Source organism: Centroberyx affinis, unplaced genomic scaffold (assembly GCF_046629955.1).
Source record: "Centroberyx affinis isolate AG114_WGS23_722 - 3 ecotype Tasmania unplaced genomic scaffold, CSIRO-AGI_Caff_v1 ptg001125l_1, whole genome shotgun sequence".
NCBI classification, from domain to species: domain Eukaryota; kingdom Metazoa; phylum Chordata; class Actinopteri; order Beryciformes; family Berycidae; genus Centroberyx; species Centroberyx affinis.
In genome coordinates, this window is record NW_027279664.1 from 59,419 (window position 1) to 131,507 (window position 72,089).

The following is a 72,089-nucleotide window of genomic DNA, read 5'->3' on the forward strand; positions in this document are numbered from 1 at the left end:
GTAAAATGTGAGTATCATGTAAATTAATCATATGACATAGAAGCTATATTCAGGGCGCCATTGTTGTAGTACTTGTATATTTTCTACAGTATCCTGTGTAGCCTAATAGTACTCTACTCTACTCTGGAACCAGTGGAGTCATACATTTTACATTTAGTTACACTGTAATCACTTTAAAGCCTTAAATAGTATTTTTAATGTAGCTTCATGACTTCACAACCACATCTGTGTGTGTTTGTGTGTGTGTGTGTGTGTGTGTGTGTGTGTGTGATCTGATGCCTTGTAGACTTGTGTGTGTGTTTGTATCGTTTTCTTATTCATCAAGAAAGAGATGAAGAGCATTGCTTAAACATTCATGTTTATAGATGAAAAAAACATTTTTTGTTGTAATGATCAGATGTTGTTCAGATGCTTAACATCTCAGGTGTTAGTCTGTTCTCTTTAAAAGAAGATGTAATTTGGAAGTCATGAACTGATTTCATAAAAAAGTGCTGCATGGAGAGCTATGATATAGATTTATAGATTCCTTTTGTCGGTTGACCTTTCCTCTCTCTCCCTCCTTGTGGGTCCAGAGCTGGCTACCGTGGATGGTACAAACCTAAAGACCAAGTAGCTGCAGGATGAAAACATGGCTGCACCCCTTCTTGCACCGCCAGGACCTGACAGCTTCAAGAAGTTTACTGTGGAATCTTTGGCGGGCCTTGAGCTGCGCATCAATGAGGAGAAGAACAAGAAGCCGCCCAAGCAGGACAGCAGCTACCGTGACGACGATGACGAGAACAAGCCCAAGCCCAACAGTGACCTGGAGGCTGGGAAGAGCCTGCCCTACATCTACGGCGACATCCCTAAAGGAATGGTGGCGGTACCACTGGAGGACCTGGACCCATACTATGTGAATTCTCAGAAAGTGAGTTCATAAAACCCCCAAAATACCTTAGGTGGTACAGTGGTCTGCCAGCAGTCCCAGTCCTGCCTACCTGCACACACACACACACACACACACACACACACACACAGAATGAGTGTAACACCTATTTACTAGAATTGTTCAAACCAAAAGATTTTTCAGATTGATATTTGTCACTCTACCTCAGTTGCCCCAACCCAAATTACTCTGAACCCTAATTTTACTTTGCAATCAGCAAGTTGAATCCAAAATATGATTACATTGCATCACCATCACAGCTCTGCTCTTGTGCCTGACCTGTTTTACCTTTGTTACCTAATTTGTTTTGATTGAAAAGTCAGTGGAGGCGTGGTTTTGAGATTTGGACATTTCTCTGGCATCAGTCATACTTACTCATTTGCATTGAATGGACAGATTGTGTGACACCTTGCACATTATTTGGTTCATATTCGGCCAAAGTGACTGTTTTGCATCCGATGCCAAACACTTTTTTGCCACTTTTCAGTGTATTGGATGATTTCATTTCGTTTTCTCTTGTCACTTACTCATATTTACTGTAGATTTTAAGGAAAATAGTGATAACAAAAAGGTCTGATGATTGTTTTATTTCCATTTGAACAACATATAACCCACTTTTGATGCTTAGGCCAACAGACAGGTGTCCTGGTATATCTGCCTGGCCCTAACACACATATTAAAGCTTTATTTAATGATCATTAGATGAGTAATTACATGATATCAGGGCGAGTCATTCAATATGGCTGGAATTTGCACAGAAAAAAATTTAATCACAAAGCAAAGATTATCACAGCACTTTGTTCGGTTTGTGATAGTTGGCTTCCAGGTATGCGGTTTACAGTTATTTTAATTTCATGATTAGGTTGCAGAATGTAATTATGTTTTGCTCCTTGAAGGCCTTCGGGGAGCGAGAGTTGAGTACTTGAGTTGTTGAGTGGGCCGTTCCATGTCTCTGATGGCTCACAGGGCTTTGGGGAAAAGGTCAGAAGCAGTAACTGTTGAAACACTGTTGTTCCACATGACAGACTTTTCTAATTGTTCAAAAATTAATCCGGCAGGAGAGAAAAACAGCAGCAGGCTGAGAGGACTGTGGCTGTCTTAAAGGAGACATGTTTCTCTTGGGTTTCTGTCCTGTCTGAAGCTCACAGTCAGGTTGGCTGCTTTGTTCTGGTGGATGACCTTGAAAGTGATCTCTGAATATCCTATGTGTTCATGTCAACAATTGTAAGCTTTGGCTCAGTTTTACAACAGCCTGTGAAACAATAGACAGCTTATTATGGCAGTTTATACATTCTGAGTGGGCATATAATCCTAAATGTAATCTAAACAATGTGTCTGCCCAAGAATACGGTAATGTGTTGCATGATAAAGATGAAACACAATGTTTAGCAGTCAGAGGAGAGAGTATTTGTTTCACATGACAGTATCTTGCTTCCTCCTTGTAGAAATAGCTCCAAAATAAACGTATAAAGATACAAAAGACATTACTTGTAGATACTGTGCAGGGCGGAATAGTGTCACCGAAAAGTTGCGATATTCCTAGAAATTTACTGTGTGGCCTTCTGGCAAATCTGAACCGTCAATTTCGTGACCCTATAATAGGGCTGGGCGATATGGACCAAAAATCATATCTCGGTATTTTTAGGCTGAATGGCGATACACGATATATATCTCGGTATTTTCTACAAAGTAGGCTAAATGTTCAGTTGTAAGTCAAAGCCACATGTGAGATGTCACAAGCACTTTTATTAAAACAAGACTGTGATCAACATAAAATGCAAAGACAGGGTTTCCTTCCCTGTTTTAGAACAGTCTGGTAAGTTCAGAAAATTACATCACTTTATTGTAATGCAGCCTTTAAAATCAGGAAAAGACAACACTTATGCCATATCATGATATTACAATATCCAAAATCTAAGACGATATCTAGTCTCATATCACGATATCGATATAATATTGATATATCGCCCAGCCCTACCCTATAAACTGAAACAATGTTTTAGCCAGCCAAGTTTGAGCAGTCTGTGTTCTTCATAAAAGAGGCAAGAATACTCTGTCTTAAAATGGCTGTCTTTTACCAGAACATTGAGTTGCACAGTGTTGCGAGGTCAGTTTAAGGCTAGTGTGTTGAGAACAGGACAACATGGCCAAAATTTTCCGCCATGTTATTTGGTAGAACATACACTTTGATGTCTTCTTGGTGTCCAAATTTTTGTGTCAAAAACAAAAAATCTTGCAACAAATTTGGTATTTTCATTCAAATTGGTCTATTCTATCTTTCTTTTTATTATATTAAAAATACTGTTGACAATGGTATTGTGTAACTGTCAGATCACACCAGTTAAATACAGTGAGTCCTAGTTGGAAAAATGAGCCTGTAATAATCTGTTAAGTCATCATTATTAGCCAAACACGTTTGTTCAGGTTTGTTTGTTGTTTGTTGTTTGTGTGTGCGTGCGTGTGTGTGTGTGTGTGTGTTTTTGTGTGTGCACTGGTGGGTGCGCATATGTGTGTAGGTGCACACAATATCTCTTTGTGTTTCTCCCTCTCTATCTGTCTGTCTCTGTCTCATACCTCCCTCTCTTTATAAAGTGCATGCTGGCAGTTATGTAACACACCAGTCCGGTGCACAAGAAGGAAACACGATTCAGTCGATGAAATGTGGAAAACATGCCCAGCGATAGGTGGGATTGTTGATACCTTCACTTACTAATACACAGCTCACTGTCTTTTTCCTTGTTTTCTCCACACATCCATGCTTTATTGTCATGGATGCATGTGAGCCATGGGAGCCTCTTTGTGTTGCTGTGTTTCTTCAGTCTACATAGTCTCCCAGCCTGCCTTTACCACCAGCCCTATCAGCTTTCAGCTACAGGCAAATCTAATTATGGCCCTCAAGCTAGTCTCATTCTAATGCCAAAGGGAGCGGATGCTGCTTTGGATCTGGCAGCTCGACCAGCCGTGACGTCAGATCAGGTGGTGACCTTGATGGGAGAACGGCGCTCTGTATGTCTTTGTCGCTGAGAGGCAGCAGCCAGGTTCTGGTTACATCAGTCTGTTTCTTGCAGGGAGGGGGCAGATGTGGAGAAATGACTGTGGAGGAAGGCTGTTCTCCGTCGCTGTGTCCCCTGACAGCTCTGGGTGATAAATCTTCAGTAGTGGCTCTCTCAGATTGTGCCAAGGCTGAGACAGAGGGCTGGCTGGCTGGCTGGTCGATGATGCAGCACCCTGCCCTCCCCACCTAGCTGCAGCGGGGGCTGGGCCGGGCCGAACTAGGCCAGGTCGGGCCTGGTGGATGTTTGTGTCCAGTGAAACAGGTCGTTCTCAGGGAGAGGAGAGAGGGAGGGAGAGATGAGGTGAGGACAGGGATGAAATGGAAGACATGTGCAAGGATGCATGAGTGGATTTGCTCTCCTCCTAGATGCAGCCAGGCCCACTGAAATGTGTTTTTGCTGGGGAATACCTAAAGGTACAATCCAGAGGAGACAAAAAATGACAGAAATACCACAGAGCCTCCTCAAGATGTTCTAAACTGAAAGCAATCCCATCAGAGAAAGAAATGCTTACCCCTACCATCTCATTCTAAATCAGATTTCCTTCAAGAATGCAATTGTCCTGCAGTGTTAAATCTGCCGTGACAGACCGCAAACGAATCTTATGGATCGTAAAATGGCTGGAGCGGAGAAAAGGACAAAGGCAGCAGGAGTTGGCGTGGTGAATGTAAAGGTTGACAGAAGGGCCTGGTTGAATGGCCGCTGCAGTCCTTGTGGATGCAGATGCTGCAACCCTGCCTGATGACTGGAGCTTCTGTGTCGAAGCTGCTTTCTCTCCGTCTCCCACCCATCCCCCTCCCCCTCACTCTTCCACCCAGCTCGCTCGCTCCCTCGCTCTCTCTCTCTCCCTCCGCCCTGCTTCTCCTCAGTCTGCTGCTGCTACAGTTGCTGCCTGCCTGCCTGCCTGCCTGCCTGTCTGCCTGCTTCACTCGCTCTCCATCTCTCTCTCTCTCTTTTCTGCCTTTCCTCTCCTCTGCTCTCCTCTTTGCTCAGCTCTGGATTATGAAATTTTCAGTAGCTTTGCAGCAGTTTAGTCATGCGTTACAGAAAAAGACTCCCTACATACATAGCAAGTCATGTGTGCGTGTGTGTGACGGAAAGAGAGAGAAAGCATGTGTATATGTTAAGAAATTTGGTTGCTCTCATTTTCTTGTGTGTGTGTTTATGTTTGTGCGTGCATGTGTACATGAGTGTGGGTGTGTGTTTGTTTGTGTGTGCTGGTGGTGCATATGCGCACAGCATGTGTGTGTGCAATGGCTTTATTCAACAGAAATGTCATGCTGGCATTCCTAGCCTCCCCAAATGGCAGTTGGGGCATTTCCAAGTGTATCACTATAGCTGACCATAGTGCTGACTGGGAATGTTGACAGTATATATGATAGTACAGTATCAACGCTCAGGGGCCCGCTGCTCTCTGACCCATAATAGCAACTGGAGAGGCTTGTAAGATTATCTAATCATGACTTACTCCACTGGTTTCATCTGAGTTGTCTGTAGTTTTCAGTCACATTAATGTCAAGGGGTCATGTTTTGTGTCTAGTCCTCTGGGCAGATAGGCTCTCCATTTCATTTTGCTCCCCACACACACACACACACACACACACACACACACACACACACCCCTCCCCCGTACGATGTTTATGTTAACAAGAAAGCTCATTTCTGTTGGCAGCGCGCAGATTGTATACAGTCATGGTATAGCATGTGACACCATGTTGCCTGCATGTACGCTGGTAGTACATGGTGCTTCCCCTTCAGTGAGGATCTGTCCCACTGAGGCTGGGGCGCTCTTACTTCTCCCCTCCTTTCCTTCCTCCTCCTCCTCCTCCTGCTCCTCCACCTCTTGCTCCCTGTCTCTATCTCTCTTCATTTCTCTCTCGCTCTCTCTCTCTCCTCTGACTCCACTGTCTTCTTCAGCCTTCAGCACTGAGCCGGCGGTTCTGGCTTAATGTAGTGAGGGATGCCTTGTTAAAAGCACAAGGGTACATATCACTTTTGCAAATGCACAGGGTCTCATTAAAGTTTCATGCAAATCGCCATGTTTTATTTAAACAATTATGAGGTTATCCACTGAAAGCTTGCCAGCTCCTCTCGGCCTTTCTGCTCTCCTCCTCTCAAAACCACCACAGCCATGACAGGCAGGAAGGCACAAGTGAAGGCTGCTGAACATGTGCACAGGGCGTTTCTACACGCCGGACGTTTCCGGTGGAGAAGGGAAACACTGTGATTGGTTGGGAGGCGCTGAGTGACTGGGACAAAATACCTGCATTAGAAACAACCTGGCTCAAGACTGATTGGCGGCCATTTTCACTGTGTTAAAATGTGTTTCAGTTAATTTCATGTGACAGAAATTTCATGGCTTACTATGAGCGTATATACATTTTATCTTGTACATTTATTTATTATGTTTTTGTTATAAATGAATTATGAATGCTGAGATATGCATATGCAGAGAATGTGCTGGCATTTTAGAGAAATAGGACAGCATCTTGGGTTTGTATGAAGTTGAATTTGTTTTGATAGATGTTTGTAATTACAATCTAAATGATAAATGATAATCTACAGTATTTTCTCAACAGCTTGCAGTTGCTTTTAAAAGACAGTATATGTATTTCTGTGTGATTGTGCATACCAGTGTACATAGCTAATACTCTCTCCCTCTCTCTCTCTCTCTCTCTCTCTCTGTCTCTCTTTTTTTTCTCTCCACAGACATTTATAGTGCTAAATAAAGGGAAGACAATCTTCCGCTTTAGTGCCACACCTGCCTTGTACTTCATAAGTCCTTTTAATCTGGTTAGGCGAATAGCTATTAAAATTTTGATACATTCATATCCTTTCAAAAGCTGTCTTAACAGCAGAGACAAAAGTGTTTCCTGTCCATGTCTATTATTCATGATGATATGGCCTCTGTCTTTCTGCTCCTACTGCTATTGATGTTTCATGTGACTGCTGCTGTAGGAGAGGATAGAGACACACAGTATGTCATGGTCAGGGCCGGAGTCTGAAGGCCGGGACCACCGGCATGACAGATGACGAGGGGGAAATTAAAGAAGAGGATGTTCTCTTTGCATCTCCCACATGGAAAAGCATAGGCGCCATTTTATCACTGTAAGGAAAGGCTAGCACAAATAATGATTCATCCTAAATGCTGAACAAGGCCGGACTCTCAGTGAGCCCATGGTGGTTAAACACTACGCCGTTCGTCTGAGTGCAGAGACGAGGGCGCGCAGCCAGCTGGAGGTTGCACCCCTCTTTTGTCTAGAGAACTTTCAATTAACGAGATGAAGAGGGGGAAGCAGATCGGTCGTAACGCCGGCTGCGGCTGATCGAAGCAATATTGCCATAAAGTAGGTCAACTGGGCCTATTGATTTACTTGATGCTGAAAATTACACTGAAACTGATCCCCATTTGATATTGGACCCCACCCAGTGACCCTTCATAGGCTGCAGTTACAATCTGCAAACCCAAGATAGAATACACATACAAATCCAAGTCCAAGTCAAGTATTTTCTTGATTCAAAAAGAATTTGGGATTTGACTGTTATAAGCTACCCAAATCTAACTGAGTCTCTTATTAGTATTAGTATTAGTATTAGTATTAGTATTAGTATTAGTATTAGTATTGGTATTAGTATCAGTATCAATCAGTATCAGTATTAGTTAGTATTAGTTTGATTTTTATCAAACAAAAGGTGTATAATGCTGGAAACATAGAATGCATGTTGTCCATCTACAATTCACTTTCAAATTACATTACAAACAATGAATTTTAGTGTCATAGTATCAATATCTCATTCAGAACTCAAAATAAATAAGATTCCTTCCTTCTTTCCCATGCCTTAGAGATATTAGTATTAGTTGTAGTATTAGTATGAAATGTGTGTGTGTATGTTTTTTCCTCATCACTATAACTCTATCCTCCCATTCTTAGCCACACACCACAGCTATTACTGACCTCTTAATGCAGCCTCTAAAGCTAATTTTGAGGTTTTCCTTAGTTCCTCCATGTAGACCTTTCTGCATTGAAAGCCTCGCAGTGTTAAAATGTACTATAGCATGGTTGTGGTCATGTTGGTATTGAGAGTGAGCCATGTACTTCCACTAAATATATACCAGTTGAATATTTCATGTGTAAAATAATGGCCTTTGTGGCAGTGGGCACACATGACCACCTTCTGTTAAGTGCTACTAGTAGTGTTTTTTTATGACATTAACCCTTTAAAAGTCCTGTTCCAGTCGACTGGACTCCACAAATCACATTAAATGCTTACTGCAGGTAGATTTCATGTTGTTGTGTTCTGCATCTTCAGTAAGGTTTCGAGGATTTTGATGCTAAAAGATGATGTTTGTGCTTTCCTCTGTGTCCACGTTTTCCTTAACTGGCTCCTCACTCTTTTCAGCATGATCATTATGTGTACTATTTTGACCAACTGTATATTCATGACCTTTAGTGATCCTCCCGAGTGGTCAAAACAAGTAGAGTAAGTACACATTCCTTCTATGCACTCAACACTATAAATGCATGCCTCAGCGCTAAAAGCATGCTCTATTGTAATGTGTGTTAGCACCCATGGCAATTCATAGTTTCGGCTTTTTTTAAAAATGACAACACCTTTGCTTAGTTAAAAAATGAGAACAGGCGGTCGGTGACACTTTGCCTGACTTCCGCTCACACTTTCTCGTTCCAAATTTATCTTTAGCTCTCTATACTCAACTTTGTCATTTCTTGGGCTTTTCTCCAACTAATGAGAGCGCAGACATTTAGAGATCACCAGGCTTTGATCCAGCACGGTGAACTGATTCTGTCAACACTTTTGTCTTTCAGGTACACGTTCACGGGAATTTATACATTTGAGTCTCTTGTAAAAATCACCGCACGAGGATTCTGTATAGACGGGTTTACATTCCTTAGAGATCCATGGAACTGGCTGGATTTCATGGTCATTTCTATGGCGTAAGTATTTTACTGTGAACAACTTGTCTTTTACTGTCAGAGACCCTAGATGATGTGGAATTATTTACAAGTATTGCCATTGATTTATTAAGACGCTCAATTAGAGCATCAGTAAAGAATGTGAGTGTTGAATGCTACCGATGACTGTTCAAGTTTCTTTCTCTCTCTCTCTCTCTCTCTCTCTCTCTCTCTCTCTCTTTCTCTCTCTCTCTCTCTCTCTCTCTCTCTCTCTCTGTCTGGCTACCTGTCTCTCTCTGATAACCCATCTGTTTCCTCCATTGATCTGAGATTCCTCTGGTCTCACTTTGGGAATTGAAGGTTTCCATCAGACACTCTGCGGCCTCCCTGACAACACCCACACCTCAGACCCATTCATCTGATTCATATTCCTCTCTTCCTTTCTAACGCTCTCTCTCATTCACCTTTTTCTTTTTCAATGCCGGAGTCTACAGCATCCAATTTAAGGCCCAACATCACCCCGTCAATTCTAGCTGCATATCTCACCCATTAGTTGATACCAGTGATTTAATTGCCTCTATATGAGAAGTTACATAACCAGAAAGAGAACAGTACAATGTAAAATACACTGTCATCATGGCTGGTAGAGCTGGCGCACAACCCTAAATCAGCTTTCATGATGTGTGAATGTGTTTTGTTTTTTTTTTGCTCATATTTGCATGTAAATAATGAGCTGTTGTAACTGTGGTTTGATCCTGCAGGTATATAACAGAGTTTGTAAACCTAGGCAATGTCTCAGCTCTGCGCACGTTCAGGGTGTTGAGGGCATTGAAAACTATTTCTGTAATTCCAGGTAAGACAGGATGGGGGGGATGGGGGGCGGGGTCGGTGTTAGGTGTGTGTGTCTTTCTTTCCTTTTTCCTTCCACCCTCCTCCTCAGTGGACAGGCTCTGTGAGTGGCGTCGTTCCTCCTGGTTCGGTGGTGTTGTGCTCTTGCGTGTGTGGTTTTGTCATTGGTGTTTGTTCTGTGTGTGATCCTTCCCCTATTTCAGATATATAACAGAGTTTGTGGACCTGGGCAATGTATCTGCGCTGAGAACATTCAGAGTTCTCCGAGCATTGAAAACTATCTCTGTCATTCCAGGTGAGACTCAGTTTAAACACTAAGGCTGATCCTCTCACCCTTTCTTTTCTACTCACTATTATTATGGTTACAATTATGATTTAAGTAACAAAAAGAATTGGAGACAACCATTTTTTGATTTATTTTTCCTCCGAAATTATCAAAAATGGTACTAATACATTTTTGATAGGCTTTGCAGTCTACTCTAGGGCCCTCCAAAGTGTCTGCACTCTCTTCTGCCCCAGTAGCACTCTCATTATGAGACTCGTTTCCAAGGCAGCTGTGTTTCTCTTCAGAAATAGCTTTAACCCACTCCTTTCACTAGCTTTTGGAATAAGCAAATGCCCTCTTCTTTATCAAAGAAATTTGTAACATCTAGCCGATAGAATATCCTCAACTTGAAGACAAACATTAGGTGATTATATGGTATTCATCAGCTAAGAATATAGAGAAGAGTAATGCTCTTCAAATTTGTAATGAATCAAGTATTTAACCATGAACAAGCCTTCCAGTTCTTATACTGCAATGTTAAAGTACAAGCTAAATCAGAGGATCATTAATTTTGTTGCACATCTATGACTAGTGATTGGATTGGAAAGCAAGGATTAAATTGGAGATTTTTTTTGGATTACACAAAGACAAACCTTGTACATGTCGATGTTCATATGAGAAATGGCATAGCTCTTAGAGAGATCCCACAGAATATACCCATTATTTATGTATGAAGACTGCCAAGCCTAGTTTGTGAACATATCTCTTATGCTGCATGATGCTTTTGAGTCACTTGCTTTACAATATTAGCCTACCAAGAGCTTGGCTGACAAATGGCATTGGAAGTTTGATTTGCCCTCTTTTGTTTTTAGTTTGGTTATTGATTTTTTTCTTTTACGACCTACTTGAATGGTGCCACACAGAAAAAGAAACAGTCTGCTCACATTCTAGAGGTTGGGGACGCAGATGGGATGGTTGAACGACCTATTGACCTTCTTGAGTGACACTGGCCACGCATCTATCTATCTAATGATAGAGGATGTTGAACAGAAGTCATTCTCACTCAACTCAACTGTGGATCGCCTCTGTAAACAACACATTAATTGGGAAATCTGAAAAAAAAATCCTAGTAAAGTGCACACAAAAAGGGATCATACTCTGACTTGTAACAATAATTCAACAAGGCCTATAGCACTGGAGTGGTGAAAACTTTGCTGTTATAGTATAGCGTTTGTCCAGCTGACAATACATACTGTAGATTTGGTATACAGCAGAGGGCAACAAACTAAACAAGATATGGGGGTTTTGTAATCTAATGCCCTATTAATTGCTATATAATACTTAATTTGATCCATTGTTTCGAGTTGGTTCTTCTCATCTGCTCCTAGATGAGAAAAGTTGCCTCGAATTTGATAAGAATAGCTCTGCTGCTAGGCTATTTGACTTTTCACTGGGGTTTTTTTCTGAATGTGGAAGCCTAAATTTAGACCATATTTTACAAGAAGAGATGTACAGTGGGTAAAGCCCACTGTACCTGTAGAGACCAAACAGAAATCCTGGTTCCATGTTTGAGTTCCTCCTGGACCCAAGTGAATGCTGCCAGAAGATGCCGGTCCGGAAGGTAAAACCGATTTTGTCTTCAGTAAAGATATGGATGAGACAGACTACAGGGTGGCGGTATGGGGAGACAGTGCTTTCCTATTAACACCATATACAAGACAGTTCAAGAAAGTGCCCTCGCTGGCACTGGCATTGAATTGCTCCTGTTCAGCCTTGGAGTTTAAATGACCTGCATGTGGTTTCTAGCCCCCTGCCTGTGCCTCTGTCCCTCTCATGGCCCCTCGTTGTGCTGCTGTGCTCTCTTTCTTATGGATTTCCTCTCACTCTTCTACAGAGTCTTCCCCCTCTTTTTCCACTTAATCCATCGCTAGAAATGAAATGCAAATCTCTCAGGAGGTCCAACATTTTCTCTGGACTGACAGTTGAAGTATTTGATTTCTTTGAGAATATGACCTGTGTCTTGATGGCTCTGAAAAGAGTGGGAAGGCTCCTAAATATTTTCTGTTTGTTTTGTTTCTAGAAATGTTATGTACGTCTAATCTGTCAATTTCGTCCAAAATGTATTACTACCTATATCTAAAATTTTAAATCTGCCCCATTTAAATACAAAATGCATTTTCAAAGTCAAAAAGACAAAAAGACAAAAATGTAAACAAATTTAAACTATGGCATCATAATGATATTTTACTAATTTGTATTTAAAAATTCTCTTGCATATGAAAATGTATTACTTTGTATGCCTTAGCTACTTTTTATGCTTTAGCTAAACTGCAGCCCCTCCCATCTTCTTAACCTAAATCTAGTCTAAACTGGATATTTCCCAGTGACAGATCCCTAAAACAGGATTAGCGTATTACCAGTATTACCTACAACAGTATTAGAGAACTCCCAGTAGAATTAGAGAGACTCCAAAGATGCAGACCTGGGACACCAACAGCTCCTGCATCACCTCTGTGGTTTGTGTGTGTGTGTGCGTGTGTGTGTGTGCGTGTGTGTGTGCGTGGCTGCCCTCCAGGCCTGAAGACCATTGTGGGCGCCTTGATCCAGTCGGTGAAGAAGCTGTCGGACGTGATGATCCTGACCGTCTTCTGCCTGAGTGTCTTTGCCCTCATCGGCCTCCAGCTCTTCATGGGCAACCTGCGCCACAAGTGTGTGATCTGGCCAATCAACTCCACCGAGAACTACCTGGCCAACGGCAGCAAGGGCTTCGACTGGAACGAGTACATCATGAACGACAGTAAGTAGAAGCCTGACCAACGGTGAGCTGGCAGCGCTCTAGGAGTATGAGTCAGTCCATATGCTGAAATGAGAAAACAATATGTCATTTTGGCACTGGGTGGACAAAAGGAATTGGTTTGAAATTAACTGCGCTGAAATTAAAATGCATGTGCAAACTGATGTCAGAAGTAGGCTTGAGTGGATTTATAGACCGTCGCAGTCCAGTAAACAACTGTAGCTGCGACAGAATGTGACAGAAATGACTCATAACTGCTGTGTTTGTTTTCTCTTCAGCCAATTTCTACTTCCTGCCTGGCCAGCAGGACGCTCTTCTCTGCGGGAACGGCTCTGACTCCGGGTGAGTTGCCTTCTCTGCCCTCCTCCCACTGCCGATCCCACCAAGACCCACTGTCGTTCTTGTATCTGCCTGGAGCCAGATTAGATTATAAGTAAATAGTGCTGAGTCATTTTTGGGCCGGGTGCCCCTTCTCTCTCCCCCCTCAGCCGCTGCCCGGAGGGCTACACATGCATGAAAGCTGGGAGGAATCCAAACTACGGCTACACCAGCTTTGACAGCTTCGGCTGGGCCTTCCTGGCTCTCTTCCGACTCATGACACAGGACTTCTGGGAAAACCTCTACATGCTGGTAAAGTTGATGTGTCAACACGTCCATTTTCTCTCACATTAGACCTATACACCACGTATCAGTCCAAAACCATGACTGCATATAATACTGTATTATATATTAGAACTGCATAGAGCAAAGTGTAGTAAACTGCTAATTGCTGAATTATAGATATGTCATTGTACCCAATCTGTCATCACTCCATACTGATTCTAGGCCAGTATCAGAGACAGCAAGGGCATTACATGAAAGTAGATAACCTGAGAAACATAGCTACTCCTGCACATAAGACTGACTTCCTGTTCTCCCCCTGTTGCCACTTCAAATCTCCTCAAGCCTCATCTGCATACTATGGCCGGGCCACTGCTGTCCAGTCTGCCTGTCAACCCGGCAGAAAGCTACTGTGTAATGGTGGAGACACTCGGGCCTCCACATACAGGGGCAGAGTGGAGGGAAAGAAGCATTAAATATTAACAGCTCAGGATTACAGTATGGCCAATGAGGGAGATGAGACCTGATGGGAGCATCCCAGCTCATACTACTATTTTTGGTCCTATCTTTGAAATTCAGCTTCCAAGCACAGGCTCTCACTGCTATTTTGTATCTTCAGAGTGATGATTATGCAGCCGAGTTTAGGTCTGCTGTAGAATATTCTTTGTCAGATGTTCAGAATAATTTGCCGTTGCACCGACTGAAATTGGATATGGCAGAGCAGAGCAAATGAGATCCTATTTTTCATACTTCATCCCCAGTATTGCAATGAGGGGGTTTTGCCTGCCCACACCCTCCGCTCAGGCATTTACATTTAAAAAAATATAATGTAGGTGAGTAATTTAACTGATGCTGAGGGCCAGTTTTCAGTAGTGTGCCTGTATTTAGACACTTGAGGTTTGGTAATGTGTGGGACTAGAGGACAGTGTATGAGACTCATGTCAATTCGTGCTCCTCTTGTTGGGAGTGTCGCAGTGTGTTGTGTTGGATACCCTTCCCAGCACTGCATGTAAACCACATTCATAATTGATGTGTGAGGGAATTGCTCTGCTGTATCCCAGGAAGTCTTCTTGGCTCTGCTCCCTGCTGACAATAGTCCCCCTTTTGAAGGGGGAACCAAGGGAGGCAGCCGAGGGGGAACATTTTAATTCAAAGCTGGGCGGCCTCGGCTTCACTTAGAATCTCCTAAACGACTCTGTGAATAGAACAAAATAGGAAAGATCTCTGCTCACCTATATACATACCACAACCCTGCAACATGCCTACAACATGACCATCATATGTTACCCCAAATGAAGGTAGGCCATCATATATGATCATTTAGAAAACAGTTTCTCAAGCTTTTTTCCAGAATGTTCTCATTTGTTCTGCCTTGCCTCTGCAGCTCGGTCTGCTCACATCCCATCTCCACTGGGGATAACACCCCAATCCATATATAGGAAATGATTGGCTGTGCACTGCCTGGTATGGTGTGCATGGAAAACTAGGTCAAAATGCGTATCTGGTGGTTTTCTCTGATGAACAACACAACCATGGGCCCATGCTGAGAACATTAAGCAACACAGAATATGAGATGTTACCTGTGCAGACCAGGAATAGCTTGTTTCATATCACTTCATCACTCTATGATATGAACAGCGTAGGACAGCTAATTTGAGTTTAGCAGCACTGTGTTTGCAGCACACCGGAAAAAGGTGTGAAAGTGCTGTCCATGTTTCCTCCTTCTATCCACAGTCCAGACAGACATTTATGCTGAGTTGATTTTTGCATCCAGAAGTGGCCTGTCAAGCCAGTCTGCCCTTTCTCGTTTTCCTCATGAACCGCTGACTCCCTTTTATTCTGATGAGTCATTGTGGGAGATGAGCAGTGAGGTCGATGCTGAGCTTGACGGGGGGGTTGAGGTCGTGTATCAGATGTCGTGAGTGTCTCTGCTGTCTTGTCTCCTCCACCCCCCCCCCCCCACCCCCCCCCCCCCCCCCCCCCACCCCTTTCCCCCCTTCCCCCACCACTACACTGCCTCCCAACAGACGCTGAGGGCGGCGGGGAAGACCTATATGATCTTCTTCGTGCTGGTGATCTTTGTGGGATCGTTCTACCTGGTGAATCTGATCCTGGCTGTGGTGGCCATGGCCTACGAGGAGCAGAACCAAGCCACCATGGAGGAGGCCCAGCAGAAGGAGGAGGAGTTCAAGGCCATGCTGGAGCAGCTGAAGAAACAGCAGGAGGATGCCCAGGTCAGTACTCTGCCCTTTGCTATTGACGAGTGTGTGGTTAGTAAAATACGGCTAGGATGGAGGCCCTCTGTGGCCAAGAAATAAAGTTGCTCCTGAATCGTGTTGTATCAATGTTCGGACTCTAATTTCCATTCCGTATGTGTGTTTTCTGTCAGGCTGCTGCCATGGCGACCTCTGCGGGCACAGTGTCGGAGGATGCGGTGGAGGACGACGGAGGAGGGCACCTGTCCTGCAGCTCGTCCGAGATGTCCAAGCTCAGCTCCAAGAGCGCCAAGGAGCGACGCAACCGCAAGAAGAAGTGGCGGCAGAAAGAGCAGGAGAAGGAGAAAGGCGACAGCGAGAAGTTTGTCAAGTCAGAGTCGGACGACGGCAGCAAGAGGAGCCGCTTCCGTTTCCCCGACAACCGCCTGGGTCGAAAGTCTTCCATTATGAACCAGGTGAGAAAAAGAGGAGAATGATGTCCAGGCACATTCAGCCATCTGTAATGCACTGTGAAGCAGAAGGTTCTCAAAATGTTTCAATGTTTTAAACTAATTTACTTTCATAGTTGTTTTATAAATTTGGCTTGGGGAAAGCTTTATGAGGGTCAGTGATTATTTATCATGTGCCAAATGTGGAAAAACGATGCCACATCAATTAAGACCAAAACAGAGCCACAGAATTAGAATAGAAATGCTTTTTATCTCTATGAATAGAATATAGATGTCAATGAATAATACGGCTGCTGAAAAGGTGTTTTTTTTGGTTGAAGTCAGTCAGATGAGGAACCTTTCTGATTTAGAGTGCTGCAACAGCATAGCGTTGCACGAGCTCACATGCAGCGGGGCATATAGTGGCCAAAGATACAGCAGCACACGTCCGGGCCCTGAATTATTCACAGTGATTACATGAATGTTTCAGAGGGAGCAGTCCTACAGCTTTGTTTAGGCCTCACTCGGGCTCCACCGGCTCTCATATTGTCTTTTACAGTATAGTATTTGCCAAACAAGACAACAAGGCGCATTCGGTTTACATAACACTTAAATAACAATGTAGATGATTCAGTATGGTCCAAGTTATCAAACATCAGTTATTATAAGGGATCTTGCAAAGTCAAATCATTCATGTGACTAGCAATGGTTTCAGTGTTAGTTTTCACTCAATATATATGTATAGCTTAGGCTCTTTTACTGTTCATTCACCATCTGCATAGGCACAGGCTTGTGGCCAAAAATATGTTAATTCAGCTGAGCTAGCATATTCTGTGTGGTGCTGTAATAGCATCAGGATCGATACTAGTAGTAGCCTGGATTGATGTTCTCACAACTCATGTTCCTTTCCATCTTGTTCCAGCCGTCTGCATCTCTGTCCTGTGTGTGTGACCTTGCCGGTGTAGGATATCACTGACCTAATTATGTATTTCTCTCTGTTTATTAAGTCACATGATCGCTCCGGCAGAATATGCCCCCTCAGGGAAAAGCGTCCATGTTGCATTAATTTTCCCACACCCCACAGATGTTGCCATTCGTCCTGACCTCTGGAACTGATGACAAAGAGCGTAGAAATGATGGCGCAATCAATGCACATTCAAAAAACACCCTGGGCTACATCAATCACACACGTCTTCCTTCTCCTCTACCTCTCCTCTCTCTTCTCTCTCCCCCTTCCCATCCATGTCCTTCTCCTCTCTCCACCCCTGCAGTCCCTCCTCAGTATACCCGGCTCGCCCTTCCTGTCCCGCCACAACAGCAAGAGCAGCATCTTCAGCTTCAAGGGCCGCAGTAAGGACGTGGGCTCGGAGAACGAGTTCGCCGACGACGAGCACAGCACGGTCGAGGAGTGCGAGGAGCGCCGGGGCTCTCTGTTCAGCCCGTACCGGCGGAGCAGCTACAGCGGCTACCATGGGAAGAGGAACAGTACGGTGGATTGCAACGGCGTGGTGTCGCTGATCGGCCCCGGGCCCGGTGGACGCCTTCTGCCTGAGGTGAAAATAGATAAGGCAGCTACTGACGACAGTGTAAGGAAGTCAATGAGTAGACCCGTCTAGGCATGGCCCCCTTTCTCGTTCGTTCCTCTCTCTATCTTCTACTCTGTCATCTTTGCAAGTCCGTATGTATCTCTTGGCTAAGCGCTCGCGCCTCCCCTCCCCCAGCCTCTGTAGTGTATGCTGCCCTCCAACACTAGGCAAAGGATGGAGAAACTAATATATTTTAGAGTGAATATACTATAGCTATACCCTGTGGTTGATAGGTTAGTAAAACTGGGTCTTTCAGTGACTTCCAGGCAATTTGTCATTCATATCAACAATTGGTAGTTGTTGCTATGGATACATTTGTTCCAATGTTGTGAATGTTTTGAATACGTCCATGACAAATAATTTATACGTGCATAATACTCGCAGCATTATACAGGCATTAAATAGCCATATGCAGACATGATGTTTGCCTATACATTATAATTTTACTCCCTCCGCCATGATCCATCCGATTTTGGCATATCTAGATCAAAGCATTATTAAGATTTAATACACAAATTCATGTGTAGGAGGACATCAAATTTATTTAAAAGTCTAGTAATAAGACACCATTTTCTTAACTGTTTTACAAACAGCATATAATGATGTGTTAACATCCTCCAGTCATTATACTGTACTGTGATGTGTTCCTCCTCCAGGCAGCCGGCCCTCTGCTAGCCTGTGTGGGTAGAAGTACAGTAGGAGGTGGAGGAAAGAGATGCGACTAGTGCTGTAGAGCCACAGACATCTTTCTCTGCTTCCCTAATACAAAGCTAAAATCCCAAAGTATATACAGTAGCAATACATAGCTTCACTTGACACCATCCTATCAGGCATAAATGAGGATGACTTAGCAAATAAAGGAGGGCTGCTGTCCTTGTCTGTCTTTACCTCTCTCTGTTTCCCAAACTCTCCCTGGTCAACCTTAGTGAATCAGTTTTGTCCTCATGTTAGTTAGCATGGTAGATTTAAACTCTAAATCAGAATACTAAGCATGATATAGAAAAATAGAATAATGGCTATGGTGTCTGTAATTTTCCTCTCCTTCTCTTTGACTTGGTGCATGCTCATGCATGTCAACTGGATGGATCTGAACTACTTGCCCCCATTCGATCTCTTTAGAATGCTCTGACTTGATGGTTGCAATATAAGTTGTATGGTTTCAAAGTAGGAGGATAGCATCAATTCGCAATACATAAAATGGCCAGATTTGGGAGACATTTTATAAAATAGTTGTAACCTAATGGCTATATTGCAATGTTAGCAAAGCCTCCATTATTGCATGACAGGACTGAAATGCATTCATGCAGAAACAGTTCTCCTTGCACAATATCTCACAATCCATCTATTATTTAAACGGGATGAGCTAATTACATTCGAACACAATTAGGTCAAGTAGCCCTAGACCGCTGCTCCCACTTTGGCTGAGACCTGCATGCATTTTCAGCATACACACGTCTTCCTTGAAACCAGCATTGACATAGAAAAGAATGAAACGTGCCCTGCCCCCACCCAAAATCTGATCCTCTACTACTTTATCCTGCCAATGCTGTTGTGCACTTCCCTCCGCCGGCCACCGGTGGTGCTGTGGGATGGTGTTCATGTCCTCTCCATGGGTGCTTGATTCTTCCTCTCCTCCTGACAGCCGACTACTGAGGTTGAGGTGAAGAAGAAGCTGTCGGGCTCCCTGATGGTGTCTGTGGACCAGCTCAATACCTCCTTTGGGCGGAAAGAGCGGGCCAACAGTGTCATGAGCGTCATTACCAACACACTAGTGGAGGGTACTGCCACTTTAACCCAGCTATTTAACCTGCTCTCTCATTATTCTCTAACTAGGGCTCCTCTCATTGGTTGATTAGTTTGACATGTATTTCCTGCTTATCTGCTTTGCATATCCAGCAGTACCAGATACATACAATGCATACAGTTTTTTCTATCATTTGATGCCATTGCATGTCGTATGCTCAGGCTTGCCAGTATGTTTGGTTTTGATGTGTGATCCGCGCTATGTCTTCAGAACTGGAGGAGTCTCAGCGCAAGTGTCCGCCATGCTGGTATAAGTTTTCTAACACATTCCTGATCTGGGAGTGCTGCCCCGCGTGGCTGAAGATCAAGGAGATAGTGAACCTGATTGTCATGGACCCCTTCGTGGACTTAGCCATCACCATCTGTATCGTCCTCAACACGCTCTTCATGGCCATGGAGCACTACCCCATGACCGAGCAGTTTGAGTCAGTGCTGTCCGTAGGCAATCTGGTGAGTGGTGGCAAACTTTGTGGTGTTTTATATATTTATCCGATTCCCCCCTGTGAAGAATGAGTAAGTAAGAAGAGATATTATGTGTCCTTTACGGTGAGTCGGCATCTGCTCTCGTAACCGCCTCTGCTTCTCTGCAGCTGTGGGAGAGCTGTTATTTTTGGACCCATAATTGGCAGCTCTTTCATTGCCGATTCAGAGTTAAAAAAAAAACATTCCCAGACCCCCTACAGTTTCCTTGTATCCATGTTTTTCTCATGTCTTCCAACACACGCACACACGTTCCCTGTCTTCTCCTCTTCTCTCTCTCTCTCTCTCTCTCTCTCTCCCTCCCTCTCTCCCCTCTGGAGCTGCTGTTTGCTACAGTGGGGCCAGGCTGCCTCTGTGCTGGTTGGCTGACTGGTGGGAGGCCTGCATTAATATTTCATGGAGCCTGATCGATGAGCTGCTCTAAAATGGTGCCTGAATCACGGCTCAGATAACTCAACCTGGCCATTTTCAACCATTAGCATTTTCAAAGAAACTGAGTAAATCTGAGCAGTGCCACACGTTTGTGCTATTTTTCAACATGAGATTTGTTAACATAGGTTGTGTCAATATGTGATTTCGGCTATTATTAGCATATGCTCAGTAACCTGAATGTGCATTGTCCCAAAGAAGACACACAGATATGTTAAAAGTGACACATCCTTTTTAAGACTGTAGTTATGGCAATTATTAACCACCCATTGTGTTTGTTTGTGTGTGTGTGTGTGTGTGTGTGTGTGTGTGTGTGTGTGTGTGTCTGCTCACATGTGCGTGGATGTGAAACTACTGAATTGAAAGAGGATAGAAATGCATTATTTACCAGTTCTGCCCCAGGATAATTTATCAGAATAGGCCAGTGGGTGTTACAGGTGGAAATTTCTAGGTCACCTTGATGCAATATGAGTCATCGTCTTGGACCAGGAACTTACACACACACGCGCGCGCACACACACACACACAAATATACACACACATCCTTACATTGTGCATTTATCCATGATGTGGGCTCAATGATTAAGGATAAGCTTCAGTAATTTATTAGAGCTGTTACGAGACCACAGAGGTGCCATGCCATCCTCACTGGCTACAGAGCACACACACACACACACACACACACGCACACACACGCACTCACACACACACACACACACACACACACATTAACCAGATGTGCTGCCTCTTTGAATAATTGGCTTTTTTCCTGCTGGTACAGTACATTAATATGCAGTTACTATAGGGGTAATTTATAATGTGATGGATTTTTCTTAAACATCTATAATGCACAACTCAGATGATAGAATGGAGCAAATTTCACAAATGAAATCTTTCATCGCCCATCGTGCCTCAGATTCTCACTTCGCCTGTGAAACGCGGTATTGAGCCAAATCCATTTGTTCTCATCTGTGCTCTTTCCTCACTGCCAGGTGTTCACAGGGATCTTTGCAGTGGAGATGTTTGCCAAGCTGGTGGCTATGGATCCCTACTACTACTTCCAGGAGGGCTGGAACTGTTTCGACGGTTTCATCGTGACGCTGAGTTTAGTGGAGCTGGCTCTGGCTGACGTTGAGGGCCTGTCTGTGCTGCGGTCCTTCCGATTGGTAAACGCTCCCTTTAGCCCCTGCTTTATCAAAACCAAGTGGAGATAGCATGTTAGCATGTGGAGTACAGATCTGTAGCTCAAACTCTGAATCTGAAGTAGTTACAGTTAAGTGGAGTAGTGAGTAATAGCTAAAATGTTCTAAGAAAAGCTAAAATGTTAATGCTAAATCATTTTCCTCCTACCCTTTCCACCCACCCCGCTCTCCTCTCCTCATGCCAACTTCAGCTGAGAGTGTTCAAGCTGGCCAAATCATGGCCCACCCTCAACATGCTGATCAAGATCATCGGTAACTCAGTGGGAGCTCTGGGAAACCTGACTCTGGTGCTGGCCATCATCGTCTTCATCTTCGCTGTGGTGGGCATGCAGCTGTTTGGCAAGAGCTACAAAGACTGTGTGTGTAAGATCGCCCAAGACTGCGAGCTGCCCCGCTGGCACATGAACGACTTCTTCCACTCCTTCCTGATCGTCTTCCGGGTGCTGTGCGGCGAGTGGATTGAGACCATGTGGGACTGTATGGAAGTGGCGGGCCAGGCTATGTGCCTCATCGTCTTCATGATGGTCATGGTCATCGGTAACCTGGTGGTGAGTGTCCAGACTGGGTTTACAGGGTTTACAGGGTTTTTTGGAGGTGTAGATATGGTCAGTGTCTCTATAAAATATTAGAAAGTGGTCAGAGAATGAAGAATCACCAGATCACCCACTTGATATCCAGTCATTGATTTGCTCTGTATTCTTTGCCCAAAGGTGTTGAACCTGTTCCTTGCCTTGCTGCTGAGCTCATTCAGCGCTGACAACCTGGCGGCGACGGATGACGACGGCGAGCCCAACAACCTGCAGATCTCCGTCATGCGCATCAAGAAAGGCATCGCCTGGGTCAAGGCCAAGGTGCGGCTGCTGGTGGCCAGCCTGCTGAAGAAGCCGCCGGTGGAGGACGAGCAGAAGCCTCTGGACGACATGTATGACAAGAAGCTGAACTGCATCGCCAACCACACCGGAGTCGACATCAACCGTGACCTGGACTACGCCAAGAACGGCAACGGCACCACCAGCGGCATCGGCAGCAGCGTGGGCAAGTACATGATCGACGAGGACCACATGTCGTTCATCCACAACCCCAACCTGACTGTGTGCGTGCCCATCGCCGTGGGAGAGTCCGACTTTGAGAACCTTAACACGGAGGACTTCAGCAGCGAGTCAGACAATGAGAACAGCAAAGAGGTCAGTGAGATGGATGCGTGGATTTAGGCAATTCTGATTGGATAGCACACAAATGTTGGGGGAAAAAAGAACAAGAAACAGGCTGGAAACCACTGCATACATAACAATGACACCTTGTTTTCCAGGAGATTATGAAATCTTTTAGGATTTCAGTATGTAAATATTGCTTTCATTACATCACAGTTAGGTAATAGTGGCTCGTGTCCATGTGTTATTGTCTTTGTTGTTGTTGTAATGCTCACCTACTCTATTGTTGCCCTGCGGTTTCTTCTCCCAGGGCAGTAAAACCATGGGTGTGGCCGGCCGCTCTGCACTGCCAAGACACCAATATAACTCCATTACTCAATAGAGTCGTCTAGAGCAGCTGGAGCTGGCCGGCGGTGTGGATGAAATGGATATCTGCTGACCCGGGTCTTTTTACTAAGCACATTTAAGACTCTCGGAGCAGATTTGTCTGCCATTTGATATTCCACTTTAGTAATGTTCGTGTAGATGATATGCGATGTTCAGCATTGTTATGGCATCCATCCCGATGTAGTAAAGCCTCGTAGATCAAATACTACACGTGTTTTTGGAAACAATGAATATCATTTACATATCATGACAGGTCATATTAGGCTAAACTGAGCCCTTCATCTTTTCACTTTTTACTTTATTCCTTAATCCTTGGCTGTGCAATGAAAACTGTAAAATATTTCTGAGTCATAGCAGCTTTCTTCTTCTGTGTGTGTGTGTGTGTGTGTGTGTGTGCGTTGCATGTGTTCATCATGCGTGTGTATCTGTCTGTACCTGTGTGTGTCTGTGTCTGTGCTTATGTGCATTCATGCATGTGTGTCTGTGCGCCTGTGTGTGTGTGTGTGTGTGTCTGTGTGCCCATATGTCTGTACCGCTCCAGCTGGATGACACCAGTTCGTCTGAGGGCAGCACCATCGACATCAAGCCAGATGTGGAGGAGGTGGTGGTGGTGGAGACAGTGGAGGAGTACCTGGACCCAGAGGCCTGTTGGACAGATGGTAAGACCACTGCTCCCACACCACCTATTACCTCCGCTCCACAGCACCGATACTCCCCTAGGGGCCGAGTGGGAAGTGATAGGGCTACGGGGTGAAGGACAGCTTCATTATGGAGGACCGCTCACCCATGGATATTCTGTCTATCTGTCTGTCTGTATCTCGCCATCTTGGTATCTAGCTAGCTATTTTCATAACGGTTCCACTTCTAACATTCTGTTTATGCATACTTACATTGACATATATATATAGCACATATGTTTGTAGATACTTATATTTAGATATACAGCACATATTTCATATTTAGTAATTCATATCAAAGTAAGCAGTCGAGACTATTGCTAACTTAACACTTAAGATATTCGGTAGCATATATGTTTGTATAACACCACAATTGTTTAATTATATTTTATTACTTTTATTCTTCTTATTATTTACACTGTTTTTATTTTAGTTTTTTTTTTTTTTTCTCACTGCTGAATCCCATTTTGCTACAACAACGACCTAATTTCCCTATGGAGATCAATAAAGCTTTATTGTATCATATCATATCATATAGCGTATCGTATAGCGTATCTTATCTTATCTTATCTTATCTTATCTTATCTTATCTTATCTTATCTTATCTTATCTTATCTTATCTTTGCTTCAATGTTGCCTCTTCTCTATGTCCTCAGCTTGTGTGGCCAAGTATAAATGCTGCGACGTTCCCATCACTCATGGCTGGGGGAAGAACTGGTGGTTCCTAAGAAAGACCTGCTACCTGATCGTGGAGCACAACTGGTTTGAGACCCTCATCATCTTCATGATCCTCCTCAGTAGCGGTGCCCTGGTGAGGAAGCATTAGCATGTGCATCTGCTGTACATACAGAAACAATTTGTATATATACCAAAACAATGCACTTTCACTGACTTGAGAAAATCAGGATGAGAAGAGCAAAATTTAATATGAAATTAAATATACAGACCATATAGAGGTGTAATGTGTGGTTCATTAAAAACAAAGGTTAAATAGTGGGAAAAATGTGTGTGTGTGTGTCTGTGTGTGTGTGTGTGTGTGTGTGTGTGGCAGTGAGCCGATAATACAAGCCGCTCTGTGGTGCATTTGGTTAGGTCGCTCAGCCCCAGTGCTGCTGGGCTGGGGGAGGAGCCAGGAGCGGCAGAGCGGCACCGTGTGATTAATGGACTGTACCATTTATCAAATAGGGGATCTATTTCTGGTGCCAGGAGGGCTATGTTCTCAAGCATGTCAAACGCTACTAAAATAAGAGCACGGACTGGTGCACAGCTACATTAGCAGCAGGGATATTTGAAATATTTCAAGTAGAGGGGTTTTTTTTTTTTTTTGAGCAGTAAATCATTGTTAGTAATCAGTCATGATTGGGCTGTAGTGCTGTATACAATTTCATTAGCTGAAATGTAAATCATCAAGTGGAATATTTCCCTCGCCCCCCCTCACCCTTGCTGATGCATATTCCCCGTATCTCCACAGGCCTTTGAAGATGTGTACATCGAGCAGAGGAAGACCATCCGGATCATTTTGGAATATGCCGACAGGGTTTTCACCTACATCTTCATCCTGGAGATGTTGCTGAAATGGGTGGCCTATGGTTTTGTCAAGTATTTCACCAATGCCTGGTGTTGGCTGGATTTCTTCATTGTGGATGTAAGTCCATTTCCTCTGTCCTCTGTTGTGTGTGGTAGACTAGAGCAGAAGGGCAGTCAGCAGTCCTCAACCACACCCTGGTCCAACAGCAACACACTGGTCAGCTGTAGGGGGGTAAAGCGCTTCCTGTCACAGAGGAATACATGCAGCCTCCTGAACAGCAGAACCGTCACATTTTATCTGTTTTGGCTGAAATGTAAAAGCATCTCATTTGTCTTCTGTTGCATTTAGTAGACGGTCATGAACCACAAAATATGCACTATATTTGCATAAAATATGAACTATATATACCATATAAATGCAAGATAATTTTTTTTTGCAATTTCATTCCAGTAGTGTTGCCCTTATTGTTGTCTATTGGGTGTGGTTAGGTTTGAGAGGTCAGTTAGGTTATAAAATGAATATCTGCTTCATGGCATGCAATAGGTGAGAGGGCATGTTGTTCCCTCTAGTTTGTTTACTACCATAAGGACAGTATTTTACAAGACTATTGTAGTCTGTCCATATCAAATGCACACATGCCTATCTCACCTTTTACAGCTCCATCAAGCAACAATTCCCTGTTTTTTCTTGGTTTCTTGTCACTCTGAGATGCTTGAATATGTCCCATAATTCTCTGCTTGTGAATCAAGACACTGATGCCGGTGTTCCACAAGCGAGGAATTGTTTAGCCTGTTCCCCTATTGTGTGCAAATTTAAACCAATTTTATTGTTTTGAGACAGACTTAAGACAAATGATTCAAATTTGAACACACTGCTAGTCAAGCATGGATGCCGACGCAAATTAGAATCAGCCAATCAATAACGAAGCTTATTGATTACGCCCATATTCAAGTCATGCTCAGTCCAATGGTATGGTGTCAAAGATGTGTCTCTGTACAGATGTCTTCGGCTGTGTCTCTGACCTGTAAGATGTTTGATACGTGCCTTTGTCCTTTCTCTCTGTGTACTTCTCTGCTCCTCGTGTCAGTCAAGTCTGAAAGACCAGAACAGGGAACGTTCTTCACTCTATTCTTTGGCAGTTATGAATATAACCAGCATTTAATCTTGTTTATTCTGCCTATTTTTGGAAGAGGTAACATTCGATTGCAAGATTGCTGATATGACTATAATGGATTTCACTGAGAGTTTCCAACATATCAGAGAAAGGAAGGGAGAATTTCCATGCCTACAAGCTTAAAACAGTTAAATTTCACATAGATGCTATTGTTGTTGATACAACGAGCAACCTGCACTGATTGGCAAAATAGTCAATTAGTAGGCGATTGAATAGAAGAAGAATTTCCCTGAGTTCTGACTTTCTCCTTGAACTAACCACCTCTCCGCAGTGTCCAACACCTCGGCCAATACCCGTGAATGGACTCCTCCTAATGGCCTGAGGTTGGCATGTTGACACATTATAAGATCCTGTGAACCAGCCCCCCTGCAGTAATTATACCCTTATTACACCTCATGGATAATGGACACATACTGTAGTTTCTAAACCATGCATTTTACACTGATGCATTTATACAGCTTATCGTTTATACAGCTTGAAGTTACATTGCATATGTTTCTAATAGGGATGGGACAATATGCTTATCTCACACGATTTGATAAAAGCACAATACGATGTAATATAGAACAGTTCAATGACGACACAGTATGACTGCAGAATTATGTTTATTTCTGAGCCACAAATCTTTCTAGTAATGGCACTGGCTCACTAGAATGTAAACAACAATTTAAAAATGTCATTTCAAAGTGCAAATAATATAATTTCATTGGAAAGCTTGTGAAATTGTGATGGGCAAGCTGTCTCATTTGTGATTACTACAGCATATAATGCTGTAAAATATGCTATATATACTACAGAATATAATGTAGCTAATGTCACGATTAATTTATATTTATATTAGCCTAATTGCAATATATTGAATTTCGATATATATCGTCCCATCCCTAGTTTCTAAAGATTTCCTAAACTAAAATGCACAGCTGTTTCCAATTCACACTTCACAAGGTTAACACACATAGATATCATAATCGTACAACACTCTATTGATCCTGGTAAGATAATTGCCATTGTAGACTCCCAGGTACATACCACTTATTGTTAATATCTCCCAAAATGCCCCCCCTGCCCCCTTCACACACCAACCCCCAGTCTCCATTCAGCACCCTGGTTGGGGGGGGGGGGGGGGGGGGGGGGGGGCTGCAGGTGTGTTGTGGAACCGAACACTTGGGACAGTGTGCGGCGCCACGTTTCCCAAGCTGTGAATGTGTTACAAAGAGTGCTATCCCTCCCCCCTCCCCCCTTCCTCTTTCCCCTTCCTCCTCTCATTCCCTCTTGAAAGTCTAACCTCAGGAATGTGGTGATATTGTGCTGAGATGTAATGATGGTGGGTGACAGGCGGCCAGCGGTAAGTTTGGTCTTCACTAGCGCTCCCCCTCTAAAAAAAAAAACCCAAAACGTTGTGCCCGATGAGTCTGGGTTGTGTCGTGGCCTGACTGTGCCTCCGCCGTCCTGTGTTGTGGGGTGAAACCATTTCCATGGACTCAGAAGGGGGGCACCATCATTAGACCGGCCTGTGTTTCTCTCCGAGTGTGTGCCTGACTGTTTGTGTGTGAGTGTGTTCCTCCTCATACCTCTTGTGTTTCTGTATCTTTCTGTTACTCATTTGATTCGTCCTGATTTTCATAATGAGAATGTTTTTTTTTTTAATATAGTATGTAATCGCCATACATTGCAAGGAGCAAGGAAATGTGACATTAGTGTCTGACAGCCATAGTGGTCTAAGAGGATGGAAAGAGTTATGAAATAGCCTTTGCTTTGTCATTATTGGACAATGCAGCCAGCCTTTTGTGCAGCAAAGTAATATATTTTCAATCTCTTATTTACACTGTTTGATAAGAATTCATAGGCATCTTGAATTAGCTGTTTAATTAACAAAATGGTTAAACTATTCTAGATTAGTAGTAATATGCGGCTGTGTGAGAGTGAAGTGAAGCTGATAGCTGTCATACTCCATTCATCTTTCTTTTTCACTCAGATTATTATCATTGTTTTGTTGTGTTTTTTCCCTTTGGTTTTAGTTTGTTTTGTTTCTGTTTGGTTTGTGCTGTCGTCATCATGGGATCACAGCCCCAGATGTCATTGGCCTTGCCTTGCAGAGCTCTGTGAGAGGGACGCTGAGGCACTGAGGCCACTACCGCACAGCTGGCCCAGCACGGGCCAGTGGCCAGGCACCCCAATGGGGGGGGCACTCCAAAGGGTCAGGCTGAAGGTGACAATTACCCCAAACACTGTAGACCAAGGCAAAATCTTTATTTTACTGTCTCCATGCCAGGGTAGTCGCCCAGTTTGCTGCCAACTTCTTCAACAAACAAGTTTATTGATTTATGTAAGGGATATGTTCCAAAGAGTAAGGATTTGGAAGAAGCTCAAGAGAATCTAAATATAGACCGGGCTCAGGACATCCTGGACACGATTTCTGAACAACAGGGTCCAGATTGGACATCTAAGAAGTCTGAATCCATGCTTGCACCTTTTCTGCTGTCCATAGTTATGATTAAAACAGCTCAGTCCGCTCTTGAATGGTTTGAAAGTTAGTCTATTGTTGTCTGTGTTGATAATGGCATCAGTCAAAATGAAGATTTTGCCTGTTAGAATCCTCCCTCCGTGACTTTGGTAAGCTTTGGATGTTGTGTACTTCTTGCGGTGAGTTTGACCGGTTGGTGTCGGTGGCTGGTTGGAGGTGCTTTCACATGTGTTCACTGTTGATATTATTCTTTATTCTTAAGGAACTGGTACTCCCCCTGTTTCACTCCTACCAGTCTCCACCCAGAAAATTGCAGTTATGGAAATTTGGCAAAAAAAAAAAAAAAGACCAAATTAGGATTCCTCTGATCAGGGATACACTAATTCTTAAATACCCAAATCTCTCTCGTTGCAACTGAATTAATTAGACCGGGAGCTCAGCAGTTATGTGATAATATTGATCTGCCAATTCTAATGCATGGACACCTGCCCACTCCTATTTATTATAAAGAAGGCCATCTTGAAAAATCTGCATTCAGCCAAAGAACCCTTCTTTACCGAGCTTCCCAGTGCAGCTGACGGCCTGTAATGGCTGTCTCAGCTCACTTGAGGTGACTTCATCATGGCGAAGCAGTTCCTAGCTGCTCACACTCTCAGAACATAAGTGCAGCTTATTGACCGCACTCCCCGTCGTCCATTTCCTCCTTTGTTAACGATGCAATACCGTATATGTGTTTAGCTTAGATCAGCTATATGGTCCGGGACTATAGGGGCCTCACAATTACCAAACCATAACTCAGGCCACTTTGCCTAAATTTACATTGATTTACGATGGTGCTGCGCTTTGCAAGTGTTAAAGGAATGGCAGCATATAGAATAATATCATAGAAATCCTACACTGACTTCATTTAAGGCTTTAGTGATCCTATTTTTTATTTTTATTTTCAACGATAACACTCTATGGAGCGTTCTTTGGCTGCAGCAATGCCTCGGTGGCTGCTGCCGGATGCGAGAGGGGCTGCACCAGTTTCTTTGAGGTTGTGTTGCTGTTATTGTTAACTGTTAACTGTACTGTGTGTAACTCGACTGTACTCTGTGTATTTCTGTCCTTTCAGTGCCGTCCAGTGCTAATAACTAGCCGGTCTGCCCTTAACCTCCATCCCTGTTTCTCGTGTGTGGTTCATGTGACTGTGGCTCTCCTATTTGGTTCTAAATGCTGTGTGAAAATTTTGATATGATGTCTTAGAAAGAAATGGCAAAATGACGCACTTGTACATGTTTACTTGTATTCTTTCTCTTAGGTTCCATTAGTTTGTCTGTCTTAAATTATATGGGATTTTATGCCTCAGCCCAAGAGCGACATGGAGAGACAATGTTAGAGGGGCAAGGGTAAGGCTCTCAAGTCTGTTGGGTTTTTATCAACTTCTACAGGGTAACCTCTCTCCTTCCCTCCCTCCCCAACTCCTCCTCCTCTGCTCCCCCAGTCCCTTCGCTTGTATCTTTACTAAATCATGTAGCACACTTTTCTGCCTAATTTACCCTCTATTTGAGTCTTATGTCTCTATCTCCTCTCTTTCTCTTTCTCTCTCAACCACAAGTTTCTTTGCAGGTACAAAGGACTTTTCACGTCTCGTCAACTGCCCTAAAATAACAGACAAACAATCCCTACGGCCTACTGCTACTAAAAATACTACGCACATAAAACCTATACTAAACATTGACCTTCTCTCTCAGTGTATATACATGTATAAATGCAATATTATACATGTTTATACATGCATAGATTTATGTGTGTATGTCAAGCAACTCTCCGCCTATGCCAGGGCCGTCTCTCTTCCCTAGTGAATATTCTCACTTCTAACAGTTTGGAACCTCTTTTGCTTCTCTGTTTTTGTGTAGGTGTCTATAGTCAGCCTTGTAGCTAATGCGCTGGGCTACTCCGATCTAGGGCCCATTAAATCACTCAGGACACTAAGGGCCTTGAGACCCCTCAGAGCCTTGTCACGTTTTGAAGGGATGAGGGTAAGATCCAAAGCTAAGCAGCTGATCCTTCCGCATGCCCATTCAACAGTTTAAAGCATGCTAGAACTGATCCAAAAACAAAACAAACCAAGAGGATAAAAATTCCAAAGTCATATTGGGGGATTTTTTTAAAAACAGGAAACGAAAGACAAGAAGTCACCTTTCCATGCACAATCCTGTACCATGCCTTTGTTAGAGCGAAAGAACAAGTCATGATGCAGCTGGGAGATTGAGTAAAGTAACATTAAAGTTGTGTTACCAGCAGAACAACATGTATTTCAATTGAATTCTGACACAAAAAACAAATCTGAGAACGAATTGATTTGCTTCATAATAAAAAATTACCCAAGAGAAATAGAAATGTTTTTCACAAAGCTGCCTCATCACATAAGTGACAAACTAGAAATTCAATTACTTCATCTTATTTGTTTTTTTTTTTTATTTGTGATTGGCCAAAGTAAAGTGAATGCGAAATTGGTCAAAGCTAACCAAGTCAAACTTACATGCCATCTCATAGAGCATTTTGAATCAACAATTAGCTGTTCATTTGGCCTGATTCTCAACCACTGCTTTTAATCGAGAAACCCCCCCCCCCCCTCCCCTCCCCTCCACATGTCCCCTGCTCCCCTAACCCCCCTCCCCAGCTCACACCATCCCCCAATGCATCTGGCACAGAGAACAACCAGCAGGAACCAGGGAGCAGCAGCACGCCAAAACCTCTGCCCTCCAGTCACACCAAAACTCTCCTGACAAGATGGCTGCTAAACAACCGGTCAGAGGAATCTGTCACATTCTGTAATGGCAGAATCAGTAGCGCAGATTCAGCAGCTTACAGAACAGAAACCGTTTGCCTTGGCAGCGCCTCTGGTTGCTTCAGCCATCTCTTCCTAAAACGCACAGATCCGATTGGCCCTCTCTGTGACTGGTGGTAGTGATGGGTTGCGCCTGGTTGTTGTCACCTGTAGTCCCTTGTTTCTCTCTTTCTCTCTCTCTCTCTGCCTCTCATTCTTTCTTGATCTCACTCTTTTTTTCCCCTCTCTTTCACTCTTCTTGGACTGGTTGCCTTGTCTTCTAGTTTAAGCTTCTCCTCTTCACCTCAGTCCCTCCCCACCTCCCCTTCAGCCCCACATGTGCAGCACTGTGCAGCACCCACCCCTCCCCTCCCCTCTTCCTCCTCCTCCTCCTCCTCGCACCCCCTTGTCCCTCCACTGCTCACTCCATGTCGACCCAGTTTGGCTGGGCCGGACCGCTGGAGGGTCACCACACTCTCTCCTGCTTGTCCAGGATCTATCTGCATCAGGGACTGAGACAGAAACCACACACTCACATGTTGTGGGTTTGGGAGGAAAATATTTGTTAAGCTTCTGCCAGTGTCAGCACTTTGGGTCAAACCATCCCACTGACTGATCTGCTAACAGTCCATTCTGGAGGCAAGCCCAGTCAGGTTGTTCAACGTAAATTAGGCCTTCGTTTATGCTTGAACACGGTCCAGATATATTACTTGTAATAATTCTATCACTTTGTTTTTGGCCTGGGGGCAGAAGCTTAGGAAATATGCTAGGCTGCCATTTCACACAAGGCATTATTGCTGTCATGTCATGGCACCACACAGCGCATACAGCAGGCCCTGGCTTCCTGTTGCCTTCCACTCCCACGGGACGTGAAACTGGGAGGCAACAACGGGCCCAGTTCAACTCTGTCTTTGAGTTCTGGGTCTGGGTGGGTGGTGGCCCATAGGTTGACTAGCACTACAGCGTTCGGACAACACTCTCAACCCTAGACAGACAATGTGTCTCCCCACTATATTATGTCCCAAAAATGACAGACCGGCAGGTGAAGAAGACATGTGCCAAGCACTGCAATTATCTAGAGGGTTGATTGATCATAAATGAATTGAAATTCCATTCATAGTGAAATCTCATTCATACCAGATATCCAGCGGCTAAAATGTGATGCCGTTGCGTATGAGCAGACATCAACTCTTTTAGGCCCTGGATAAACTTTATGGATGCTCTTATGAATGTGTCGACAAAATTGAATAGGTTTGATTCTTTAGTTTGTTTTTGGAAAACAAAACTAGACTGATGTCATTTTTGGGGTTGGAAATCATGGCACATTTGTTTTATCAGGGTGTATTAGTGAAATGCCAATGCCCCTATGAATTACCACATTCATTGGGTGCATGTGGTAAGAGAGGTGAGGGTGGCCCAGTAAAGCAAGTGAAACAAACAGAGGAATTTGATCCTGCTGTACCAATTTATACTACAATGTCTATGTTCATCAATTGAGTTGCCATTTTGTTTGAACTGAAAATGGAAATTTGAGGTCAAAGCAATAAATAAATGAACAGGGAAGTACATGAATGGAGAGATGACACCATATGAAAGAGATTCTGGAGAGTTAGAATGCTGAGAACTTTTACATCCCCGCTGATTGAGTTTTATGGCACGATGGTTCGCAGAGGCCAATGCAACTCAACAGCGCCAAGCGAGCAGTGCAGCTTCAATTGGACACATTGCACTGCTTAACATGCAATGATCATGGGCTGTTCTGACTATGTACTTTGCTCTCTCTTTCTCTTATGCTGCTTTGTAATCCCATTCCTACTTTTTGAGCAATGCATCGTACAGGAATGACACAACCACTAGCCATCCTTACCCCAGTTTCAGTATATCCCTTTTTACCTAACCAGCTTCTTCTAGCTTTTAATTGCATCCAAAGCTTTTGAAATGACAATGATTTGTCCTTCTTTTACTTTGCCAGTGTAGTGCAGCCATTGAAGGCGTTAGTCATCATGGGGACTTTGGATATAATCTCTGAACCCCAAGTTTTTCAATGACCCATCTTCACTAGGATCAAGCCGACACATACAGTAGGAGCTACAGACCAATAACGCCAATAACTTGTTGTTTTAGCCTCATAGGCTTTGGTCTCAGCACCAGCCATATTGTGCTGTAGATATTTGTCAGATACAGAACCGATACAACCCATATAAATGCCAGAACGGCTTGTCAGACCCGCAAGCAAGTAATGTTTTATCCATTATCTCTTTAGCCATTATCTCTCTATCCACACATTTCTCTATCTATTTATTTATTGATTTGAGCGGTTCTTGAGATTGCACAATGCCATGTAACACGCATGTACTATCTAATTGCCGATGCACATTATGCACTTTTGAAAGCCATTTTCCCTCTTTTTGAGAATGCTTTCCATACAGCATGGCCCAATTCTTTTTCAAACACTATGAATCTTTGAAAGCGGTTCAATTGTACCTCAGATAGAGCAAACAGTCATTCTCTCAGCGGGTGCAGCGTCCTGTGGGGGTAAGTGGGAGGTTCAGCACACTGTGAACTATGATTTGTGTGTTTTTGACATAATAATCTACAGTATGTTCGAAAGACATCATTTTCAATTGTCTACAAATTCAAATCAACCACAAAGCCGTTTTCCTTTAATATTTCACATATGGCTAGTTAGAATCTTTTAACACTGTGCCTTCCACACACCACAAGTGAGTTTAGATGTTAACAACCTGCGAAGGTCATGCACACGCTGAGAGAATCGTGCTCTAGAGCTCCTCCCTGTCTGTCTGTCTGTAATGAGGAGGGAATATGGCTCCACAAACGAGTCTGCAAAAGACATGCATGCTCAGCTGTCTGCCTGAGAGCTGCTGGTCGGCCTGCCTAACACCGGTAGTGAGCGGTCCACTATGCGCTGAGCTTATTACTGGCTATGATGAATCTATGGGAAATTGGATTGGATTGCTAGAAAGGCCTAGACTTTTGGGGTGGTGGTGGGAAATTTACTGTAGGTGATTGTTTAAACTGCTGTAGTGTTAATATTGTTTGATTTGGGCTAGTTATGGAAAAGGGTCGGTAAGACTAAGAATATTGATTGTCTAAGAGGGTTGGGTGGTTAGAGTGGACACTGCATAGTGGTATGGCAAACACTTGTAATTAAATTATTTTATGACATTGTAAGCTTTATAAAACCACAGGGAAGTGGTATGCGTGCACGTGTCTGAGTATGTGTGTGTGTGTGTGTGTGTCCGTTTGCCTGCGTGTGTGCGTGTGTGCGTGCGTGTGCGTGTGCTCGAGCATCCCTTAGGCGATTCTAGCCGCATGCTTCATCAGATCAAAGAGCGTCTCAGAGTCACATCAGTGCTGCTCTAATTAGAATGGGACTGATACAGCTCTCCTTCCTCCTAATCCTCCACACTTCAGTATGCACATCACAGTGGCGTGCAGTGCTTGTTTTCTAGTCGGTACGGCCACGAGAAATGATAATAGGATCGAAATGCCACTCTTTTCCTGAGCGTTACCTGTAAAAATAGGTTCAATAGCATTTCCAATAGCAAGTGTAATGCCATAGCAGTATGCAGTGTCTCGTCGGAGGGGTTGAACGCACTGTGTTTGTTTCCAGGTTCTCACACTGTCATATCCTGTCTTCCCTGGTCTGGTCTAGGTGGTAGTCAACGCCTTGGTGGGTGCCATCCCTTCCATTATGAATGTGTTGCTGGTTTGCCTCATCTTTTGGCTGATTTTCAGTATCATGGGGGTCAACCTGTTTGCGGGCAAGTACTACTACTGTTTTAACCAGACGTCAGAGGAGTACTTTGACGTGGACGTGGTCAACAACAAGACCCAGTGCATGGCCCTCATTCACCAAAACTTTACTGAGGTCAGGTGGAAGAACGTCAAGATCAACTTTGACAATGTGGGCGCCGGCTACCTGGCCCTGCTGCAAGTGGTGAGACTTCCCCTCCTTCTCTCCACTCTCTCTGACTCTTTTTTTTTTTTTTTAACTCACCTGTTAACTTGGTTGCTCTTTCTCATTTTCCTGTGCACTTTTCTCAGTTTTTCGTTTTTCGCTTTCTGTGCCTCACCAGATGTTTTATTCTCACTTGTCCCTCCATTTGCTTCCACAGTGCTCTGAGGCCGTTTTGCGTGCGCTGTGTATATTTTTTATGATTGTGTTGCTTTTTTTCCCGCACCCTTTTCTTCATCTACTTGTTTCTTTCCATGCACAAGCTCTACCACAGGACACACATCAGTTTCGGTTTGAGTTTGAGTATTCTTTGAGGATTCCCATAATTTATCATTTTCTTGGTATTGTCTGTTTTGGGTTCTCACAAATGTATTTAACCGTGTTTCTGTTTTGAAAGGCTACATTCAAAGGCTGGATGGACATTATGTACGCAGCTGTAGATTCCAGACAGGTATATATTCCTTCTGTCCTCAATATTTTTGTAATTCTTATTATCTCCTAATACAATATACAGTATAACAGTACCTTCCACACTGTGCGTCTCTCCCAGGTGGAAGACCAGCCCATCTATGAAGACAACATCTACATGTACATCTACTTTGTCATTTTCATCATCTTCGGCTCCTTCTTCACCCTCAACCTCTTCATTGGTGTGATCATTGACAACTTCAACCAGCAGAAGAAAAAGATAAGACCCTTTCTGCCTCTTCACCACTTTTTTTTTTTGCATGCTGCAGTAGTTTCCGTTCAAAATGCGTTGGAATATGATTGTAACCAAATCTGTGTGCATCCCTTTACTTTGGGGGTCAGGATATCTTCATGACAGAGGAACAGAAGAAGTACTACAATGCCATGAAAAAACTGGGTTCCAAAAAGCCACAAAAACCGATTCCTCGACCACAGGTATCACTTTCTCAGGGTTACTGATATTGAATCACTGTTAAGATTTAGAAGTGATGCGTTTTGATTGAAACCTCAATCGTCAAACTCTCCACGTCTGTAGCTCCGGATTAATCTTGATTTCATCGCCATTGTGTCTTCTCCCCTCTCAGAACAAGATCCAGGGCATGGTGTTTGACTTTGTGACGCAGCAGGTCTTTGACATCTCCATCATGATCCTCATCTGCCTCAACATGGTGACCATGATGGTGGAAACGGACGATCAGTCGGATGAGACGGAGAATGTCCTCTACTGGGTCAACTTCATCTTTATCGTGGTCTTCACCACGGAGTTCGTGCTCAAGCTCTTTGCCCTTCGCCACTACTACTTCACCAACGGCTGGAACATCTTTGACGTGGTGGTGGTGATCCTGTCTATCGTGGGTGAGTGAGGGAGGAGGGAGACAGGGTGCAGTTGGGGGGGGGGGGGTCACTTCTAGGAGAGTCTGTTAGTTTTAGATCAGGGTTAATATCATCCTAATATCATCCTGGCAAAGGTCTGGCCAAGTGAGACTAATATCATCCAGAAAATAATTAGTTTTTTACTTTTTATATAATTCATTGAGGTTTTTCTTGTAGGTCAGTTTGATCTTGATTGAGATTTAGACAGATAATCCATTTATTTCACCAAAGTCTCAATGCAGACTGTAGATTAAGATGTTCACACAGACTCAGACAGTCAAGGTGGTCAAAATATGTGGTTAAAGCATAATTGCTGACTGTATTCTCTTTTCCTTTTCTTTTATCATTCCTTCCTCTCCTTTCTCTTCTTTTCTTTACATTTCTTTTCTTTTCCATTCTCCAGGTATGTTCCTGGCTGACATCATTGAGAAGTACTTTGTGTCCCCGACCCTGTTCAGGGTGATCAGGTTGGCTCGTATCGGCCGTATCCTCCGTCTGATCAAAGGAGCTAAGGGCATCCGGACTTTACTCTTCGCCCTGATGATGTCACTGCCAGCCCTGTTCAACATTGGCCTGCTGCTCTTCCTGGTCATGTTCATCTTCTCCATCTTTGGCATGTCTAACTTTGGCTACGTAAAACACGGAGCAGGCATAGACGACATGTACAACTTTGAGACCTTTGGTAACAGCATGATCTGCCTGTTCATGATCACCACGTCGGCAGGCTGGGACGGCTTGTTGCTGCCCATCCTCAACTACCCGCCAGACTGCAACCCGCTCTTGGAGAACCCCGGCACGACGGTGAAGGGCGACTGCGGCAACCCGTCAGTGGGCATCTTCTTCTTTGTCATGTACATCATCATTTCTTTCCTCATTGTGGTCAACATGTACATCGCCATCATCCTGGAGAACTTCAGCGTGGCCACGGAGGAAAGCGCCGACCCGCTCAGTGAGGACGACTTTGAGACCTTCTACGAGATCTGGGAGAAGTTTGACCCCACCGCCTCCCAGTTCATTACCTTTGCCAAGCTGTCTGACTTTGCGGACACACTGGAGCATCCGCTGCGTGTGCCAAAGCCCAACACTATTGAGCTAATTGCCATGGATATGCCCATGGTGAGCGGCGATCGCATTCACTGCCTGGACATCCTGTTTGCCTTCACCAAGCGTGTGCTGGGTGACAGCGGCGAGTTGGACATGCTGAGGCAGCAGATGGAGGAGCGTTTTGTGGCAGCCAACCCCTCCAAGGTGTCTTACGAGCCGATCACCACCACCCTCCGCCGCAGACAGGAGGACGTCTCCGCCAGGATCATCCAGAACGCCTACCGCGCCCACCTCATCAGACGCGGCATCATCTTCAAGCGGCAAACTTTCACCAACAATAAGCTTGAGAACGGCGGGACCAACCAAGAGAAGAAAGAGAGCACGCCGTCCACGGCCTCTCTCCCCTCTTACGACAGCGTGACCAAACCCGACAAGGAGAAGCAGGAGGAGAACGAGGAGAAGGGGGGCAGGAAAGAGAAGGACAGAAACCAAAAAGATGAGCGGGAATCCAAGTGTTAGGGTTCAATGACTGTAATCCAATAAGACATAGTGAGAAGAGACTCTGAGCCCAAACCCCAACAAATGTACAAAAAGTGATCATTTGCAAGTAAAAAAACAACAAAAAACACACAAAAAAATGTTTACAGACTCAAATACATCTGAGGTAACATGGTTTCTTATGTCGTCAAAGACAACCGAACCAAACACAATCAGTTTACCATGGAACTTTGCTGCATAGTGACCAAGTTCTTAGAAATGAGGAACAACCACAAGAAATAATGACTTACAGTGTGCTGGCCAATGACACACATTTCTTTGGGGACCAACTGCCAAGGGACAGAAATCTCTGCTAAATGATTGGAGAGTTGCAAAATTCCTGCCACCACCAAGCGTGGACCCCCGCAGCAAAGGTCCTCCTCTACGGGATTGGATCGCACAGATCCCACTAGAACTGTGTTAGCAGTCTAAGGGAGGCTCTGTAACATTGATTTTACCATCTTTATCAAGGAAAAAACAATAATCAACCAAGCAAGTTTAGCTAGGAAGGAAACACTAGCGAGGGAGGGGGAAAACCCAGAACAGTAGACAAAGTTTTTTTGTTTGTGCTGAGTATACTTGCATCTTTACATTATTTGAGCAGCAAAAAAAGATAACATTTAGCCCATGTCACTAGTCTTTTCATCTCCTCTTTGTTATACTGACATTGAAAAAGACATTTTCTACATGGGCTTTCACACTGACCGGGTAGGGGGTCATTAGTCATTGTTTTGACTTGGGCTGAAGGGGACTTGCTCAGACCGAGTTCCAGATAAATAATAATTATTGTGCTCGTTCAATGCATAGAAATGACTTGCATGAAGGCATGTTTTGATCAGGAATCATGCATGAGTAATCATAGTCCACAAGACACTAATTCTCAGACCACTGCAGTGGCTTGACTAGTTTGAGGCTGTCCACTGGGGAAATTATGAGAACTATAACTGGAAAATGAAGATTATGGAAAATGATCTATATAGAATATTGGGGAATGATAGTGGGATGATCCTGCCCTTCACCAGTTTTGCTTTTCAACTGGCAGATCTTTTAATCCAGCCCATCATCAGAGTTACAGGTGAATGAAGGATGTAAGCACTCAGAGGCAAATGCTCAGTCGGAGTGTGCAACAACACAAACTAGAAAGGGTTTTTTTGCTGCTCTGAATGTTAAGAGTATAGTAGGAGTGAAGAGTATTAGGAACCAGACTATCCTCACGTCGAGGATGCACAGATTTGGAGCGCCATTTCACTAGTCCTGAACCAAATCTGGGGCTTACATCTCTTTGTTTACTCACATGCATCCAACAGTCATTTTCCTTACCTGTGGTCCCTGTTACAGCAATGAGAGCAGGTGAAGTTTCACGCCAAGGAATCCATATCTGGCACCAGCGAGGGCTTGGTGTGCTCAAGTGTCAATAGATATTCCCCTCTAATGCTTTAGTTCCTGGGGAAAGGACAGCAATAGGGTTTTTGCTTTTGTTTTTTTTGTTTTTTTGGGGGTGGGTGGGAGAGCTTGAAAGAGCTGATTGAAATCCACTTTCTAGGTAGATACATTAGACGTTACTTTCACTGATTCCTTTCATTACAGTTCCTCTTTTGTCTTCTGTCAGTTCCCCATTAGGATTTCGCACTGAGTTGTGTCTCTTATAGCCTTTTTCAGACACTTTGAGTTGCCAGCTTTAGAAAAAAGAAGTCATGAAGTCCTTCTCTGATGTCCTTGTGATGCAATCATTCTCAGAAAAGGCTTTGATCAGTGAGAGTGTGACGCTGACCATCTGAAACAGCAGACTTAGCAGAGAATATCACAAGGACATGCCTTGTCGCGCCCAGCATGTATGTATGGTAGGTGGATGGCCATGAAAGGTTTGTGGTTTTGGACTGTAGAACAAAATGGACTGAGTTTGATATTTCAGGGAGGTGGGTGGATGATAAATAATACAGTACACATGGACCAATAAAGAGGTAGAGCCCCTCCCTTCAGGGTTTTAGACTGACTGCCATGAGAACCAGAGAGAAACCGAGAGAAACAGAGGAGCAGGGGAAGAGAATAGTGCTGTGGTCTGAGTCGGAGTGCTGAAAGTCCCATGTTTGTCAGTGTACCATTGTGCTTTTGTGGGACCTCTTAAACACTGTGTGGTGTTGGACCCAGGCTCGCACCATCTTTTCACACACTTTGCAGGCTTTCAAATGCTGTCACCCGCTTCAGAAGAACCTGCCTGAGATGGAGGTAGAACCGCTACACTTGTCAAGATAGAACATCAGTAGGCCTCACATCGACGCAGCTACGTTGTACAATAAGCTTTGTGGGTCTTTTTCATGAAATACGAGGCTTTGTCAAGTGGTAGACGAGACACAACTGCCTCCTTAGGTATATCTGCCGTTTCTTTTCTACACAGGAGTGATGGTCCTATTTACAAGTGGATGGCCGGACATATATCTGGCATCCACAGTCACACCACTAATGCCATTTGGTGTGTTTAACACTGCCTGTACCAGAACCCCCTGTCTGTAACAATACCTGAGGTCTGTTTACAATATGAGGTCTCCGAATCAGTTTGGCTGCTGCACACTGAAACCAAATACATTCCCAATGAGAACCACAGGAGGAGTGAATAACGCCATCCAATTTACCCATGTTCATCTTGGATGTAATGTTTTAGAATGATACATTCACACTTGGAAAAAAAAAACACAAAAAACAAATATATGTACAGTGCAGGCTATGATGTAAATGGCACAATCGCTGAAAAAGAATGAACTTTTTGAGAGAAACTATAAATACTGTATTATATTCTATTATTTTATCGGCATGCTTTGTTGTGTTTTTTTGTAAATACGGAATTTTAAAAAGTTACTACTAATAATCAAAAAATGAATAATAACAATAATATAGAATGGCTTCCAGCTATGCCCTTTGTCACATTTGTTACCTTTTGGATTTTTTGAGACACTTTTCACTTTGTTGACGGAAATTGAATGAAATATAGATATTATATAATACAAAAGATATATACATGTATACATATATGTCTATATGTATATACATTAAACAGAAGAACACTGTTTGTCACATTTGATTTATGTGCAACACGTTCAGTGGATGTCTAAAACTGGTTGGTCCAGCACCCTTCTATGTTGGGGAATAGCTCATGTGCGATGTTACTGGAGCTGCTTGCCATGGATTGTAGCCTGATCATGATGAAAGGAAATTGTTACCAGCACATTTCTCACTTAACTGTCATATCTCTCACCTGCACTGAATATACAGCACACACCCACAGTCACGGACACAGACACACACAAGGACACAGACAACTGACTCTCCTCACTGCCCGCCAACTGAACCAGTGATCTGTTCCTAGAGGGAGTCAGCTGGTGTGACTGACTGCCTCGTCCACGCTGAAGACGGCTCCGAGCCCCAGGGCCTTTCCCCCCCTCTCATACCCACACATCAGTGCCGTTACAGTTCAACACGCATACGACAAACTTCTTGCTTCTCATCCTCACGTTTCTTTTGTTGAACGGTTTGTTTCTAGTGTTGTTCCACTCAATGGCATGTGCCTTTTTTCTGCTTTTTCTGCGAATTTGGACGACGATGCCACACTTTAAAAGAAAAACAAACAAAAAAAAAAATGTTTCCAAACTGTGGAGGGTGGGGGTTTGGGGGTGATAATATGGAGCACAACATTAATCAGGGACGTCAAGTCAGAAATACTGCCGGAGGATCATCCAGACACCCCACTTCATCTTGATATTCAACAGTGTGTGTGTGATGTTAACAGAAAAACAGCTAACTCAAAAATGTCCTGTTCTTAGTGCTATGTGTGTCACCCACTTGGCTTGTGAAAAAGCAGCTTGCCTTCTATATTTCTGTTCTTTCCATCTGAAATTTATTTTTGTATCAATATTTGATTATAGGACTCATTCTTTTTTAGCATGGTTTATTATGGGCGTTTTTTCTTTTCGCTGAAAAATTAAAAAGTGCTTTTCAAACTGTTGTTATCATTTGACACCGTGATAAAAGAGGATATACAGTACAATATGATGGTGTGTTGCACAACCACTTGGACTCTTAGTAAGAACATATGAAAGATTGTCTTCATTTGAGCACGAACCTTTTTATTACCAATAAAGCAGCCTTCCAGTTACACCTTGTGTGTTGGTTTCTTAACAAAATGTTCAGTTTTGAGAATACTGAAGACCTTTATTGCTCTTTTTACAACAGATTTGGTTCAGATTGATGCCAATGCCTCTAGATTGTCTGTTCTACTGTCCTTCACACACATTTCAGATTCATTGTTGCCACTTTAAATAGTGGTCTGTCACCATTTTGTGTGGATTATTTTACTTTTGTGGTGCTGTCTGAGGATGCAAGTGGATTACAGCACATCCTATGAAATGGAGCTGAGTGGCGCTGTGGTAACAGAGTCCTGCTGAAAGGCAGCCTTTCAAATGTAATGGACGTATTGAATTTGTTAAAAGCCCCATGTTAACATCCCCCTCACAGGCGGAAGATGGACTACAGCCCCATTGTATGACCCAGTCCATCTGTGCCGTGATGCTCTTGTCTGTGGTCCACCATAGAGTAAATAGCCCAGGGGTATGATATTACAATCATCACCCCATAACCTCATGTGAATAGGGCCGAGCTCGCCACGCTGGAGGATATTGATCTGTGTGTGATTCAAGAAGCAAGAAGGAGGAGGAGGAGGAGGAGAAAACCCTTTTTGGAGAGTAGATAGAATTGTATGTAAATGATGTATGGAGTTGTCCTCTCCTGCTGTCCACACACACACACACACACACACACACACACACACACACACACACACACACAGTGCACAGATACTCTGTGAATAGATGGTACATTCTCCACGGAGCCCCTCCCTTCCCATCTCTTCCCTTATTTCCTCCCTTTCCCTTTTTTTCACATCACAGAATTTTCTCTCCCTGGCTCTCTCTTCCAAGTCACATGGACTGCTTTCCTCTCCCAGCATCTCTCTCTCTCTCATCCCCCGCCTTTCCTCCGTCTCCCAGGATTTTTGCATGATTTTTTTTTCTCTTTCTCTCTCTCTATGTTATCTATTCATCCACACAATTACGCGTTTGGGAACCAGGTCCTTATCGCCTATTGACCATCTCTCCTCTTCGCCTCTCTTCCCAGGATGGCTGTGTGAGAGTGCGGTGAGGTGGAGAGGGGAGAGGGAGTGAGGAGGGAAGGGGGGGGGGGGGAGGAGAAGAAGGGAGCGGTGGAGCACTGCAGTGCAGATAAATTAATGCAGCAGTCGAGGCTGAGTCAGCAGCACACTCCCAGTTTGGCCCAGTGCCTACATCAGCTCGCGCCCATGCACAGCAAGGGGAGACCGGCTGCCGCGCACAAAAAAAATCACCCCAAAATAACCGAGAATCATATAGAAATGCGTCCAAATTTCACCCTAAAAACCAGGCTCGCGACGACATTTGAGGGCGCAGCTCCGGTGGCAGCCCGTGCTGCGCGCGGTGGAGCGGAGCTGTCCTCGGTGCTGATGGCGCGAGGAGGAGCGGCCCGGACAAACTGGCTCCCTGGGGCAGTTTAGGAGGAGAACAGCGCTGGACTAAACCCAGCCGTGCAAATGTGTTTAGTGTGCGGAGGAGAGCCTTACACAGCTCGACCTAATTCTTAGACAGCCACACCTACACTCCCCTCCCCTCCCCTCCCCTCTCCTCTCCTCTCCTCTCCTCTCCTCGCTCTCTCCCCATCCCACCCCACCCCGCCCCACCTCTCTCCTCTCCCTCTGAGGTATTCTGCCACATAGCATGTGGTTTCTCTGTGGGTAATTATACTGATTAAAGGTGTCACAACATGTTTTTTTTTCTTACAACAATTAGCTATTTAAGAGGGGAGCTTTGTTTAACCTACACTTCGTTTTTCATGCACATTTGCTGTGTCAGTGATACTAACAATTATCCTTTTTTTTATTACCAACAGCTTATACATCACTTACAAAGACTTTGCTTCATCAGTTTCCATACAATATATGAGCCCTATATTGTCCATGTCCTCCATGATACTCTATTCTATTCTTATATCTTCTTCCTCCATCCTGCTGGCAAATGTCAGGCAGGCTGTGACTTTGTCAGCAGCAAAAGGGGTTTTCCTACTATCTGATCCCATTTAAACCCCTGACTAGGATCAGAGGGTTGTGTTTGTGCTGTGCTGGTGCTCCCCCTCCCCCCCACACACACACCTCCTCCTCCTCCTCCCCCTCCTCTGGCCTCCCTTATGGAGAGCCAGACTGTGTGGGGAGGACGGAGCCCAGAGAGGGAGCTCTCCATCACATCAATGGCCAGCAGCCAAGAGCCCCCCCACCCCCACGCCCACCCCCACCCCACCACAGCTGCACCTCATGCAGCTCACATTTCTCAATGAGAAACGAGGCACACACATACCTGCCCCCCCCAACACACACACACACACACACACACACACACTGCTCCTCTCCACCCACCTACTCTCCACCAGTCTCCTCCTTTTTTCCCAAATCTTAAAACTCTATTAGTTCTTGTGTGCTTTCTGCATGCCTCATTGCATAACCTTATTGTGCACTAATGTAAATTTGTGTTATCACAGTGCGTGCCATTAGTATGTATACGGTTTTCGTTGCAGAAGGAAGCAAAACAGATGCCTTTACACCCACACACTGGGTTTTGGGTGGGTTTTTATGGGGGTTTTTTTGGTTTCCCAAATCAGCATGCCTGTGCTGAGCTGTGTTGGCTGCCTGCTTTTCATTTCTTTCATTTACTAAACAACAGCACCCACTACTGGTCAGCTCCATGTATGAAATGTGGGCATTTAGAAGAACAGAATCACCAGATTTTGCCTAATCCCATTTTGTGATATGATGATCATGCTCACTCAACAGTCAGCAAAAGGGCACATGATATATATATTTATAACATGAACATTTGAATAGCATTCAGAGTACCTATCATCAACCTCAAATGCAATACACAAACATTCTCACTTTACAGGATTTTATTCTAAAATATGAAATATCTGAAAATATAACATTTGACATTTGTGTGCATCAAAACATCAAAGGCATGAATGTGAATAAAAGCAAAGATGGTCTCTTTGTTGAGAATTCAGAAAAGACAAAAAGCCCTAATTTATTATTTCAGGTAATTTTCTTCATCACACATCTTCTTTTATATTCATGTCACTTGGAAAATAAAAAGAAGCTGCCAAAAGGAATCCAAGCCTGCATACTGTGTAAAAAAAAAAGGTGTATAAAAGTTTGAGCGTGAAAAATCAAAGATATTTGAAATGTAAAAAAAAAAAGTAAGCCTGTATATGAATTTCTGAGCCTTGCCATCTTGAAATAATCTTGACAAATAACAAGCAAGATTAGATAGGGGCTTGAATATTTTGATTATTTTGCATCACTTGCACACATTTATTGTGGAAATAGCAAAATATAGCTTTGATCTGAGAATACATCATAATAATAAACTAATGGATTACTGTTTTCTATCTTGTTACTAAGAAATCCTCTTCTTTTATGATGCTGGATGATGTAACGGAGTGATGGGGCGTCTATGTTTACTGTGTTGTCTTATACTTCTTCCATTTGGAGCAGGTCTTCATCACATCTGCAGGTCAAACACAAGGAGTTCAAGTCAAAACACTAAGATGCAAAACACTTGTTAAAAAAAATTACAGATTTTCGACTGTTGATAACCTAAGCGGGAATATTTGTCTCATTAGAAAACAACTTCACTGTAGGAACTATTTGACAGAATTGGAGAGGATCAATTTTCAGTTTCCATAGATGCATTTGTCTGCAATCTACAGTAAAACACAGAATTTTCTGTGTCCTCCTCCTATGGTCCCATCACATCATCCCTTGTATTATAATGAGGCTGTTTCCTTTGCAGAAGCAGCTTTGTAGTGAATCCTTCTTTTCAACTCACCCCACTCGCTTGGTGCTGGCCAGCCACTCCACAAAGTCTTTAGCCTTGATCTTATCCAGGTAGTGGGTGAAGTCGCTGGTAAATGTCCCATCTGAGTGCCGTTTGAAGTTTTTGACGATGTCCTGCCCTTTTTCCATCTCATATGTAAGCCATCTGAAAGAAACGGGGTTGATGAGTGGATGTCATTCATTTACATCAAATTGAAGTGGTTAGGGTTACGTCACTGTAAACCAAGCATTTTAACAAACAAAAAGCTTACTTTACTTGTACATTTTCCTTGTAAATATATAATAACATACATATTTTTCACGAGACTGAAATTATTTTGGATTTTTGTCAGCAAAAATGTGACTTTACAAAGACTAAACTTGTTGTTCTTTTACGTTTTTACGTAATCATATTGAGCCTTTCATGTTTTCCCTCCCTTTCAGTCAATCCCAGTTCTCACACTCATCATGCATGTCCTTCCCTCTTGCTATTTTCTGAAAATTATTTGGGTATATTCCAGTTAATATGGGTGTGTCTAAAAAGAAACAAAAGTTTTGACTGAAATAGATGCAAAATAGAGGAGTTAAATGCCCAGAGATTTTGCCCACAAATAGATAATAATGGAAATTAAAAATGGATTAAAGGACTAAAATGTGACCAAAACAAACACTAACAAACTGCAAATAAAATCAAAATTGTTGCCAAACTTGACACTGATGCTGTTCTAATAGTATTGCAAATATGGCATCCAATAAGAAAAGAATATGAGAGTCAACAGGTACCTTGCCTGTCTGGTTTTATCCACAACCATCTGCATGCTGCCGGGACAGAGCAACAAGACCAGCAGCCACCACACAGGGAGGGACATCCTGCGGTCACCTAGTCAGCACACAAACACATTGAACTGTTTATTCTACTAAGCTAAACAAACAATACATGTCTAAAGAAAGGGTAAGGTCTAGGTATGAATGAGCAAACTTACCTTGGGGAGCTTTGACACGTGTCGAATGAAGCGCTCTGCTCGCCTCTGTAGAGAACATGCAGTCTAAAGTTAGAGAAGCGAAGGAGAACACCTGGAAGATACCTTGGGAATGAACTACACTGCAAAAAAAACCGATCATCTCTGTCACTTTATAAAGACAGCAGGTGTCCCGGTGTGGCAGACAGGTCACCTCCCACAGCTGATGACCTTCTCCCTCATTACTGCGGTGGTACCGTGGTTGAAGTGATCCGGACCAGAATGAGGTATATGCTCTCCACGCAGGTCAAAGGTCGGAGCCCGCTGCCACTAACTAAGACAGTAGCAGGTGTGCAGAAGCGTCATCTGATATCTGACGTCAATAAACGGCATCGAGGATCAAAACAATTCCTATACTGCATTGTTCACTCCTTTAATATGCCTTGACATTCAATTCAAGTGCAATGATAAGATGCAGTTTCCAATCCATGCGTTGTATATGAATTTGAGAATACTAAAGCTGACATTTTGCTGTTGAAGTTACATACAGAAAGAGATAGTGATTGACATCTACGTCTTTTGGACTGTTTAAAATTTCAGTCTCCTTAATTGCTATATTGACTGGTTGCTTCATTGATTAACTGCATTGTAACTCCTCCTACACTCCTCCTACACCCCTAGCTCTGACGTGTGGGCTGGGCCTGTGATGTCAGAGGTCATGTGAGGTCAAGCCTGGTGTCCATCACCTGACGTTCTGCTGTACGGTGCAACACCCACCCACACAGAGGTAATTGAGCCTTGGGCAGGCCCAGATGTCTGAGGAAACCAAACTCAGTCTCCACCTGAGGAGCTGGTGACGACAACAGCAGAGATGGCCGACTCCTGCTGTCCTTCAGGCCGCTTCTTCTTCTTCTTCTTCTTCTTCTTCTTCTTCTTCTTCTTCTCTCCCACAGACCCATTTTACATGTGGTTGCCTCTTAGTCCCTTATACACCACCATGCGTGCACAAGGTAAAGATTAGAAGTGAGCAGCAAATATGTGGTCAAACCGGTTAGGTAAGAAACTTGTCAAGCTACTAATTGTAGGTTAGTAGCTTGACACTTTTTACTCATCTGAAAGTAGGTCAGTGGCTCCCAGACATTTTTCAGTGTTGTATCTCCTGAGATCTCCAAATTCTTCTCTCTGAGAAATTCTTCTCAGTGAGAACCTCTCCAGCCTAGCAACAGTTGACTTTTTTTTTTTTTTTTTTGGTTAAGTTCACATTCAAATCAAAAGAAACCGTGTTTAACGAGTTTAATTCTCATATAAATAACTCTGCCTTCATTATTTACCAAGGCACATAAAGCCTTAAGGTAATGTTTAGTGGGAGAATTTTAGTTTTATATAATTTTCCACCCACAGCCTTTGTCTGGTTCTTGATTTTTGGTATTGGTGATACTAGCAGCTTTGTTGGCTCAGCTGATGTGGAAGATGAGGTTGAGGCTGTGAGAAAATGGACAAAATAGTATGATATATATGTAAACCTCGAACAAAACGTTCGGAACGTTGTGTTTGGTAGATTATTTCTCTGTTGTAACAATGCTTCTTGGCAATACATTTTATACCGTTGGAAAGCCTGTTTATTTCCCTTTTAAATGGTGCCTCATTTGTAAGGAACATGCATTTGTGGGATGAGCAGCACAGCTGAGTATGTGGGTTGCGCTCATGAAAAATTTGCCAAATCTTCTCTGCCAATGCCAAACAGCTTATTCTGCTGTTGCTATTGACTCTTGTTTTGAGCTTCCGGTACCCCCAGGTGCTGACAATCAGGTACCTGATTGGCACCTGCACTGGAACCTGAACATGTGGAGGAACGTTATGTTCAGCGATGAGTCCAGATTCTGCCTACGGGAGTTGGATCGTAGGGTCAAAGTGTGGAGAAGACGGGGAGAACGCTATGCTGATTGCTGCACCGATAGAGTAACACCTTTTGGTGGAGGCGGTGTGATGGTGTGGGGCGGCATCTCCATCACTGGAAAAACGAAGCTTGTCATCATTGGAGGCAATCTCAATGCAGAGAGATATCGAGATGAGATTCTGCAACCAGTGGCGATCCCATATCTCCACAGTCTGGGACCGAACTCCATCCTCCAAGATGACAACGCTCGCCCCCACAGAGCGGGGTTTATCAGAGACTACCTCCAGAATTTGGGAGTAGAGAGAATGGAATGGCCTGCCAACAGTCCTGACCTCAACCCAATTGAACACTTATGGGATCAGCTTGGGCGTGGTGTTCGTGCTAGAGTGACCGACACAACCACGTCGACTGACTTGCGACAAATCCTGGTTGAGGAGTGGAATGCCATCCCACAGCAGTGTGTGACCAGGCTGGTGACCAGCATGAGGAGGAGGTGCCAGGCTGTTGTGGCTGTGTATGGTTCTTCCACACGCTACTGAGGCTCCTGACTGTTTGTTAAATGAATAAATTGTAAAACTGCCAATATGTCTTGTTTCTTCCTTGTTACTGATAGACTTCAATCATCCAATCCACCAAACAACACCAAACAAGAGTCAATAGCAACAGCAGAATAAGCTGTTTGGCATTGGCAGAGAAGATTTGGCAAATTTTACATGAGCGCAACCCACATACTCAGCTGTGCTGCTCATCCCACAAATGCATGTTCCTTACAAATGAGGCACCATTTAAAAGGGAAATAAACAGGCTTTCCAACGGTATAAAATGTATTGCCAAGAAACATTGTTACAACAGAGAAATAATCTACCAAACAAAAAGTTCCGAACTTTTTGTTCGATGTTTAGTTGCAGAGTCAATTAAAATTACTTTAATAATTTATCCATTTTGATTATTTATTTGATTATTAATTATTATCATTATTCAGTCCAATAACTCAGGCATGAATTGGTAACTTGTTTTTCTAATTTGGCAGATAGTCCTGGTGACACAAAGGATAAGCTGGACACAAAGGATGGTAGGCCTACTGATTAGCCCATAGGGGGCGCCATAATAAACCCTCAAGTCATGAAGTCATGAAACTTGGTACAGACGTCATGCTGAACATTTTTGCCTCTAGGACCCATAATGTCGACCATAAATTGAACCGCAGGTCAGAATGACAAGAAACTGCATGCAAGTACATTAACAGGGAATGCCATTAGTTTTTTTGGTGAAAAGTTAAAGGATTGTTCCCAAAATGGGCAAGTTATTAGTATTAACCTAGCATTTTTTTTATTTGCACAAAAAGTTCAACTGACTGTAAAATCATGACTTAATAATCGATTCACTTGAAATTCTACAGGTTGGTCAGAAGCGCAATATTAAAGATATCTATCTATTTTATCTTTAATAATATTAAATGTCTTTAATTATATTAAAGATGTCTATAACTACACGTTCATATGTTGAGGTTTGAAGAATAGACAGTTGAACTTCTGATGTGTTGTGGTAATAACACTCTAATACCCATAATGCCTTGAGGGGCAATCGGGGATCTCGGTGCCCTCTTTGCGGTAACTGTGGTAACCTGTTCATTAGCCTACTAACTAGTGCTAGCAGCTAGGCTATATTTTCAGAATTATTTGAGTAGCCTAGTCAGTTTATGGTGTTACGGTGAAATGAAAGTAGAGAAATGAGAGTAGAGTAGAGTTCAGCATGTGAAGACACCTGGTACACCGGTGGGAAGAAGCAGGAAACCAATCCCATGCCAAGAAGGTCTGATTGTTTGTTTCAAGTAGAAGCACAACCTAAATCTTTAATTTAGTCGAACTTTCACTTTGGAAGTTTGAAGTTTCAACGGTTGATTTAACTTCTTCGAATCTCGTCAAGCCTCCTCCATGAAGGCCTATTGGTGTGTTAAACAGCCAAGAGTCTGGTAAACAACGCACACAGTTGAATAATGCCAGGAAGTGGGTGGATCTAAAATCTCGTGAAAATGGACTCGTAGCATGGCTGCCAGCGCTGTAGTTGATTAATATAGAGCATCTTTGTTAATATACAAGAAAGTTACATTTTCAAGGGGCCTGTTCCTCAGTGTAGTTCCTGTCCATGGCCACTAGGTGACAGTGTTGCCTACAGCTCAGTGGAGTCGGTAGCAGTACAGCAGTCTGCTCTGTTGTGCTCAGGAGCTTGTCACCTTTCAGTATATACCGTACATCCTGAAAGGCCTATAGACTTACTCAGTACAGACCGTGGTATGTGATTCAAATTTGGACTCCTAGATGCCTGTCATAATGAGTTAAAGGCAGTGATAAACAAACAAACAGACATTTTTGTCTGTTACTGTCGGTCTGTGAGCATGTGTGGATGGTGTAGTAACATGCACCGTTTATAGGAATATGGCAACATCCTTGGAAAAGTTTTGAGAAACACTCAAGCTGCCACCCACACATCCACCTGGCCTCTCTCTCTCTCTCTCTCTCTCTCTCCCTCCCTCCATCTCCCTCTCCCTCTCCCACACACACACAGACACTCCTCACACCTCACACTCACCATTCCCCTCTGTAATGTCCCTGGGGAGGAGGGGCATAAATGAGAGTCTATATTTGATATATATTCTCACTAGGAGACGACAGGCCGTTCAGTCCAGGGATCATATAGCTGAGGGTCACCCTCACAGGACCTGGCATGCTGTTCTCTCTGCTGCTGGCTGATAACTTGGTGTTGATTGATACATTAATATTGCATCAATCTGCTCCTTCCTTTACACACACGTGTACGCCTTCACAACGCATTACGTAAAAGCGAGGTTCCAGGGAGATCTTTGGTACAGCATCAGTACATCAATTTCCTGGTGTGTTTAGTGGTATTTTCTACATGATCCAATACGTTGCTGTTCATTTTCTGGACGAATGCTCCATTGCAGATCTCCGTCTCAGATGGTTCACACAGCCAGACAGAAACAAAGAGGAGCACAGCTGCTACATGCAGTTCAGAACCAGTATTTCCCCAGCATGACTTTGGGCTGTATCCTGGTTTCTCAATTAAAGACCAAGTTTCTCTTTCCTTTTTGTTCCAGGTCTTCCACCACATCTCAGTGGAAAGAGGAAGAAGGTACCACGTAGCATGAGGCTCATTACTAAATAAGGTAAGATATTAGGTGCGATTCAAGAGAAACTCCCATGCAGTGCTCTATGGATCATTTCCCTCTTGTGGTTTTAGGGCTGTATCTGTGAGTCATGGTAGACGCTCCACATTAGACACTTCATCTCCAACAACAAACACATTCTGTGGCGAGGCACGACAGCGCTTTGAAATGCCACAGGAGACAAAACAATAAGGATATCACCTATAAACATCACAACCGAGGTCAGCGGTTCAGCCTGCCATTTTTCCTTCAATTTATTTGGGCTGTTAATGATAGGCTATCAGATTCCTATCTCTCTTTCCTGCTCGCTCCCCTCTCTTGCTCCCTGGTGTAGCCCGAAGGAGTGTTTTGGCGAGCATCTGGAGGCAGGCTGTTGAATGGGCTCCATTCTTACAGGGTCCTGTGCTCCAGCGAGCGCACCCGGGGCATGGACGCCTGGCCACGGTCCACAGAGGAGGCAGTGGGGGGCGGGGAAGAGGGAAGAAGAGGGAGAAGGGAAACACAGCAGCTACGTTAGTTTTGAATTTCCTCTCACAGCCTTGCATGCCTCCAAGCTCTAACACCCCTACATCTTGTTCTTGCATCTTCCCGTTCTCTTCTTCCCCTTCCTCTATCCCTTGTTTCTCTCCCCACCCTCCACTCTCTCTTAGTTAGGGGTAAAACCTCGGGGACAGGTCAGGTTGTGTAAATAAAACGGAGAAGGGTAAGGGTTTGGACTTTTAGAGGGGGTATAGGGGGAGAGGCGGCCTGGTGCTCCTGCGCTGCCTCGGACCGGTGCAGGAGGAGTTAGATAAATAAAGGTGGTCGTTCTGCCTTGTAACAGGATCATAAAGGCAGAACAAAACTGTGCAGCGTGGAGTCAGGGCTCTTCTCCACAGGGGGGAGTGCGTGGAGGGGGTGGCGGCCCGGTGGCTCGCTGTGGCCGTCAACTTCAACTTAATGTGGTGGTAGAGCAGCTGAGGAAGTCTATTTTCAGCAGGTTTTGGAGGATGCTTACGGACAACTGGGGGTCTCAAGCCCCGGCCACCAAATGATTGCCTTGTTGTACCCTTTCATGGCCGCATGTCATTTCCCGGGCAGTACTCTTTTGAACGCGCATCCTAATAATGTTCAAAGAGGATTCAATCTATTTTTTATTTTTACAATTTTTCTATTTTTTTTTTACTTGGCACATTATGTAGGTTTGTAAACATTTGCCTTTCATGCCAAGAGCAGCAGGGAATTTATTTAGTAGCTATTCATTCTGTGTTCTTCATCCTCATGCATCAAAAAACAACCCCCCAAAACATAGCAATAGTCTTTAGTAACCTATTTAAGCTGGTCATTCATTAGTAAAATCCTCTAGTAGTCTGTGATGACATAATGACCCCCCCTTCCCCTTGCATTTCCTTTGAAGACTTCCCTACCTCCTTCCCTATTGATTGTGTGACTGTGAATCTGGGACTTTCTTGTGTCTGTTCTTGCTGTTTGCTGTTCAGATGTTGGATCAATGTGTTTGTGTCTGCGTGGCGAGGCTGTGGCCGAGGCAGGAGCTGATCTGTAGAGGGTAATGGGATTGTAAGTGTCTGGCAGAGAGAGGCAGAGGTAATGAAATGAGGGGCCAGGGCTGTCAGAGCGAGAGATTTTAACTGACAGACGCCCGCATTACAGGATACACGCCGCCTAGCGTGCTGTGTGTCTGTGTGTGTGTTTCATGTGTGGAAAATGTGCACATGTGTTTACATGCGTTTATGCGGACACGGTGCTTTCAGAGCCTAGCTGCTCCCGCTGACAGCCAGACAGCCAGCAGGATCACATGGGTTAGTGTTTGCTAACCCTCATTAGCTCTGTGGGTTTCTAGCTCTGCCGTGACGATAGAGCGAAACCTCAGGATGACAACATAACTGCAGTATGTTACAGCAGGAAAGGCGTGACCAGCTCCTGCATTTCCTACTCTGCTGATAGTTCTTATCTTAGAAGGCAGAGAAATAGGGTAATGTTATCCCTGCAGCTGTCAAAACAACCATTCTCTGTCTGTTTACTTGATGCATGTTCCGGGGAGACAGAGCTTAGCTAAGCTCTAAGAAAGGGGTTATGGATCGCCGTAGTACAAATTGTGCTGGGGTCTTGTAGGAGGAGGTCACCATTTGGGCTATCTAAAGTCAACCAAAAAAAGCATTTCATCTTGTTGTCTTTATATCTTGTTCCTGCCAAATCCTTACAAATATCCCCCTGGCCATTCTGTGAATCCCCATCCTTCTGGCCATGATTTAAAATCATCATATCAGTACATAAGCCCTATATGTATCCCATTGTGATTTGATTTGGAGAGCAGAAATGGCAGATTAGTCTTAAATCCGCCCAAGTAGATTATCCACTCATCTCTAAAGCTCATGCATTGAGGGTTCCTCATAATTGCCGCTTGCGGTTGAGGGGGCAGGAGTGCCCAGCTTACCCATGGTCAGGAGAATAGGGCTGATCTGCTCCCACAATGCCATCCCGGCCTGCTTATTAAAAGTGCTGTTGACCCTGGTTTTTCCCCCTGTGTGCCTCTTCCCATTGTGCTCCGTCTGATTGATGTTGACTGGGGTCACCTAAGCCCGTGCAGGGGATCACGGCACGGTGCGCAGGGGGCTAAACGTTTACATGCATTCATTTGACTTTACCCAGGGGTCTGCCGGCCCAGCGCAGGGTCGTCCAGTGGACAGGAAGACTGGGCCGTATGTCATGCTTTTTCTCCACCACAGGTTTGAAGGTCAGTCCCACCAACTTCTTGAGGCTACTCAGGGTAAATAAATACTCTTTGTGGGCGGATCCTTACCTTGTGTTGCGGCTCTGAGGTTTTAGCTGCGACGCCAGACACGGTTCTTAACATGAGGAGGGTAAGGAACACGTAGGACACCTACACTACCAGTGTTACCTACCAAGTTTGGACACACCATATTTTTCTTTATTTTTACTATTTTCTACTTTTTAGAATGATAGTAAAGACATCAAAACTATGAAATAACACAAATGGAATTATGCAGTGACCAAAAATTTAAATAATCTTATATTTTAGATTCTTTAAAGTAGCCACCCTTTGTCTTGATGGAAAGGCAAAGGCTCTGGAAAGAAATTCATACATAGGCATCAACTTCACTATTTATATTTGTCTAAGAAACAAATTTCAAATTTCAAGCCTTTAGATCAAAATGGCTTTAAGAGAATGAAAAACATAGTACATTCAATAAGGTGTGTCCAAACTTTTGACTGGTAGTGTATGCTGCTCCTCTATTGACGTATTAAGCTGACGGCCATGAAGGAGAAATAGGTCAATATATCGTCTTCAGTTTCAGTATGCACTCTTCTGGAGCCAAGTGTGATAATGAAGAACAGTGAAGAACAAATGGCATACTTCAGGTAGAAAAAGAGACGGCAGAGCTCCAGGGTTGAAGAAGTTACACCACAGAACCACAGTACTGACACCAACAGATCTATTTGCTGTAGTAAGGGGTATACTTGGGAAATAAAGTTCAATAATTAATACATTTAATAAAGATTTGACATTGTAAGCAGAATTTTTGTGAGAGTTTATGTTAGAAAGCTGTTTTTGGAATATTTTGCTAAAGTGTGGAGGCTGCATTAGCATTGTCCTCTGTGACCCGGAAGTGTCTGCCATAGGCATATTCAGAGGTTTTGTGCTGATGCAGTGTTTGGGGTCAGAGTGGCAGGACTTTGGACAGTGTGGCAGACAGCGCTCCTGGGTGCTACAGAAGAGAAGCTGTGTCTCAGCACTGTTTTAATTCACCAAATGATTTAACGGCCAGCCATTGATCCATGAGGTAAACATTCATCGCTTTCAACAGATTTTCCACTCCGTTTAGATCTGTCTCAATTCAATTCAATTCAATTCAAATGAGCTTTATTGGCATTAAATACAACAGTGTCTCTTTCTCTCTCTCTCTCTCTCATGCATTGGAATGCGACTGTGTGTGGTGTGTGTGTTTGAAATGAATGTTAACAGGCGGGCGGGGGTGGGGTAACTGATTGGAGTCAGTGAGTGAGTGAGTGTGGGTAGAATGTAGTTGAGACTGAGAGAAGAATAGGACAGAGAACAGACAGTGTGGTAGTAAGGCATAGAAATGAAGGATTGTCTGCTAGTTCTCTCACCCATTAACCAGACAGGGCCATTGTTGCGCTCACTTCCCACTGGCACACTGTTGCTGTGACTGACAGCCTGACAAGCCGCCTCTGTAGGTCTGCCACATGGTGGGCCGCTGAATGGGGAATGCAAAACGTCACTGCTTTGCAAAAACAGCTTACCTCAACTCTTTATGTTGCAAAAGGGTAGGAACCTGCGCTTCACTTAACACTTTCGTAATTGCTTTTGCTTCATAGCCCCGGGGCTAAAATTACGTGTGAGTGCTGGTTTATAAGGCCATTCAACTGATTACAAATGCAATTGATCTCATTTTCATTGATTTTTAAGTTGGTGAATGTCAAATTTTGTGTAGCGATCTCGGTGACTTACTTAGTATCAGCGGGTTTCATGTTTGTGCATGCATAGGCCTTCCTCTGGCTCTTAATGAGCAGTAGCTTCTCTACTGCCTGCCTGGTAATGAGTGAATGTGTATGCACTCATATGCACATGTCTCAGCAAGTGCTGTGGCATAAATGACAGGCTGGTGGGAACCGCACTGTCTATTTAGGATAACTTTTGGCACCCCACTAAGAGCCCCTCTTGAGAAGTGTACCCCCATCCCCGCCTTGAGCGGCTCCGTACACACCCACTGTGCACGGCCGGGGTGGCGGCGGGGAACGCAGGGCGAGAGACGAGGCGTGCGGAGCGTCTCTCCCAGGCCGGCGGAGGCCGTCTCATGGAATTCCAGAGCGAGAGCAGGAGGCAGAGAGGAGGCTGCTGGGGAAACAATGGCCAGGGACATCTGTCATGCGTGGCTGCACTCCCCTTCGCTTACAATAGGTCCGGGGGACCAGCCAGTGGTGGCTTTCTTTTCTCTCCCCTCCTTTCCGGGGACACTTCTGTCCCTTACAATGGGCCTTTTGTCCCCTCCTCGCTTTTTGCCAACGTTTAACCCTTCGAGCCTGCTCCTTTTTCTGCCTCCTCTTTCTGTCTCCGCTAGAAAACAAAACATAGTTGAAACCGCGACTATTCATTCACCTCCCTCCGCTTCTGTTTTTCATTATGACTTTTGGCTCCGTCTCTGGCTGTGCTGCGTTGTTTGCATGAGTGTGTGGAGACCCCCTTTAGATGCTAAGCATGTGAGAGGGACGATAGAATATATTCCTGCATAGTGGGTCTGCGTACGGGAAGGAGATGAGACAAAGCCTCACACACCAGCGCTTACTCATCACCTCCACAGATCTGATTTCACCACATCTGAGTCCATCAGCTTGCAACACAACATAGCAGTAGCCTCTGGCATTGGAACACCTTCCCTGCCTCAATATGCTCCTTCACCTGAATGGTGTCTTCTTCCCACCACCCCCATTGTGTGTCAGCCAGGCAGCCACGTTTCCAGGAAGCCAGGCCACTGAGAAGTTGTCATCACACACTTACTGCCCGTTGATGCGTCACAAATCACTTCCCCCGGTTGATACCTGGCAGTGTATTGAGCGGCCTGTGCAATGACAGGCCTGTAGGTACCTGTGAGCTGTGCTCAGTACCATTGATTATCACACCCAGATCTGTTGGTGATGTTAGGGCCATGGCTCTGTGCACTGCCTGGGATGTAATTATACTCGGGTCCTTGGAGCTGTCTCTTTCTTAGTGTTTTCAACACTCACCAGCCTGATGTAAATTGCAAATTGATTTTTTCCCCAGCCTCTCATTCTTAAGGACTTAACGGGTTCAAGCTGGTCTACAATTGATTGGTCAGATTGCAATTTATTATTGCTGTCAGCAACAAGACTTTTCAAGGGGAAACTTGGCAATCCACCGGGTAAACTGAACTCATCACCTCCTCTGTGCCAACGTGACAAAGCAAAAACCAGCTGTGTATGAAGACTAACATATATATCAACTGTTCAACTATGGTACGGAAACCCCTCTAGCGTACAGTTGGGCTGAGTAGAACATCTGCGTTGCCTTGCGTTGGGTGTGACTAGTCCCGAAGAGTTGCCAAGTTGGGAGCAGAGGGTTTGGGAGTAGAGATTCCTCAACTTGTACAGCAGATCTAATTTACAGCCCCCAGCGCTTGGGATTCCGCTCCCATGCTTCACCCGGCCAGCACCATAATGGACTGACTGGCAAGCTGGACTGCTGTGTCCTGTCCTGCCAGCTAATTGCTGCCAGCTGCCGGGGGTCGACGAACAAAGGGCTGCTTGAAAAGGTGATCTGTTGATTGGAGTATCCGTCCGCCCTCCTTTAATGGGATGTGCATCACATGAGAGGTGGCATCTGTGTACAGCACTGCCTCACTCTCACACACACACGTCCCCGGGGCCCAGCACACTGTAACAACACTGGCCCATCTGTGTGTTTGGAAGTGGAGAGTCAATTGGATTGAAACAGTGGTGATGAATAGGACAGTGTGTGTGTGTGTGTGTGTGTGTGTGTGTATGTGTGTGTTCACAAAAAAGGTGAAGGTGGTACAGGTCATTGTATATAGTTAGGGAAATAGGGGCTCTGGGGTGTTTTTTCAATCTTCTTAGTCTCGTGGTCCCTGCCTTGACATGTGCTTTGTAGTCTTTTACTAGAGTTTTCCAGTCATCTCATTGGAGGTACATTATATTAATATTCACGACACTCAGTGAAAGCAGCTATGTGCATCGGGGACCATCTTATCTGGGCTCTCAACCTTTTCACTGGTGCACATACCTTTCACCCCCTCCAGATTTAACAAGCTCTAAGGGGGGGGGTTACGAAGCGTATGTTTCATGTAAGTGGCTGAGTCAGAGCATGTGGTGATATGGGAGCACGTCTTGGTGGAGATAACATTCTTGTCTTTTCCCTGTCAGCATAAATATTTAAGTAAACCTGTCAGTGGTGCCCCTCCCTGCGCTCTCTTTGAGGAGGGAGAAAATGAGAGAGTGAGAGAGAGAGAGTGAGAGAAAGGCCCGTGAATGATGGCTGTCTGTCAGCAATGCTGTTCTCTGTGGCTGTAACCGGGGCCGCTCACATACAGACAGGTCCTGTGTGTGTGTCCGACACCTCTCAGAGCTGTCTGTGTGATCGAACGGCCCTGCAGGCGTCCTGTTATGACAGCTCTCTCTCCGCCACGAGACGCCTCATCTGGGGCGTGTTCTGACAGGGTGGCCGCTTGGAATAGCTCTGATGAGAGGCGAGCGCAGACCTCTATCATGCTTCTGCTGCTCCCTGTCACTCTGGCTTTGTTTCTGTGTGTGTGTGTGCGCTCTTGGTTTGTTGTTGTAAGTGTGATTGCATCGGGGAAGATTTACTGTATAGCAATAAAAATAATATTGCTTTTATGCAGTGACTATGTTTACATGTATGCCAATATATAGATGTTAATATAATTATTATAATAATACTGTGATTAAAATATGGGTCATGTACACAGCTTTGACAAGTTATGTTTCATGGATGAAGGTTGATTAACTGCAGTTAAGTCATGTGGATTATTTTGATATTTGAGTATTAGAGGATTGTTTATTGTTTAGGTACAGGTAGAGAGACCATCTTGTAATTGGACGTCACTCATGATTAGATCACCAGCTAAAAGCCTAAAATAGGAATTATAAATTCTCCAATATGTAAGATTATGTCTAGGGACGATTATTTTCATTGTCGATTAATCTGTTGATTATTTTCTCGATTAATCAATTAGTTGCTTGGTTTATAAAATGTCAGAAAATTGTGAAAAATGTTGATCAACGTTTCTGAAAGCCCAAGATGACGTCCTCAAATGTCTTGTTTTGTCCACAACCCAAAGATATTCAGTTTACTGTCATAGAGGAGTAAAGAAACCAGAAAATATTCACATTTAAGAAGCTGGAATCAGATAATTTTGACTTATTTTTCTTAAAAAATTACTCAGACCGATTAATCGATTATCAAAATAGTTGGCGATTAATTTAATAGTTGACAACTAATCGATTAATCGATTAAATGTTGCAGCTCTAATTATGTCTGTAACAATTAGGCTACTGCATTATTGCAACATGACGGTAACAGGATGCATAACACAGGGTTTGTTACATCAACTAAAGTTTACACAAACAGCCTGTGGTTATCAGTGAGGTGTTTATCTGTTCTTACTGTCTACTTTATTGAGGCACTTCTCTAAAGTTAAAGTGAAGCAGTTCATCAGACCTATTACAAATAAGATATGCAAATAACTATATCATGATACTACTAATACTAATAATACTAAGCTGTGTACTGCAAGGTTATGTTGCTTTTTTACTTTCTTCTCTTGAAAAATGTACAATACCATTTGCGTGAAATCTGAGTAATTCTGCCAATGTGAGATCTGACAAGTCACAACATGCGTCCAATTTAAATTCAATGTGTAGAGTTCTGTACGTTTACACCTTCAGTCTTGACTTCATTACTTTCAGCCTTCAGGCTTATTGGCTCTCAGTCTCAGTGTAGGTTGCAGGCTCAGTTGCAGGACAGTTACATGGGAGCAGTTCATGACAAGAGGCAAATTCGACAATCAATGATAAGTTTAGGCAAGATAGCATGAGAATACTAACGGAGCATTCCTCTTTGCATGATCTAAACAGCCTAGACAAATTATTTGCATGATCAGAGTAAGGGCAATCAGATTACTATGCACATGTAAATATAGGATGATGTTTTTGTACAAAATAAAATGTGTGGCGTAGAAAAACAATTGCTAAAAACTGGATATGTTTATGCTTGATAGAACTTTTGCAAATGGAGTAGTTTTTTTGCATTGTTGTCAACAAGACGTCTTCTTCTATTTTCTATGGATTTTAATATTTGCAGTTTCTTATTACATATTTGTATGGTGTATCTATTACTCGGCAAAGAAAATAATGCAGAAAATGGAATGTACTAGACCCAGGAGCACATATCGCTGAAATAAAGTCATAGTTGTACAGTAGTGATGGACAGTGTGAGGGTGAGATAAGGAGAGCGCAGCAGTAAAAATGTCCTTGACGGAGCTCTGGCCTGGCCATGGTTAACAGATCAACCAGCACCATCTGTGACAACCCCAGAAGCAATTATCCCCTATCACATCCTGGCTGACCATCTATATTAAAACCTGCTCACAACACCTGAGATTAACCCTCACTCCCACCTCTCCTGCCATAATCTCGCCTGTCCGCCAGCCCCCGTGTTCATCTTACACGGCTGAGCCAATAGTATGCGGTGCTGGTTCAGGGTCAGTCTACACCGTGTTTTCTGCGTATCCAGCCATGCTGCCGCTGCACCGGCCCGGCCCCCAATCATAGCTATAGCTGTCATAAAACGTCCTATAGCTGAAAACGGCCATAAGCCATGCCATTACAGACGGAGGTAGAAAGAGGGAGGGAGGGGTCGGCTGTAAAAGCAGCATCACGCACTCGTCCCTCAAACAGCACCTGAAGGTCAGCGGCCAGCGGGGCTCTCCAGCTGTGCTCTCTTCCTCTCTCTTCTCTCCGAAACCCGCCTGCCAATTGTATTTGTTTTGTTTCCCCCTTTAAATTTGTTTTATCCCCTTGTTTACGTGTTATGCAATGTCAAACCACTGTATTAAGCTCAAAAGCACTACCACATTTTCTATCGCTGCCCTACTTCTTTGCTGCTCTCTGTCTACTCTGCACAATGAGGGAGTTTTCTTAGTTATTTAAATCTATTTTACATTTGTCACAGTGGTTGGCTTTTCATTTTCCTTGACCCTGGTGTCAGTTATGAGGTTGATCTGTACAGTTTTATTACTGTAATAGTGTAAACATGAGATTAGGGGCCAGAGGTAGCCAAGGGCAGAGAGAAATATGTTTGGGATGTTTTGCTTTGTGAGAGCTGTGCTGAGCAGCAGCGCTAGAAAAAACTGACAACACAAATCAACATACAGTACTATATGTTTAGAACCTTTCAAATAGCCTAGATGTTGTTTTTTTTCAAGATTATTGTTTTGGGCCATTTTTGTCTATTTGAAAGTTGACAGTAAAGATTGGGTAAGAGAGAGGGAGATGACATGTGACAAAGGTCCCAGGCCGGATTCTAACCCATGCAGGACATTGCGGTTACATGGCACGCTTTAGCCAACTGAGCCACCAGGATGCTCCATGTTTTTATGTCTTTCACCGTGCTGCAAAGTTTCACAGCCAGAAACACTTTCATTCCTTCACAAGGCAAGCACAGCAAAAGCCTTACTGTCAGATGAAAAGATCAATGCGTGCATGGCCGCTCTCTGCACTGTGCCTTCAGCATAGAAAATGAACAGACCTTCAAGGTGCTGAGGGCCACATAGGCTGCGCACAGCGGTGACGGTGTCAAAGAGAAAGCTAGTGAAATACCACGGACAAAGAGCAGAGCTGCCACGGCCCAATGAGAATCAGAGGTGAATAGGGAGATGGAATTGCTTTGAGTCCAGGCTTGTGCACACGGTTAGTGACACACATTGATTGTGTGAAGTGTTTTCGCCAGGCACTGGACAATGCTCAAGGCTGCCGTCTCCTTGTGTTGCTGGCCTTGTGGTGCTAGTTTCAGCATGTGAAAGGTACATCTCTGCTGCCAACCCAGCCTCCTGAATAATACAGAAACACACAGAAAGGGAGAAGACGTCCTCCATCTGCAAACAGAACATGCTACTCTATATTGTATCTGTATGTGACAAGTAGGCCCACACAACAGCTTGTTCGTCATCCTTCTTCTAAATGACTTAAATATGGAGGATAGAACTTAAAAGCTCCCTGTCTCCCAGTGCATGTTCTCCTCTGTGCGGGGGCCGCACAGCTATCAAGGATGTGGCCTGTGAAGAAATGAAACACTGTCCAGAGCTGGTGAATTCCTCTGAGCTGGGGGAGGACAGAGAAAGGGGCAGCGGTGGGGGGTGGAGGGGGGGGTTTAGTGGAGGTTTGGAGGTGGAGGCCGAGGGAAGACGATGATGATGGACAGACACGGTGGAGCCCCCCCAGTATCAAAGCAGCAGGAATGTAGAGCAGGCTGGTAGGACCTGGAACACATCTACTGATGTGTGAAGTAGAGGGGTGAGTCAGAGCTCAGCACCACACAGCTCTGGATACACACCAGGGCCTCAGACGTACAGCTGGCTACCAGACTTGCACACTTCACAACAAGAAATGGAAGAAAAGGCAAAAAAAAACCCCGAAAGCTGTGTTGTTTTTGAAGAGCAGCCGCAGATGTTTTCTTATGTGAACATGTTTTGTTATATGAGCATTTGTTATGCTTTGATGAATGTCCTCTTTTTTGTGATTTTGCAAAAAAAGCACAACCGGCCTCAGAACGTCAATAAATCTTTTAACCTTGTGATACCCCCTGCAAAATCCAAATCCCATATCTATTTAGCCAGAAAAAACACCCATTGGTCAATGATATTTTCTATTTAACCCGTGTGATGATCTATGGGCACCAGCCTCTGTGTCGCACTAGTGTTTGGTGGTTAATATGTATGGAGGAATCAGAGGGCTGCACTGCTTAATTGACCGGGGCAGCTCTCCACCGCTGCACGGGGTCACGGGCTGGCTGGAGACTCTGTGCCTCCACACCATTTTATTTCCCACTAATAGACAAAACCCAGCTCTTTCTCCAAGTGTTCAATCACAGTGAGAGAGATACACATCAAGTGTATCTCACTGACTTGATCCATAACCCTACAAACTCCCCACAAACACACACACACACACACACTTACAGAAAGAGAGAGAGAGAGAGAGAGAGAGAGAGAGAGAGAGAGATCGTTACTGTCTGTGGTTAGCCATTATAGAGATGCCTAGAGCTTTTACAGTATCAGTCCAATTATGGATATACATCCTCCTCTGCTTAAGTCCATTTGCTTTTACTTAATGCTCCAACTATTCCCCAATGCTTTGTTCTTTACCCTAAACACAAGTCTCTCTCTCTCTCTCTCTCTCTCTCTCTCTCTCTCCCTTCGTCTCCAGGCTGAGTGGCTCCTTGCCCTCTCTCCACCTCTCAGCAAAACATGTAAGCTGCTTCTCACCACTGGCAGCAGGATCATTAGCCCACCGGAAATTTTGGCTTTGTTTCTGTTTTGTTTTTTTTGCTTGGCCTGGAACAAAGGGAGAAACATTCAATAGTTATTGATTTGGAGACATACAACTTTTACTGGAGATCCCATTTAATCACAAAAGCTGATTTATTGTAGGCTCTCTGACAATCCCATTAAATTGCTGTCTAGCTAATCAAGTCCATTCTTTCTCCTGGAGGACTAATCTTTTATAGGGCCAGCAGAACAAATCCCACCAGTAACAGGATTGGCGGAGAACTGGGAGGCTCAGGACTGCCTGTCTTTACCGTAAATGAAAAATAACGTAAAATAATGAAAAATAATTGTTCTGAGATTGGGACTCTCCTCCTTGGCTAAAACACAATTTGTCTTTACTGATAAACAGAACAAAAGATCAGTGATTCCAGTAAGTATTGTATTTAGCGAGAAGGACATTATTTTTTATATAAGAAGTTTTCTAGTTGTAGTAACATCTCTTGCAAAACCTTAACAAACCATAGTGGTCAGTTTGGATGAGAGAGGGTTTTGTTTTTGGTCCAAATAGATTATCCAGTGTCCCAGAGACAAATGGAAAGTACTCCCATTAGAAAGATAAACATGCCAGTTGAGCTTTCCTTTCGGAGACTTGTGCAACTTGGCAGCACCATCTTCATTTTAGGCTTAGGATAATCCCACAGACCAGCAGCCCTGCTGTGGTTCACTCTCTAGCAGCATTTGTTTACAAGCAGACTGAGCTCGCCAAGAGTGTGTTTTCATGCTCAGCCTACTTTCTCTTTGCATTTGGATATTGGTGGAGATATTGTGCACAGGGTGGGTGTTGGTGGCCTGATACGCCTGACCAAATAGCTTACATTTCTGGATGATGAGATCTGCCTGCTCTGCTGTGTGCGAGACAAATTGCTGAAGCAGTCAGATGGTAATGAGGATTTCATGAGCTAATGAAAAATTTGGAAACTACCTATGTTTATCTGCAGGTGTTATTTTATTACATGTGTATTTTATGTGTGTGTCTGTTGTGTGTGGCTTCTCTTCAACTTTAAATGAATTGATCCAAGTCACAGAAGGCCCTAAACCCTCTCATAATGAAATTGTTCTATTAAACCTCCATGTTTGTGTGTGTGCATCCCTGCTTTATGAGTCGCTCCCTCATTGTGTTCCAGCCCATCCGCTAAATGAAGTGGAAACCAAAAAGAGATTGTGATGGAAACCTGGAGACACTTGATTGAGTTTTATGATTTGCTGATAAAAATTTCACTGGCCCTCTCTCATTGGATAGAACTCTAGGAAAGATATGACCGTTTCAAAAATATATATGATTGTTTTGTTTTTTTCCTTTTTTTATTTTGAGACAACCAACTCTATTTATTTTTATATGTCAATCTTTAAACCGGGCCAATTTTCACCTTTGCATTAATTGAACACTAGTTACCTCGCTTGTTGTGTGGCACATCAGATCGTTGTGTTGTCATTTTGTCTATGAAGGGAAATGTCAGTGGCTACATTTCTATTAGGGCAAAATGATGTTATTTCAGATTGCATGTGATAGAGAGCCGTAATTGCTTGCTGTTGCAGTACCTTTAGGAATTCAATACGGTCAATAGAGTGCAATTCTGTGCCATTCACCATTACTTCACTGAGCATGTTCAATTTGATTGTCATGTACAGCAAAACGCTAACTGGGCTGCAGGGTATCCACCTATGTTATGGTTTCAGTAATGGCGTTGTCCCTTTGATAGGATACCGTTCCATGTAGTCCCATCCTCTTTCTCTGTCCTGTGCATAAGAACAGAAAACAGCCATCTATTCCAGTCTGCGTCTCCCAGTCGCTGATTGATCCTAAGGTTAGGAGGACACTGTGTCTGTTTTACGCAAATACTGCTGTAGCCACTCGCTTATTTAGGCACATGGATATAGTTTGTATTCCTAGGGAGCGGTGTTTCCATTAATGGGAGCGTATTGTCATGGAAGACTCCTGGCCCTCATAATGAGACTTCCAGTGCAGGGCCAGGCCTGACACACCCAGGACACAGGACAGAGTGCTGCCTCCGCACGGCTTTCCAAAAGCCCAGCTCAGCATCTCTGGACCTCTGTGGAGTGACCATTGATTTGATCTCCTCACTTATTCCTCCATTGACATAGATACACTGTGTCAGAGTTCCTTAACAGCATAAATCTTAGTCTGTCTAAACAGGCTTTTTGTCAGCAGACATTCTCAGGTTTTTCCTTTGGTGTTTACAGAGATTTTCAGCCCCTAATTCAATAGGAACACTGCTTAGCTTTAGATGGCGATTGCATTTCTCCCTTCTCATTTGCATAGTAAGAGTGGGTTCCCACTGGAAAGATCAAGGCAATCTATGAGTGGCCAATGCTGGGCTGCTGCCAGGAAGACTCTGTCGATTCCATTAAAGGTGGGGCCAGATGTTTGTCATTACCTTTATTGATAACCACAGGGTCAATACTGTGATTTATTCTGCTGGGATGGGACTAAGCTTTAGTCACAAGTTTCACCAGAGCCTGATCAATAGTACACAATGGACAAGTACAACATGACCACACATGAACTGAGAGCATCAGCAAAGCTGTAAATCACAAAGTTCTGCGTTGTCAGGTACACACACAGGCTGCTGAGAAACTATGAAAACTCTTGGGTGTGTTTCATTTCTACTTCAAAGTCTCAGATCTCACCACAGCCCTCCAGCTATTACACAGTTTCATTTCATAGTAGAATAGTCTACACAGTGCACAAGGAAAAAAAATGTTTTGTGTATGTGTTCCCTTGTTTGTTCTGATATATGGGACACCCCTGGGTGCAATGTGGTTACCAGCATGGCTCTTCCAGTGCTGGCACTCTTCCAAAACAATCGCCCTTTAAAATCAAAAGTAAACACTCTTGGATTACATTCAGCTATCTCACACCGACGTCACTCTCAGGCACAAGACAGATCTGTTACACAACTTGTGACTATTAATTGCAGCAGTTGGAGCTGCCTATAGGCCTGCATGCCTGTTTCAGCCTGCACAGACAGGCTTGTTAGTTAGAAGAGTTAGAACCAAAGCAGCTTGACATACTAACTGATTGCATTCATATGCGATTTTCACATAATGAAGATTCATTGTTTGATATTAGTTTGGGATTTTAGTTTGAAATTACTTTAATCCAATCCTTAATTGTTGTGCTTCCAGGTAAACCTCAGAGCTTATCTTGTTTTTTTTTTTTGTTTTTTTTCCAATAACTGATAATCAGAAATATCCATTAGACTATTGATTTTTAGTGTGAATCATGACGAGGTAAGTGTATTGAAAATGAGTCTGACACATAGGAGTTTATTCTTGACATTTGTGCAGTTTAACATGTCAGTCCACTCCTGCAGCCTGTAATGCATAGCAGTGCAGCCAGTAGACAGTTTGTCCCCAGCACAGTGTCCAGAGCTGGACATTCCTCTGGTGGCTGTGGTCTATAGGACGAGGGCTCTGACAGCACCCTCTGAATAGACGCTGAGTCGCCGGACTGGACCAAAATGTAATTACCTCTCCCTCACAATGTCACACTGCAGACCTGAGCCTGACAGCAGCCTCAGAACGGAACGCGCTGGGATTGAATTAACCTCCAGCTGGGAACAGTGTTTGCGTGTGTGTGTGTGTGTGTGGTGTGAACCACACCTTCGCCTTTTCCATGCCTACAATTCACAGAATTTTCTTTAACTCACGCTGTCACGCTATTATGCAGCACAGAATCGGTTTTCTGACATTGCTTGGGCAAGCAGAGCCTTTTTGTGGCATTTTGTGACTTTTGGCCCAACCAGCCAACCACAGGAATTGGCTCAGACCACTGACTGCTGTAATACACTCTTACACTCACATACTTGGCTTTCTGGTCGGGAATACTGGTAGATACGCCAGGAATACTCCCCTCCCCGAGCCTCACAGACAGGAGACTCATCGCTATGGTAAGCCAATAACTTCAATAGCCTCAGAGCTATTAGAGTGAGTCTGCCCCTCTGAGTGACAGTAATTTGCTGCTTCTCAGTATAAACCTTTGTCATAGTCTTTAACATCAAACAGATTATGTGCAGTCACTTATTAAGATTGATTAATATTTTCATGATGTGATATATTTGCTGGGGAGTGTACAGTATGCGCTGGGTGAATGGGCTAATGTAATGTAATGGGGACTTAAATGAGCCATTAATCCAGGCAGACCCAAGGGTAAAGGGGCGGCACAACAGGGATCTGGGGAGCGTGATGTAACCGTGACATAGGGAGTTACTGATGATCCCAAATTTCTGGGAGACAAACATCTTATTATGTGATTCAATACATTGACAATGAAAAATAACACAATTGAAAGGTAAAGTACACTAACAAATGGATGCCTCTTATTTGAACAAAATCTCACTTTGAAAGATCTAACACCAAACATGTATCACTGCTGCATGGAGATTTGTTCTGTTTGATTTATTTATTTATTTTCAAAATGTTCCATCAAATGCAGTGTATTCATAACACGAGGGCAAGGGCAAACAGAGACCTGGAAAAGAGATACCAGGTGCTCCGAGATCGGAAATTGAAAATGGAGATAACACTGTGTGTCGGAGCTTGGAAGGAAAAGGAAGGAAGGTGGTGAAATACAATTATCCATGGGAGGCGTTAGGTATTATAAATGACCCTGTGAGACCAGAGAGGGAGGTGGGAGCCAGCGAGCTGTCGGGGGCTTCCTGGCTGTATAATTGAAAATCATTCAGACAGCTGTACAGTTTAACCTTGGAGGACCTTGGTCTTAGTCACTAATTGATGGCTTGGCATGCACCGGCAATTGAAAGAGAAAAGACTTCTGTGGGTGGACTTTGGAGTTTTGTGCATGTGTGTCTGTGTCTTGTATTTCAGACATCGACTGAAGAAAGCTTTGTAAAATGAAAGAGAGATGAAGCTCATTATCTCTCTGCCTTGTACCGTGTCATTTTCCTTGAACCTTGCTCATCAACCAACCCACGACACTGAATTGCTGGTTGGAGTCTAGGAGAAACCATTGTTCTGTTCTGATCTTCAGTCTCTGTAAAATTGGTCTGTGGGTTGATTTCTGAACAACTCTATCTCTATTTAGCTTGAACAACCACAGTGTTCTGAGCTCTGCAAACCACCCCACCATCATCACGCTATCTGATATAACATAATCCCATCTCTGAAGTAGCTGGTGTTGGGGAGTGATACTAGCCAGAGAGGCTAGTGAGAGTGGCTTTTGATCTCCAGGAAGTAATAGATCTCACCGGCTAGTCAGAGCAGCATCCTGTCTCCTTTCTCCATGCAGTGGGCCAGACCAGTGTGGCCATTTCTTCCCCGGTGGAACCAGATGCATTATTGATGGATGGCTGATTGGGAACTCAATTACAGAGAGATTACTGGACTGGCAGACACTGGGACACCGGGACCCTGTCAGGGCGATTGAATTAGAGCGCAGGAGAGGAGGGAAAGTGTCCTTCAGAGACGCCCCTCTCCTCTCTCCAGGACCTCCTGGGGATGCCAAACGGCCACAGCCTAGTTCACTCTCTGACAGATGACCTTCCCAACAACTGTAGCCGACCAGCCGGCTGGTCAGATAGTGCTGCATGGAGCGGGGGGTAGAAGCTTACTTCAGACTGAGCTAACCAGTGTCTGGACAATGAGGCACGACTGCACATTTTGCGGTTGTGGTTTGCGGTGGTTTTAATGTGCTTTTGTGTGTGCGTATGGGGGTGTGTGTGCACGCGTGTTTGTGTTCGTGTGTATTCCTCTGTATAATTTGATGTATCAAATGGCAGCTGCTCTTCCTTCAGCTCTGAAGTAGATGCAATGATGAGAGAGGTGCAGAATGTGAATGTATGTGCATAAATATTGGCATTTCACCAAATCTCATTCATATAACATGGCCCACCTGAATGGGAATCGTGCCTTGCAGGGTCGTATGCTATTACAAGTTTAATGTGAAATCTGGATTGAAGGAGATGAGAGAAGGGGACCTCGGCATCTGAAATGGAAGCATTCATCTTCCTTTTCTGTTGGTCAGCAAATGCGTTCAAAGGAAGGGGAGAATAAGCTGATCTCGAAGAACAGAAATCATTTTACACCAGTCCAGTCTCAGAAGCCCATTTCACCCTTTGGTCTGGTACAACTGCCTGTCCTGGACTTCTGTTTATTGTATTCATCAATGAAGATATGGAACACTGATCTTATTTTCCTATTGCTTCACATTTCTGCTGCTCTTTCTTCAAAGAAATGATAGCTATTTCTTCAAGGAAAACGATTTACTTTAGGCAGTCATTTACAGATACAGTTTTCTTCCTGTATTATTTGTGGAAAAAAACACATTTGTGATCATGGACAAGGTTTTCTGTTCCTTAAGTGTCTTCTTCCATTGTTGCTATGTTGGTGTGTCAGTGAAGAGAACGACTCTTGAAAGAGACCATTGTTTGGGCTTGCGTTGTCAATGGAGACGGAGGCAGAGCTGGGATTAGTTGGACAACAGGCAGCTTTCACCGGGCTCCTGCTTTGTCCAGGTCTTCTCCGACAGGCTGGACACTTTAGAAAAGACACCCTGGTGAGCTGTGCTCCGCTCTGCTGCCCCTGGCTCTCTGAACACTGGGCACGAGTTAGACCCCAGAGAAAAGGTTTAATAAGGAGTGGAGAATAGCCATTAGCTCCCTACCAACCTCTGTTGATGGAGGAGAAAATAGAGGGACCAATAGACCAACAAGAACTATTGGAGTCTGTGACAGTCACGTAGGGGGAAACTAATTCCCATTCCCTTTTCGGAGAGTGGGCTGGACTGGTCCAACAATTCTAAGGAGAGAGTAGCTACTAAATCAAAGACATGGCTTCAATCATAACAAAATGAAAGTAGCTAGAGTTAAAAGCAAAATTAGAGAAGTCACATGCTAGCACAGTCATTTTACTCACTTCAATACTGCTAGTGTTTGTGTTGTGTGTGTGTGTGTGTGTGTGTGTGTGTGTGTGTGTGTGTGTGTGTGTGTGCGGGTGCACGTATGTGTGTGTGTGTGCACGCGCGTGTGTGTGTGGCATTGTGCCATCTCTCAGAGCATCATGTCTCCACCAGGCTTTGTGTGGTCTAGGCTGACCTTCTCTCTTTATTACTGCTATGGGCAATCACACACACAGACACACACACGCACACATACACACACACACATGCATATGCAATATATACATTCACATATACATGCACATGTACACACACAAATGACCATTGTCTTGTTTATAATAAACCTCATATTGCTTCCCAGTGGAGTCACAGTGTCACTGGATGCACTAGCTCTTCCCTACATACTCCATTCTGCATTCTGATGGCAAACATTGATTTTCCCCAGCGGAGGGCCAG

The 72,089-nt window shown here is 43.9% G+C and overlaps 1 protein-coding gene across 4 annotated transcripts; it reads left to right on the forward strand.

The window, feature by feature from the left end:
* The first annotated feature begins 628 nt into the window (after positions 1-628).
* On the forward strand, positions 629-38,619 carry scn8aa (sodium channel, voltage gated, type VIII, alpha subunit a). 4 transcript variants are annotated; one of them, XM_071523843.1, is made up of 26 exons: positions 629-907; positions 6,688-6,806; positions 8,371-8,460; positions 8,805-8,933; positions 9,653-9,744; positions 12,581-12,802; positions 13,078-13,141; positions 13,288-13,429; positions 15,427-15,633; positions 15,789-16,070; positions 17,315-17,596; positions 19,272-19,407; positions 19,644-19,882; positions 21,334-21,507; positions 21,735-22,091; positions 22,254-22,727; positions 23,623-23,740; positions 24,415-24,569; positions 25,230-25,403; positions 30,823-30,945; positions 35,413-35,697; positions 36,113-36,166; positions 36,266-36,403; positions 36,514-36,618; positions 36,768-37,038; positions 37,460-38,619. In XM_071523843.1, exons 1-26 carry the CDS (start codon positions 629-631, stop codon positions 38,617-38,619), a joined length of 5,871 nt encoding a protein of 1,956 aa, XP_071379944.1. The 4 variants fall into 4 exon arrangements, with proteins under 4 accessions (XP_071379944.1, XP_071379945.1, XP_071379946.1 ...); XM_071523844.1 differs by lacking the exon at positions 9,653-9,744 and adding an exon at positions 9,944-10,035; XM_071523845.1 differs by lacking the exon at positions 30,823-30,945.
* Positions 38,620-72,089: the final 33,470 nt, after the last annotated feature.

Bases quoted from the DNA above. Each gene is read 5' to 3' on its own strand.
- scn8aa (XM_071523843.1), top strand. From the start codon at position 629: ATGGCTGCACCCCTTCTTGCACCGCCAGGACCTGACAGCTTCAAGAAG. The intron at 13,142-13,287 runs GTGAGTTGCCTT...CTCCCCCCTCAG, and splicing joins GGGAACGGCTCTGACTCCGG to CCGCTGCCCGGAGGGCTACA. The intron at 37,039-37,459 runs GTGAGTGAGGGA...TCCATTCTCCAG, and splicing joins GGTGATCCTGTCTATCGTGG to GTATGTTCCTGGCTGACATC.